Genomic DNA, 72089 nt, shown 5'->3' with positions numbered 1-72089 from the left:
GAGTACATGCAAAAAAATAAACCGATTAAATCTTAGATCTACACTTGTTCTTGCATTTCAATGGTTCAAATTTTATAGATCTCTTCTTGAATCGTGTTTTTGTGTTGAGTTTAGGTTCTATCTTTTTTTAGTCATAATCTTCTAGTGATGAACCTATAGATCTAAATTTCCTTCCAAAATATTGATTAGAAAAAAAAAACACAAAAATCTAAGTTTAAATCACTTAATCCATGTTGTCTTAGAGTCATGTTTAGTCATAATAATTGTCACATTATGTTCTAATTTTGTGTTGAATTTTTATTTTGTTGATTGAATTCTAGATACATTTTTATTCTTGTTGTTGAACTTTGTTTTGTTTTCTAAGTTTCCTATATGATGCCTATGAAGAAATTGAGTTATGGTGCTGAGTTGTGGCTGGATTTGTGAATCAAAATAAGTCTTAAGCTCTCTTGAATTGTGTTATTCAAGACATTTGAGCATAAGAAAACACAAATTGTAATCATCCAAGCCTTAAGCAACATAAACTCTACTCTTTATTTCTAGGTTGAAATCGCTGGTGCAGGTAGCTTGAACATATGAACTTGTATAAATTATTGGGAATTGGTCACTGCGAATTTTGAGCTGAAATTTTTACTGAATTTTCTATACATCTGGACTTAGAAAAAAAGAAACAAGTGATTTGGATAAAAGGAAAAAATACTAAAAATCACACAAGCTGGTAGGAAAATCAGTGTCTAGGAAAAAAAAGTGAAAGGGAAGTGTGCTTGTTGTTTTTGTTTGAAATTTGTTCTATAATTGGTGCCTATTTTATACCAATCTTAGTTCTAAAATTTAAATTGAAAATTATTGTGAAAACAAGTGCCAAAACTAGAGGTTTCTTGAGTCTTATTTTTTAGTTTTTTTTACTCTACTCTAGAGCCATGCTAAGTTTCTCTTTGAGTCCTAGCTTGCTTTTGTGTGCTTTTTATTACTTTAATTGTTGAATAATACTTGAAAATTTGTCTTGTTAAAACTCTATTGGTTTAGCTTTCATTTCATTTTTTGGTCTTTGGTTATTGCTTGTTTCTTTGTTTCCTTATTTTGTGAGTTGCCATATAGGGAATTGGAAAGGAGGATTGGTGCCAACCCTTGAAGAATTTGAGTCAAGAAGCAAGGGGCCAACCACCTTAAGAACTATTGGACTAAGAAGCACTCCAAATTGAGTGAATCACCAAAGAGAGCACAACCACCAAAATTGAGGACTGTTTTGTAATTTTGTAATTGGCAATCTACTTACCTTCATTGCTTTCAAATTTGTAACAAAAAATCCTTTCATTGGAAGTGTGTTGGGAGCCTCCAATAGGTTACCAAGCTTCCATTTGTGTGTAATAATTTTAGGCAATTTTCTCTTACTATAGTGAGTGTTTTGTTGGGAACCTTAAATGTGGTCATCCAAACACTCTTAGGATTTTCCTAATTTACATTTCTTGCACTTTAATTTCTTGCTTACTTTCATAACTTATTTCCTTTACCTTCCATTTTCAAACCACCTAGATAGCTTGCCTTTTACGAATTAGTTTTTACGTTATCTTTCACACCTATTTTAGTGTTTATTTTGGCTAGTTTCAACCATAGTTTCTTTTACCTTTTGTTTTCAAACCCCCAACAAGAAAGAACCACAACTTAGGAACCAACATGAGTCTTCATTCTTCATCTAGTGTTAATGGTGAGGGTTCTACTCCTAAGGACCCCTTGTATAAGATATTAGATGAGTTGAGATCCCTTAAGTTGTGGAAAGAAAAACAAGAGAGAAAAGAAAAAGGAAAAAAAAGAGTGGAAGAAATAAGTCAAGATGAAAGAGAGAAAATAAGAGAGAAAGAAAGAAGAAAAACAATGAAAGAAATGGAAAAAGAAAAACATGTCTCCTATAGTAGTGTCATACCCTAATTTCGTCCGGGGACCTTTGCTTGATGACATGCGACCTTTCTTTGGTCCTTGTGAGGTGCTTGGCATCCATCATTAGGCAATTTTTGAAATTCCAGGACATGCCGAAAAACCAAAAAAATATAGGTGCACAATCCGTGAGTTTCCGTGTCACACCGGAAATCAAATGGAAGCATCGTTGCATAATTAAGTGAGGTTCCGTAACATTCCGTAAGTCAAAAAGGGGATGATTATGTAATCCGCAAGGTTCCGTAACATTACGGAAAGAAAACAAGTATCGTTACGGAATTCGTAAGTTTCCGTGACTTTACGGAAAAAGAATCACCAAAAAAAGTAGAGGGGGGGTGTACTTAGTAAAAATGGGGGTGCAAATAGCACCCAGGCCCACTTGGGCCCTCCAGAATATTCCTCCAGAAGGCTGTTGCTTCTGGAGGAAGCAACCTGGCTCGCCTGGGCGAGCTGGGCGGCAACCACCTCCCCTATTTTGCTATAAATAGGGGAGGAAGTGAAGAAGGAAGGGGTTCAGCCCCTTAGGCACTTTTCTGTCTTTCGAATTTGCTTGGAAAAATTGTTTCCGTGAAGAAAATCTAAGCCGAGGCGCTTCCGAAACGTTTCCGTAACGTTTTCCGTGAAGAATTTCGCAAAGGTTTCAACCGTTCTTCGACGTTCTTCATTCGTTCTTCATCGTTCTTCGATCTTCAACGGGTAAGTACCTCGAACCAAGCTTTTCGATTCATTCTATGTACCCGTAGTGGTCCACATTGTGTTTCGTGCATTTTTATTCTCGTTTTGTTTACTTTTTATACCCCCTGTTGACGTGCTTAAGCCATTTTACTTAAGTCATTTCTCGCTTAACTTAAAAATAAAATCAATTTCCACCGAACGTTTGAATTGTATTATCCGTTAACTTCGGTTAAAATGAATTCTGACCGTTCGGTCGTGCCGTAACCACGTTGGAAATCAAAAAGAGGTAAAAAATAATATAATAATCAAAAAACATCTTTTAGTAAAATAAAGCGAAAAATCAATCGGACGTTTTTTCTCTTTGGGATTTCTCATTCTTAATCGAATTGATTAATAACTAAAGTGAAACTAAGGCTAAAATCAACTCGCCTAGTCAAGCTCGTCCACAAAAATAGGCTTTTGAAGTTTGTCATTTCAATTTCTCACTAAGTAAAATGGATCATTTTTAAGGTCCAACGCCTTAAAATGACCACCACTTAAGTAAAAAAAGAATCACTTGATAAGCAAGAACTACGTAGGTCTGATTTCCTCATCGCAATTGAGGATACGTAGGAGCAAAAGCCCCGCTTTTGTCGACCACCCCAAGAGATCGTTAATGGTCCAATGCCTTAACGTTTCTCTCCTTTCAAAAACAAGAGATCGTTAATGGTCCAACGCCTTAACGTTTCTCCCCTTTCAAAATCAAAAGACCGTTTAATGGTTCAACACCTTAAATGACCTTTTGTTCAATAAAAAACATATTTTGCAAAAAAAACAAAAACAACTTAACCAAACACTTTGTTCCGAAAGAACTACGTAGGTCTGATTTCCTCATCACAAATTGAGGAATACGTAGGAGCAAAGGGAAACACCCTTGTCGACCACAAAAAAAGAAAACAATATAAAAAGGGTATAAAGGATATAAGAACATAAAATGGAACATAAAAATCAAAGTCATGTTTGCACATTCGATTAAAGGCTGCCGTCCCTTGGGACGGGCGTGTGGGGTGCTGATACCTTCCCCGTGCGTAAATACAACTCCCGAACCTTTCACTAAAAAGTTCGTAGATCGCGTCTTTTCCGGTTTTTCCGACGTTTTCCTCAAATAAACGTTGGTGGCGACTCCGCGCGTATTCCTTTCGTGGAACACGCATCCCGCGAGTCTCGCGTCGCCCTCCCGCCGAAGGGTAGGTTGCGACAGTTGGCGACTCCACTGGGGACTGTTTTTTAGAGAGTTAGGCCATTTAATCTTGTGCAATGTTTTATCATGACTTTCTCCTTTGTTGGTTTCCCTTTATTTGTCTTATGTTCTTGTGTATATAAACTTTTTGTTGCTTTTAGTGTGTTTTAAAATGTATGCATGGGGTAAATATTTATTCATTTGATGCACACAAACACCAACACTATTTGCACACACTGTGAGTGAAAAAGGGCCCTATACCAGGGTTCATGGGAACATAAGGAGCGGAGGTGAATCTGTGGTCATGCTAGGTCTCCGACTTGCTTGATTACAGTGAACCCTCATCTAGAGCTTTTTTCTTTGAAAACTTATTGTTGCTAGTAGTCCCTACTGCTGCAATATGTTTTTCGAAGAGAATGATACCTCTAGAAACTATCAAAAGAGATATGACTACCTTGGGGGTTATTACTAAAAGCCTAGTTAGCTCTCTCCCTTATAGGTCCCTTAAATAGGGGCACGGAGCAAACACGCTGCGTGCCATTTTTCGCACTGCCATGCATAAGTGTCATATACCCTTTTACTTATATTCAGTGAGTATTGTCATACTATGTACATTCTCGTGTTGCGCCTTTTGCATATGCATCGCACATGGGTTCTGTCTTGATCCCCTCTGTAAACAAACCAACGAAGGGTCCGTGTCACCATTTTAAATACATACGTTGGGGCACTTTGCTACCCGTAGACGTTGTATCTAAGAAGGAGACAGTTTCTCGGGCTCCCGTATTCGTAAATTGCATATGTGTCATATGCACTTCTTCATGCATTCATCCATTCCACCCATGATAGATGTCGGAGTTTTGATTCGCACTAGATTTTATTTCACTTTAGTAAAACATGGGATCAAGTCAAAAGCCTTCGCTTAAAAAGAGGTTTTATCAAGTCAAAATCAAGAGCTTAGAGGTCACCAGTTTACGAAAGTTGGGGCAATTAATGGGTCAACTTCAACGACAAGCCTTCCGCAAAGCCTATGGTAAGCATTTGGGACCTAGCTAGGGTAGAAGTCTCCATGGAACCAATTGCCTCCCTCGCCCAGTATTATGATCAGCCGTTGAGGTGCTTCATCTTTGGGGACTTCCAGCTATCACCAATGGTGGAAGAATTTGAAGAGATCCTAGGATGTCCTCTAGGGGGAAGGAAACCATACCTCTTCTCAGGGTTCTACCCCTCATTGGCCAGAATTTCTAAAAAAGTCCAAATCTCGGTGCAGGAATTAGACCGCCAAAGGCAAGTCGAAAATGGGGTGGTCGGAATACCGAGAAAATATTTGGAGGTAAAAGCAAGAATCTTGGCAGATAAAGGCGAGTGGACCCCATTCATAGATATTCTCACACTGTTGATTTTCGAGGGAGTCCTCTTTCCAAATGTGGGTGGGTTGGTGGACCTGGCAGCGATCGACGTTTTTCTCGCCTATCATAACCACAAGGAATGTCCGGTTGTCGCTATGCTAGCCGACCTATATGACACCTTCGACCGAAGATGTGAAGAAAGCAATGCAAGGATTGCTTGCTGTACTCCAGCTCTCTATGTGGGGCTGGTTTCACACCTTTTTCTCCAAGAAGGTAGGCCCGCCTATCCGCTACAAGGTTACCGCTCGTGCGTCGAAAAAGGAAAGGCGAATTGGGACCAACTCTTGGCTAGCATGGGGGGGCGTCTGTTAAATTGTTCCCTCGCTAGAAGGAAGGAAGAATCAGGATTCTATCTTCATGCGAAGGATGTCCAAATGTTCCCTTGATGGAACAAGGGGTTGTATCAATTATAATCCTGTCCTCGCCATAAGACAGCTTGGCTACCCCATGAGAGGAGTGCCATCAGACGAAAGCATCACGCCTTTCATCGCACGGGGTTTCGGTGACCACAACGCGAGGGTACTCCAAGGAGTTCGCAAGGCATGGGATGCGGCGTGAAGAAAGGACAGAGAGCTTAGGGGAAGCAGTAATGGGATCATCGGCGGCTATCATAAGTGGCTGAGAGTCCGAACATAAGGATTGGATTGGCTCCCAAATCTAAAGACTGTGAGAGACGATGAGGTTAAAGCTTCAGAAGAAAGTGATGAGGTACAAGCCCTAAAGGCAGAGCTTGAAAGAGCCCGGGTAGTCGAAGAGAAGTTCAAGTCCATAGCCATCAAAGTCTGAAGAGAGTATGATGAACTAAGGGACGTCAATATGGCCACCGATGAAGCCTTGGAATGAGAAACCAAGAAGGCCCGAAAGGAAGAACACGACCAAAGCAAAGTTTTGAGGGGCTTTATAGGGCAGCAATAGTGAGCTCAAGCTCCGAAGAGGTGAAAGGAATCATCACAGGTCAAAGGCATGATCTTGAAGGACGAGCTAAAGGTTTGCCTTAGGTCGAAAAGAAATTTGTCCCAACAGTTAAGCGAGACTGAAGGGAATATGTGGGCCATCATCGATAAGTGCAAAGAGAAGCTAAATCTAGCGGCGACTCACGAGCAAAGGCTAGAGGATGAGTACGCCAAGATATCAGCAGAAAGGGAAGCAAGGGAAAGGGTAATTGATTCATTGCACCAAGAGGCAACAATGTGGACGGACCGATTTGCTCTTACTTTGAACAGGAGTCAAGAACTTCCCCCATTGCTAGCCAAGGCCAAAGCAGTGGCGGACACCTACTCCGCCCCCGAGGAGATCCACGGACTTCTCAGCTATTGTCAGCATATGATAGACTTAATGGACCATATGATTAGAAACCGCTAGGAAGTTTGTATTGTCGCTCAGATCTTGACTAGTTATAACTTTTTGAATAAAATGAGTTTATCCCACGTTTTTACTCCAAAAATCAGTGCGAATCAAGTTACTCCCACATTTTATCTCTAGCATGCATTGTATGTTGGTCTCGTCCTTTGTCACGGGAAGCCGGAAGGTCCATATCACCTTCTTAATTGTACACATGGGGCACTGCGCCCCCAAATGCGCAAGTAAGAAGAGATAATTTTCCGGGCTCTCGTGTCCGTAAAATGCATTCATATCATGCATCGCATAAGCATCTCTTCATAACATCATAATGGACATATCCTGCATTTGTCCGTTATCATATTCCAGCCTCACATTTTGCATGAGTCATGGCATCATCATGCATATGCGTTCAACAAACTTTTTGATCTGCAAAATTGCATACCATTTGTTTTCATGTTTGCTCATCCTTGCGTTTTCCTCTACAAAACAAAAACAAAAAAAGGGGAAGCGTGAAACTTCACACTACATTCTTAGTTTCATGTGTTAGGCACCACGAGCCAACCATGTTGGGATCATAAACCCGTTTCACTTAAAAACAAAATAATTGAACATGGTACCTAATGCATGGTTAACTAGGAAATGGTGTTTCTTCGGGCATCTCAATTTCATAATTACATTTTCCGTGCATAAGCTTAAAGTATGCCCGAGTCATTCATCCCTATGAGATGTTGTTGAAGTATTGGCGATCAGAATTGCCATTCCTTGGATTATAGGGTTGAACCAAGCTCATGCTTTTACAAAAAGGTTCATCAAGTCAAGTTGAAATATGGAAGTAACCGTCTTGCAAAATTGGGGCAAAAGATGAATCGAGTCACATCACTGCTTCGTCTACTGCCAAACATATTTAGGATTATTGATGTCCTTGTTACTTCCAGTTTCACCTTGACAAAGATGTCATGGACCATGTTGAAAATCTAAATTGATTCAACCCCATATCCTGCGTAAAAATTCGCAATACTTCAACTGTACATCATTCGCATACATCCATGCTTTTCATTGGTTGCATTGCTCATTGCATTCTTTCCTTGAAAAATAAAATAAAATAAAATAAAATGAACTTAATCATTGTTATCAAAAAGAAAAGGACACGCTTTACGGTGCCCTTACCGAACTCGTGCTAGAGCTAGAGTAATAGGTGAAGTAGAGGAGATACAAGAGAAGATGAAGGCCGACATGGAGGCCATTAAAGAGAAAATGGCCACAATGATGGAGGCCATGATGAGCGTGAAGAAGATAATGGAAGCCAATGCGGTTGCAATTGCCGCTACCAGCTTTGTTGCTAAGGTGAACCCGACGTCCCCATCCGGCCTCAAGCAAATGAATCATCCAACCTCAAATATGGTAGGCAAAGATTTAGGAAGTACGGACGACCCCATGATGTGCAAATTCAAAACAAGCACGCCTTCCCATCATATGGCTTGCCTCCCAACTATACACCACCCAACGTGGCGTACACTCTCAATGAAAATCTCAATAACTCCACTCCGATACTCATTGAGAACCAATAACCTCAATCTGATCAGGCACATATCTCTCAAACCATGGGGGAGACACATGAAATTCCCCACCACAATCTAGCTGACTTCGAGCCTTGGCTCGGATATGCCACTGAAGGGCAAGCAGTCGGTGGTATACCCTTTGAAAACACTTTGGAGGGCCCTCAGTTTCGCCCGCAACTACAACCATTGCATTTTGCGGTGGGAAGAGCCCCTCCTGCTATGGCTGAAAAGGGAAAGTTGGATCATTTAGAGGAAAGGCTCAGGGCCATTGAAGGAGGTGAAGATTATGCCTTTGCTAACCCAAAAGAGTTATTCCTAGAACCCAATATCATCACCCCTCCCAAGTTCAAGGTGCTGGACTTTGACAAGTACAAGGGGACTACTTGCCCCAAGAACCATCTAAAGATGTATTATCGGAAGATGGGGGCATGCGCAAAAGATAAGGAATTACTGATACATTCATTCCAAGAAAGTCTTACTGGGTAGCTGTTACCTGGTACACTAACTTGGAACCTTCCCGAGTCCATTCTTGGAAGGACCTAGTGGTGGCCTTCGTTAGGCAGTGTCAGTATAATGTCTTCGGATAGGATGCAACTACAGAACATGTGCAAAAGGGGGGGCACAAATCTTTCAAAGAATACACCCAAAGGTGGAGAACCTGGCAGCTCAAAGTGGCACCTCAATGACGAAAAAATGATGACAATGATAGTAGACACATTACCAGTATTCTACTATGGAAAAAGGTGGGCTACACACCTTCAAAGCTTTGAGGATTTGGTCTTTGCCAGTGAAAGGATCGATGTGGGTCTGAAAAAAGGCAAATTTGATCATCCTACTAGGACGACTGAGAAAACTGGGGCAAATAAAGAGGGTGAGGATGAGGGAGAAACCCATGCTGTGACTACCATTCCTGTACGGCCAAGTTTCCCACCAACCCAACAATATCTTTACTCAGCCAATAACAAACCTCCTCCTTACCCACCACCCAGTTATCCACAAAGGCCATCCCTAAATCAACCACAAAGCCTGTCTACCGCACTTCCAATGACGAAGACCACCTTTAGCACAAACCAAAAAAACACCAACAAAAAGGAATTTTGTAGCAAAAAGCCTGTAGGGTTCACCCCAAATTCCGTTGTCATATGCTAAACTTGATCCCATATCCACTCAATAATTCAATGGTAGCCATAACCCCAACCAAGGTTCCTCAACCTCCATTTTTCTGAGGATACGACTCGAATGCAACGTGTGCTTATCGTGGAGGAGCCCTGGGGCATTCCATTGAGCATTGTATGACCCCGAAGCATAAAGTGTGAAGTCTAATTGATACGGGCTGGCTGAAATTTGAGGAGAATCGCTTGTTGAATCATAACATTGACAAGCAACACCATACATGGGGCAATTCTGGAAGCTGTTGTTAGGACTCATCAGGATTTTCAAGTTTATGCCATTATTATAAACCACAGTTACAATGCTAAATGATATGGATAAAATGGACATCCTTGTCCCTCATCCTCTCACAAACGCATGTTTGCTTATTCAACTTTCACCGGAATGTGGGTGCAAGCCATTGGTCTATTTTCTCAAGCGACCTGCGCTCCTGAGTGTTGACTTCCAAGACTGTTCAATCAGAGATTACTCGTCTTGCACGTTGGTGGGGGTGCCGTAAAACAACAAATAAAGCTCAAAACAAATAAGTTTCAAAATAAAAATAAAAAAGGGAGTTCAAAAAGAAAAAAAAAAAGAGCATTTGATTGACTGTGTTTTCAAGACATTCATGTGACCTCATTATATCATTCCGGAAAGTTTGTCTTTTTAGAGAGAAGTGAGTTATCAAGAATAGGATGTTGGATAAATGGCCTTAGTTACCTTAAGAAAATGGGGGGTTGAATTAAGATACGAAGACTATTCCCCAATTGAACTATCAATCTCTCTTTTCGAATTAACAATGCACACAGGGATAACCCTTCCCTTGTGTTCAGGAATCCTCTACAACAAGAGACCCACGGTCTCTTAATCCCTTTTCAGAAATAAGAAGAAGAGAAGAAGAGGTCTCTCGTAAAAGAGGTAGATTGTAAAATGAAGATCAATCAAAATTCCTTATTGAATAAGCAAGTGGTTGACCAAGGAATCTTTTTGAGAGGATAAGACATTTCAGTTCAGAAAAACTCTTGATCTTTCGAGAGGATAAAACTGTTTGGGCAATGAAAACTCTCTTTAAAACATTTGAATGGCCATTCATAAAACATTTGAATAGATATGTCTCTTGGAAATTATTTTCTGAAAATCCCCTCTGGTAATCAATTACAAGACTTATGTAATCGATTACAGGTTTTAAAAATTTGAATTAAAACATTTTCAACTAATGGTAATCGATTACCAGAGAGCAAATCTCAATTTGAAATGATAGAATTCTTTGGTCAAACCTTTTGTTTGTTTCAATTTGGAAACTTCTTCCTAAAGATTCTAAGAGATCAAACTTGATAATATATCTTGACTTTCTTGGATTCTTGTCTTGAATAAAACTTAGAAGCATTTGATCCTTTAGCATCATCAAGACATCAAAACATCTTGCTTCTACATAGGAGTCATTTGACTTAATCCATCAACTGAAAGATCCTTCAACTATTTCTCGTCCTTGGAAAATTCTTTTTGCAAGAATCAACTGCTTCTTTCATTCTTCCTCACTACGAGGTCGTGAAAACAAGACAACACTTGGTACCTCTAAGCCCTACACTGGGGCAACGAAAGGCACCATGCAAAAACCTCAAGCGAACCTAGGGGCAGATTAGAAGTTCTCACCCAATAGGTTCCCTCCTACAAGGTCATGACGAAAGACAACGATTGGTACCTCAAAGCCTTACACTGGGGCAATGAGGGGCACCGTTCATGAGCCTCAAGTGAACATAGGGGCCGATCAAAAGTTCTCACCCATCGAGGTTTTTAACAAAAAAAAGGGGGACAAGCCCTGGAATTTCAATAGATTGATTAATTATCAAACGACTCCATTCCCGTCACTCCAAAACGGTCAAGTGACTAAATCAAAAAGAACATACACTCTGAGGGAGTTCCCGGAGAGATTTGCAAAAAGATAGGATGAGGTTGCATGAATTATCACCTTTTTCAAAAGGGCAGTCAATCTGTGTTTTCCAAAAAAAAAAATCAAATCAAAATCAAAATCACAAAATAGGGAAAGAATGCCATGAACATTGTACAACTTTCTATTACATTGCATTGTTTCATATAAAGTCCGCATTTACCCAAATTTCACAACAAAGGTTGCATGCATTTGCATCCCTCAAAATCATGTTAACTACATAGATTCCCTACATCTAGATGTCCAAATCTTTTGAATTTGGGATGACCGGCTCTCTCGATGAGTCGATCTCTTGCTTTCTCATAAGGATGGACCCTCGGGTACTAGTACCCTGGTCTTCAGAGGACTACACTCCTCGCCAACAGAGGGCTGCACGCCCTCACCTTAAGAGGACTGTGTGTCCTCACTTTCAGAGGACTGCATGTCCTTACCTTCAGAGGGCTACACGCCCTCGCCATCAGAGGACTGCGTGTCCTCACCTTCAGAGGGCTACACGCCCTCGCCATCAGAGGACTGCATGTCCTTACCTTCAGAGGGCTACACGCCCTCGCCATCAGAGGACTGCGTGTCCTCACCTTCAGAGGGCTACACGCCCTCGCCATCAGAGGACTGCATGTCCTCACCTTCAGAGGGTTACACGCCCTCGCCATCAGAGGACTGCATGTCCTCACCTTCATAGGGCTACACGCCCTCACCTTTAGATGACTACACGTCCTCGCCAACAGAGGGCTGCACGCCCTCACCTTGAGAGGACTACACGTCCTTGCCAACGTAGGGCTACACGCCCTCACATTTAGAGGACTACACGTCCTCGCCAACAGAGGGCTGCACGCCCTCACCTTTAGAGGACTACACATCCTCGCCTTCAGAGGACTCCACGTCCTCACCTTGAGAGGACTACACGTCCTCGCCTTGAGAGGACTACACGTCCTCACCATCAGAGGGCTGCACGCCCTTACCTCCGGAGGACTACATGTCCTCGCCTTGAGAGGGCTACACGCCCTCACCTTGGGTACTAGTTACCCTCACCGTCAGAGGGCTACACGCCCTCACCTTTAGAGGACTACACGTCCTCGCCAACAGAGGGCTGCACGCCCTCACCTTAAGAGGACTGTGTGTCCTCACTTTCAGAGGACTGCATGTCCTTACCTTCAGAGGGCTACACGCCCTCGCCATCAGAGGACTGCGTGTCCTCACCTTCAGAGGGCTACACGCCCTCGCCATCAGAGGACTGCATGTCCTTACCTTCAGAGGGCTACACGCCCTCGCCATCAGAGGACTGCGTGTCCTCACCTTCAGAGGGCTACACGCCCTCGCCATCAGAGGACTGCATGTCCTTACCTTCAGAGGGCTACACGCCCTCGCCATCAGAGGACTGCGTGTCCTCACCTTCAGAGGGCTACACGCCCTCACCATCAGAGGACTGCATGTCCTCACCTTCAGAGGGTTACACGCCCTCGCCATCAGAGGACTGCATGTCCTCACCTTCATAGGGCTACACGCCCTCACCTTTAGAGGACTACACGTCCTCGCCAACAGAGGGCTGCACGCCCTCACCTTGAGAGGACTACACGTCCTCGCCAACGTAGGGCTACACGCCCTCACCTTTAGAGGACTACACGTCCTCGCCAACAGAGGGCTGCACGCCCTCACCTTTAGAGGACTACACATCCTCGCCTTCAGAGGACTCCACGTCCTCACCTTGAGAAGACTACACGTCCTCGCCTTGAGAGGACTACACGTCCTCACCATCAGAGGGCTGCACGCCCTTACCTCCGGAGGACTACATGTCCTCGCCTTGAGAGGGCTACACGCCCTCACCTTGGGTACTAGTTACCCTCACCGTCAGAGGACTACACGTCCTCACCACCAGAGGGCTGCACGCCCTCACCTCCAGAGGACTATAAGTCCTCGCCTTGAGAGGGCTACACGCCCTCACCTTGGGTACTAGTTACCTTCACCTTTAGAGGACTACACGTCCTCGCCTTCAAAGGGTCATGTACCTTCAACTTCAGAGGACTACACGTCCTCGCCGTCAAAGGGTCATGTGCCTTCACCTTTGTAGGGCTACATGCCCTCACCTTCAGAGGACTACACGTCCTCACCTTTAGAGGACTACATGTCCTCGCCTTGAGAGGGCTACACGCCTTCACCTTGGGTACTAGTTACCCTCACCGTTGAGAGGACTACACGTCCTCACCTTGAGAGGACTACACGTCCTCACCATCAGAGGGCTGCACGCCCTCACCTCCAGAGGACTACATGTCCTCGCCTTGAGAGGGCTAGACGCCTTCACCTTGGGTACTAGTTACCCTCACCTTCAGAGGACTACACGTCCTCGCCTTGAGAGGACTACACGTCCTCGCCTTGAGAGGACTACACGTCCTCACCATCAGAGGGCTGCACGCCCTCACCTCCAGAGGACTTCACGTCCTCACCATCAGAGGGCTGCACGCCCTCACCTCCAGAGGACTACATGTCCTCGCCTTGAGAGGGCTACACGCCCTCACCTTGGGTACTAGTTACCCTCGCCATCAGAGGGCTGCACACCCTCACCTCTAGAGGACTACATGTCCTCGCCTTGAGAGGGCTACACGCCCTCACCTTGGGTACTAGTTACCCTCACCATCAGAGGGCTGCACGCCCTCACCTCCAGAGGACTGCATGTCCTCGCCTTGAGAGGGCTACACGCCCTCACCTCCAGAGGACTACATGTCCTCGCCATGAGAGGGCTACACGCCCTCACCTTGGGTACTAGTTACCCTCGCCATCAGAGGGCTGCACACCCTCACCTCCAGAGGACTGCATGTCCTCGCCTTGAGAGGGCTGCACGCCCTCACCTTGGGTACTAGTTACCCTCACCGTTGAGAGGACTACACGTCCTCGCCTTGAGAGGACTACACGTCCTCACCATCAGAGGGTTGCACGCCGTCACCTCCAGAGGACTACATGTCCTCGCCTTGAGAGGGCTACACGTCCTCACCTTGGGTACTAGTTACCCTCACCGTCAGAGGGCTACACGCCCTCACCTTTAGAGGACTACACGTCCTCGCCAACAGAGGGCTGCACGCCCCCACCTTGAGAGGACTACACGCCCTCACCTCCAGAGGACTATACATCCTCGCCTTGAGAGGGTTGCACGCCCTCACCTTTAGAGGGCTACGTGTCCTCATTTTCAGTGTGCTCCACATCCGCACCTTAAGAGAATTTAAGGTCCTCTATCCTTAAATGCTTAACCAAGACTTGCACTCCCGGTTAAGGGACCAGTAGTTTCCTTTTAACGGTTCCTGGGCCACCCCCTGATATTGGAGGAGGGCCAACTGTGCGAGCACAACCAGAGAGGGAGGCTATCACACAGCTACTATGCATACCGGGGCAAGATTTCACCCGTGCCGCTGCAAAGAGACGAGTGCGGATCATGCGCACCAACATAACCACTCTTACACAGATATAGATGACATTGCTACTTAGCAACATTCTGCCCAGCGACCGCAATGCCAATCTCCCCCTGCAAAAGTATCAGTTGGTCTGTGTCGTCCCGACATGGGTAAGTATGCATATGGTTCAACTGATTTCTGATACCATCTATTGTTTGCAGGGATCGCACCCACAAAGACACCAAGTGGACCTGAAGAAGTCCAACAGGGCCCTGGGGTTTCCAGCTCTGGTTACGGGCCTCTGTCGGCCCTACAGGGCGCCCGTTCCCCCCAGCAAGTTCATGTCGTCGTGGCATAGGTAAGTATGCACCTCCCCCAACTGATTTCTGATGTCATCTATTGTTTGCAGGGATTGTGCCCGCAAGACACCTAGTGGACCCGAAGAAGGCCAACAGGGTCTTGGAGTTGCCAGCTCTAAATACGAGTCTCTGTTAGTTCTAGGGAGTGCCTGTCGCCCCCAGCAAGGTCATCAGGTCCCCCCTACCAATCGAGCTTTCATCAAGAAGTTCTGCGCCCCCAGGCAGGCGCAGGGCGAAACACCACAGCAGCATTGGGATGGCCGGTAGCGGGCAATAGACACACCGCCACCACCTCTAGAGTTCACCTCAGCTCATCCGCAAAAAGGTTAGAGCGTTGCCTACGACACATGGCCGACCAGCAGGCGACCAAGTCCAAAGCCAAAGGTAAGCAAAGTACTAGGTCCGTGACCTACAAGCCATCATGCGTCCAGCTCAAGACGTTAAAGAAGCGCTACTAGGAGGCAACCTAGTACCTTTTGAATCTATGCTTGTTATTTGATCACTTTTCATAGTAAGACACACCTAGTTGCTCATGATCCTAGGAATTTAAATAAAACGAGCACAAGCTCGGAAGGTAGTCATACCTCACAATATATATATATATATATATATATATATATATATATATGTATGTTTAGGTAGCAAGATACCTTGGATATGCATGTATATAGCAAAAATATCTCACAAAACATATATGTTTAGGTAGCAAGATACCTTAGATATGCATGTATGTAGCAAAAAGATACCTCACAAAATATATATATGTATGTTTAGGTAGCAAGATACCTTGGATATGCATGTATATAGCAAAAATACCTCACAAAAATATACACATGTTTAGGTAGCAAAATACCTCATGAAAAAAAAAAAAGAAAGAAAAAAAAAACAACAAACAAGAAAAAGAAATAAACAAATGATAATGATAAAAAAAAAGGAGAAAAAAAGAAAATAAGTTGTCTAGCTGAAAAACCAACATGCTTTTGAAAAGAGATGATTTCCAACTTTTCTTTGAAAAAAAATTCATTGATCATAACCAATTTTTGGAAAATGTGTCTACACCTGAAGGGTGAATGCTGTGAAATTTCCCCGGACGCCCGAAATGGACCCGGATGAATGCACAAATTGATAAAAGAACATATTTTGGAAACATTGGGTTGATTTAAAATAGAGGAAATGAATCCTGAGCCTTAGCATCACATGACCATAAAAATTTGACACTTGAGCGTCCACATAGGTGCATGCATGACCAGTTTTGCATGAAGTTTCCAAATCATCATTTTTGCATTTGTGTCATGGAAATAATGTGGGGCATCCCTTTTATCCTTGAACCAAACCAAACCCTGACATGTACCATGCCTAGCCATTCTACAAGTCTTGAGCCAAGATCCTGACTCACCATAAACCTTGACCCAGGGTGAGAATGTCAATCCTTACCCTCGGAAGCAAAAAAGAATAGAAGGGAAATTTCCAATCAAAGAAAAAGAGAAGGAAAATTTCCAATCAAAGGAAAAAAAGGAAACAAGGAAATTCCCAATCAAAGAGAGGGAGAAAGAAAAAAGAAAAGAAAGAAAAGTCCCAACCAAAGAATGGGAGAAAGTAAAGAAAAAAAAAAAAGAAAGCTCCTGGTCAAAGAAACCAGAAGAAATGTGCAGAGAGGTCTTTAGACCGGACAATATCTGAACAATACAGAATTGTCACCAAATGAACAAAAAGAAGGAAAGGAAACCATGACCTAAAATGGTCTTCTCCCTTTAATTGCCAACCAAAATCAGTGCGCTAGCGACTTTTTCGCCCCACACTAAACAAAAACAGAAAAGGAAAAGCCAACAAAAAATCAAAAGCCAAAAACACACAAAAGCCGAAAAACCCATCAAGAAAACCCATTCCCAAGGGAAGTCCTATTGATCCATGATCACGCATGTAATTTTTTATTTGATAGGAAGTAATTTGCAAAGTCAAGTCATGACATATCTATGGTTCGGAATTAGGATGAAACACTTACCTGTGCGAGATTGATACACTTTGAGTGATTTTCTTCTATTTTTGTCGGACCCAGTGTTTCCTCTAAATGTTCATTTAGAAACGAAATGCTAACATCCAAAATCTCATTTATGGTTATGGGGGATTTCATCAGCAGACTCTCCTTCCCCGATAAACGCATTGTTTTCCACTCAAAAAAGCGTATGCTGCTCTAATCAGTTGGAATATTTATCTCTTTACTAAAGCATGTTTGCATTTTAGCGAAGAAAACACCGAGACTTTTTCAAGTCTCACAAGCTATCCAGAACTACGTAGGTCTGAGTTCCTCATTGGAGGATACGTAGGAGCAAGAGCCTCGCTTTTGTCGACCATACCGCCTTTTGTTGCCATGACTCAAGAGCTGGTAGCCCGCGGAGACACCTTACGGTTATCCGCACCTCGTCATTCAGTGACCCCAAGTGTGATTGACGAGCAGAGGCCAATATGGTCATCTGCGCCCTTTCCGGAGATGTCAGCATTTTCCGATGGAGACTTTTCAAGTCTCACAAGTTATCCAGAACTACGTAGGTCTGATTTCCTCATTGGAGGATACGTAGGAGCAAGAGCCTTGCTTTTGTCGGCCGCCCCATAATCTTTGTCATACTGACCCTGAGGTCATGTGACGTGCACCCTTGTATCATCCAGAGGCGGCGGGCCCGATGATACGCGGAGATACCTTGCGGTTATCCGCACCCTTTTGTCATCCAGAGGCGGCGGGCCCGATGACAAGCAGAGACCAAGTTTGGTCATTCTGCACCCTTGTATCATCCAGAGGCGGCGGGCCCGATGATACGCGGAGATACCTTACGGTTATCCGCACCCTTTTGTCATCCAGAGGCGGCGGGCCCGATGACAAGCAGAGACCAAGTTTGGTCATTCTGCACCCTTGTATCATCCAGAGGCGGCGGGCCCGATGATACACGGAGATACCTTACAGTTATCCGCACCCTTTTGTCATCCAGAGGCGGCGGGCCCGATGACAAGCAGAGACCAAGTTTGGTCATTCTGCACCCTTGTATCATCCAGAGGCGGCGGGCCCGATGATACGCGGAGATACCTTACAGTTATCCTCACCCTTTTGTCATCCAGAGGCGGCGGGCCCGATGACAAGCAGAGACCAAGTCTGGTCATTCTGCACCCTTGTATCATCCAGAGGCGGCGGGCCCGATGATACGCGGAGATACCTTACGGTTATCCGCACCCTTTTGTCATCCAGAGGCGGCGGGCCCGATGACAAGCAGAGACCAAATTTGGTCATTCTGCACCCTTGTATCATCCAGAGGCGGCGGGCCCGATGATACGCGGAGATACCTTACGGTTATCCGCACCCTTTTGTCATCCAGAGGCGGCGGGCCCGATGACAAGCAGAGACCAAATTTGGTCATTCTGCACCCTTGTATCATCCAGAGGCGGCGGGCCCGATGATACGCGGAGATACCTTACAGTTATCCTCACCCTTTTGTCATCCAGAGGCGGCGGGCCCGATGACAAGCAGAGACCAAGTCTGGTCATTCTGCACCCTTGTATCATCCAGAGGCGGCGGGCCCGATGATACGCGGAGATACCTTACGGTTATCCGCACCCTTTTGTCATCCAGAGGCGGCGGGCCCGATGACAAGCAGAGACCAAATTTGGTCATTCTGCACCCTTGTATCATCCAGAGGCGGCAGGCCCGATGATACGCGGAAATACCCGAGTGGTTATCCGTATAAACATTCTTTTGCTATCTGTAAGACAGAACGCTTGATAGCATGCAGAGGCTGACATAGTCTTCTGCACCTTTTGTTCCTCCGGGAACAACAAGTCATTTACATGCGGAAATTTCATGGTCACCCGCGACTCTCGTCAACCGAGAGGAGCGAAATTAGTGTCATACACTGATTTTCGTCCGGGGACCTTTGCTTGATGACATGCGACCATTCTTTGGTCCTTGTGAGGTGCTTGGCATCCATCATTAGGCAATTTGTGAAATTCTAGGAACGACAAGTCATGGTCACCCGCGACTCTCGTCAACCGAGAGGAGCGAAATTAGTGTCATACACTGATTTTCGTCCGGGGACCTTTGCTTGATGACATGCGACCATTCTTTCGTCCTTGTGAGGTGCTTGGCATCCATCATTAGGCAATTTGTGAAATTCTAGGAACGACAAGTCATGGTCACCCGCGACTCTCGTCAACCGAGAGGAGCGAAATTAGTGTCATACACTGATTTTCGTCCGGGGACCTTTGCTTGATGACATGCGACCATTCTTTGGTCCTTGTGAGGTGCTTGGCATCCATCATTAGGCAATTTGTGAAATTCTAGGAACGACAAGTCATGGTCACCCGCGACTCTCGTCAACCGAGAGGAGCGAAATTAGTGTCATACACTGATTTTCGTCCGGGGACCTTTGCTTGATGACATGCGACCATTCTTTGGTCCTTGTGAGGTGCTTGGCATCCATCATTAGGCAATTTGTGAAATTCTAGGAACGACAAGTCATGGTCACCCGCGACTCTCGTCAACCGAGAGGAGCGAAATTAGTGTCATACACTGATTTTCGTCCGGGGACCTTTGCTTGATGACATGCGACCGTTCTTTGGTCCTCGTGAGGTGCTTGGCATCCATCATTAGGCAATTTGTGAAATTCTGGGAACAACAAGTCATTTGCATGTGGAGATTTTATGGTCACCCGCGACTCTCGTCAAATCGAGAGGAACGAAATTAGTGTCTTATCTTTACTTTCCTTTTATCTCCAATAAAAGACAAGTAAAGAGGGGCAACTGTCATACCCTAATTTCGTCCGGGGACCTTTGCTTGATGACATGCGACCTTTCTTTGGTCCTTGTGAGGTGCTTGGCATCCATCATTAGGCAATTTGTGAAATTCCAGGACATGCCGAAAAACCAAAAAAATATAGGTGCACAATCCGTGAGTTTCCGTGTCACACCGGAAATCAAATGGAAGCATCGTTGCATAATTAAGTGAGGTTCCGTAACATTCCGTAAGTCAAAAAGGGGATGATTATGTAATCCGCAAGGTTCCGTAACATTACGGAAAGAAAACAAGTATCGTTACGGAATTCGTAAGTTTCCGTGACTTTACGGAAAAAGAATCACCAAAAAAAGTAGAGGGGGGTGTACTTAGTAAAAATGGGGGTGCAAATAGCACCCAGGCCCACTTGGGCCCTCCAGAATATTCCTCCAGAAGGCTGTTGCTTCTGGAGGAAGCAACCTGGCTCCCCTGGGCGAGCTGAGCTCGCCTGGGCGAGCTGGGCGGCAACCACCTCCCCTATTTTGCTATAAATAGGGGAGGAAGTGAAGAAGGAAGGGGTTCAGCCCCTTAGGCACTTTTCTGTCTTTCGAATTTGCTTGGAAAAATTGTTTCCGTGAAGAAAATCTAAGCCGAGGCGCTTCCGAAACGTTTCCGTAACGTTTTCCGTGAAGAATTTCGCAAAGGTTTCAACCGTTCTTCGACGTTCTTCATTCGTTCTTCATCGTTCTTCGATCTTCAACGGGTAAGTACCTCGAACCAAGCTTTTCGATTCATTCTATGTACCCGTAGTGGTCCACATTGTGTTTCGTGCATTTTTATTCTCGTTTTGTTTACTTTTTATACCCCCTGTTGACGTGCTTAAGCCATTTTACTTAAGTCATTTCTCGCTTAACTTAAAAATAAAATCAATTTCCACCGAACGTTTGAATTGTATTATCCGTTAACTTCGGTTAAAATGAATTCCGACCGTTCGGTCGTGCCGTAACCACGTTGGAAATCAAAAAGAGGTAAAAAATAATATAATAATCAAAAAACATCTTTTAGTAAAATAAAGCGAAAAATCAATCGGACGTTTTTTCTCTTTGGGATTTCTCATTCTTAATCGAATTGATTAATAACTAAAGTGAAACTAAGGCTAAAATCAACTCGCCTAGTCAAGCTCGTCCACAAAAATAGGCTTTTGAAGTTTGTCATTTCAATTTCTCACTAAGTAAAATGGATCATTTTTAAGGTCCAACGCCTTAAAATGACCACCACTTAAGTAAAAAAAGAATCACTTGATAAGCAAGAACTACGTAGGTCTGATTTCCTCATCGCAATTGAGGATACGTAGGAGCAAAAGCCCCGCTTTTGTCGACCACCCCAAGAGATCGTTAATGGTCCAATGCCTTAACGTTTCTCTCCTTTCAAAAACAAGAGATCGTTAATGGTCCAACGCCTTAACGTTTCTCCCCTTTCAAAATCAAAAGACCGTTTAATGGTTCAACACCTTAAATGACCTTTTGTTCAATAAAAAACATATTTTGCAAAAAAAACAAAAACAACTTAACCAAACACTTTGTTCCGAAAGAACTACGTAGGTCTGATTTCCTCATCACAAATTGAGGAATACGTAGGAGCAAAGGGAAACACCCTTGTCGACCACAAAAAAAGAAAACAATATAAAAAGGGTATAAAGGATATAAGAACATAAAAGGGAACATAAAAATCAAAGTCATGTTTGCACATTCGATTAAAGGCTGCCGTCCCTTGGGACGGGCGTGTGGGGTGCTGATACCTTCCCCGTGCGTAAATACAACTCCCGAACCTTTCACTAAAAAGTTCGTAGATCGCATCTTTTCCGGTTTTTCCGACGTTTTCCTCAAATAAACGTTGGTGGCGACTCCGCGCGTATTCCTTTCGTGGAACACGCATCCCGCGAGTCTCGCGTCGCCCTCCCGCCGAAGGGTAGGTTGCGACAAGTAGTCATGACTTTTGCAAGAGCCTAAGTGAAGAACTTAGTGACTATTATAGAGGAAGACATAGGTGACATCCTAGACCTCACTCCCATAGGAAAGAAAAGGAAAGAAAACCTGATGAGGCTAACATTAACCTCCCATACTTCCATGGGAAGGACAATGTAGAGGCTTATTTAGATTGGGAAATGAAGGTTAAGAAACTGTTTGCTTGCCATCATACGAGTGAGAAAAGGAAGGTTCCTTTGGCTACCCTTAACTTCCAAAGGTATGCACTCTATTGATGGACTTCCCTTATTAAGGAAAGAAGGATTCATGGGCATCCTCCAGTAGAGTGTTGGAATGACTTGAAAAGTGCCCTTAGGAAGAGGCACATCCCCTACTACTATGAAAGGGAGCTTATGGACAAGCTCCAATGGCTTAGACAAGGGAGTATGAGTGTTGAAGAGTATAGGAAACAAATTGAACTACTTCTTTTAAGAGCTGGGCTTATGGAGGAGGAAAGAACAAGTATTGCTAGGTTCCTTAATGGGCTTAATATGGAAGTGAGGGACAAGGTTGAGCTCCTTCCATTTAGGGACCTAGATGACCTAGTCCAACTTTGCATAAGGGTAGAGAAACAACTTAAAAGGAAGCTTACTTCAAAATCTTATGGCTCTCACTCTTATCCAAAGAAAGACCAAGGTTAAGGCATCTTAGAGGCTACACCTTCTAAGCCCAAAGTTGATAAGGGGAAGACAATAGAAAAACAACCCCCTAAGGCTAGTATGCAAGAGAAAACTAGCTCTATAAAGAGCTTTAAATGTCTTGGAAAAGGACACATTGCTTCTCAATGCCCCACCAAGAAAACCATGATTATGAGAGGCCAAGACATTTATAGTAGCCAAGATGAGGTTACTACTTCACCTTCCTCTTGTGAAAGTGAAGAAGCAAAAAGGGAAGAATCTAGTGAAGAAATCTACCCCCAAGATGAAGGGGACCTTCTAATGGTCAGAAGGCTTCTAGGAGGTCAATCTTGTGACTTGACCCAATCTCAAAGAGAGAATATTTTTCACACAAGGTGTAAATTTTTTTTATAACATATGTTGTCTCATTGTAGATAGTGGTTCATGTTGCAATTGTTGTAGCAGAAGATTAGTCTCTAAGTTGAGCCTTGCTATCACTTCTCATCCAAAGCCTTACAAACTTCAATGGCTCAATGAGCAATATAAGGATGAAGTGATTTGTGATGTAGTTCCTATTGAGGTAGGACACCTTCTCTTAGGTAGGCCATGGCAATATGATAGGAAAATCATCTATAATGGCCTAACTAATGACATAACCCTTACCCACCTTGGAACAAAGTTTGTGTTGCATCCTCAAACACCTTCACAGGTGGCCAAAGATCAACTAAATATGAAAAATAAGAGGGAAGAGGAAGAAAAACTAGAAAAACAAAAGAAAAAAAAGGATAGTAAGGCCTTGTCTTTAAAGGCCAAGGGGAAGGAAAAAGAAGAAAAAGATTCCTCTAAGAAGATTGTTAAGAAGGAAATTCATTTTGCAGCAAAAGGTGATATCAAAAGAGCACTCTTTCTTAAACAATCCTTCTATCTTCTCCTATCCAGGGAAACCTCCCTTAGCATTGCCACAATTCCTACATTTGAGACCTTACCCCCAATGGTCCAAGAACTCTTACATGAATTTGGTGATATATTTCCCAAAGAGATACCCCCTAGGCTACCTCCTCTTAGGGGAATAGAACACCAAATAGACTTAGTCCCAGGAGCAAGCCTTCCTAATAGGCCAGCCTATAGGACTAACCCTCATTAGACTAAGGAGATAGAGTCTCAGGTTAAAGAATTGTTAGAGAAGGGCTGATCTAAGAGATCCTAAGCCCTTGTGTTGTGCCAATGTTGTTGGTGCCCAAAAAGGATGGTAAGTGGAGAATGTGTACAGATTGCAGGGCCATCACCAACATTGCTGTAAAGTATAGGCACCCATTCCTAGACTTGATGAGTTGCATAGTGCCAACATCTTTTCAAAAATTGATCTTAAAAGTGGTTATCACCAAATCAAGATGAAAGAGGGTGAAGAGTGGAAAACCGCTTTCAAGACCAAGTTTGGTTTGTATAAATGGCTAGTGGTGCCTTTTAGGCTCACTAATGCACCAAGCACCTTTATGAGGCTTATGCATCATGTCTTAAAGGGTTTCATAGGTAGATTTGTAGTTGTTTATTTTGATGATATTTTAGTGTACAGTAGGAGCCTAGATGATCACTTAGGACATCTCAGGCAAGTTATTTCAGTCCTTAGGAAAAACACCTTCTATGCAAATATAGAGAATTGTACCTTTTATGTAGATAATATATTTTTCTTAGGGTTTGTAGTTGGTAGAAATGGGGTCCAAGTGGACCCAGAGAAAATCAAGGCCATCCAAGAATGGCCCACCCAAAAAAGTGTGGGAGATATTAGGAGCTTCCATGGGTTAGCAAGCTTCTATAGAAGGTTCGTTCCTAATTTCTCTACAATTGCCTCACCTCTCAATGAGCTGGTGAAGAAGAATGTGGCATTTACTTAGGGTGAAAGACAAGAGCAAGCCTTTACTTTGCTCAAAGAAAAGCTTACTAAGGCACCTGTTCTAGCTCTTCCTGACTTTTCTGAAACTTTTGAGCTAGAATGTGATGCCTCTGGAGTGGGAGTTGGAGTTTTGTTGTTACAAGGTGGGCACCCTATTGCTTATTTTAGTGAAAAACTTCATAGTGCCACCGTCAACTGTGGCGTCCCCAAAATAATGACTGGTTTAATAGTAATGATTTAAATAACAAAAACCATGGGAAATTTTTATTTTTATTTTTATTTTTTTCTTTTTTTTTCCGTTTCTTTCTCTATTTCACAGTAATTAAGTTCAGAAGGAAAATCATCACCATGGAGTCCTGAATGGCCAGTTCACAACTCTATTCGGAGTCATTTCTTTCTGATCACGGATAACATCTAAAATATGTTGCTCTTTCAAAAATAAAAGTATACCAGCCATTACTTTAGGTCGTCACGTGTAAAATAATAAAATAAAACACGGTTGGTAAACTCTCTTCCAAATAAAGTTTGCTAATGCTTTCTTTTCAAATGACAAGATTAAACATAAGTACATTCATCATTTAAAGCTGTCCAAAATATGGGAGTTTTTGCAAAATACATAGTGTCATCCAGAGCAAAGGTATCCACTGTGGCGGCTTCAGCCGCATATATACAATCATCAAATTCCTATACAATAGGTCTACACATACAAAAACAAAAGAGTAAACCTAACAGTCAACACTAGATACACCCACCCTCAAAAAGTATATAAACCTAGTCTAATGAGCTGTCTACTATGAAGAAGAGCCTCCACTAGTCGCCATTTCTCCAGGGCCGCTCTCCTCTGTAGAGTTTGCCTCAGATGCCGACATGACGTCGTCGGGAGAATCCACCTCAGGAAGTGGGTCCTCATCACCCTCTAGAAAGTCAAGAGCATCCACAGCAGGCTCAGGAGGTAGCTCCTCAGGGTCTTCCTCAGATGACGTCACCTTGATCACTTGGACTGGCTCCACTAGACGATATGGTGTAGGCGTGGGTAATATCCACTCCATAGGGCGCTGAAGCGTGCGCGCGGGTTCCTTTGGATGCACCAATGAAGTAGCCGTGAATCGAATCATGCCCCGGAATTGGCACCTCGCATTTCCTTCGAGGGTCTCCCAAGTTCCCTCTAGGCACTCCATCTCCACTCGATCATGGATTAGTTGCGCCGCCATCATGATCTACAAGAAATAAAAGAAAGGGGTAGACTCTTTCACGAGAGATCTAACTATGATAGCAACACAATGCGTCCCATAACCACTACATGCAATTAAAAGAGGTATCTCAAGGATTTTCATCTCTGGTAATCGATTACACCTCATTGGTAATCGATTACCAGAGGCCAAACTCGAATTACACAGCTTCAGAACCTGAAAACCTGTAAGATGCACTGTGTAATCGATTACACATAACTGGTAATCGATTACCAGTGGCTTGTTCCTCTGTGTAATCGATTACACAACATTGGTAATCGATTACCAGAGGCCCCTTCAACATTCCAATCCCATTTCTAAGCCTGGTAATCGATTACACCCCTTTGGCAATCGATTACCAGAAGCCCTCTTAACTTCCTGATCTCGTTTTTAAGCCTGGTAATCGATTACCAGAGGCCACCGTAGCTTCCTGTCTTCACTTTTAAGCCTTGTAATCGATTACCCACCCTTGGTAATCAATTACCAGAGGCCATATCCCATATATCACACAAGATTCACAGCTTGCCAGCCACCACACAAGCCCCCTTGCTTTGTGGTCTTTGTTCTTTTATCGGTTGACTGCCAGGAGCTCGCCTATTTAGGTACATCACAGGTTCTCACTAACTGACTATGCCCGGGTTGGGTCGGGATTGGTCAAGCTTGGTTTTGGGCAATAGCACCCCACCTGACGTCCCCAAGGTCTCCTGACCCCCGCGACATATCTCCAGGTACCACTTTGTGGTCAACGAATAAAAGTAGGAAGTCTCACCCTTCCACACTTCCTTAGTTCAAACTTGTAGGATTATGGGGTACCCATCCCATGTGGTACTAGGTGGCGGTCGGGCGATGGTGCAAATCAATTCTCCACATCCACAAATCACACATAAGCCCACCATCCCCAGTTGCCCACCTTCACTGAGCTCACGTACTCCCACGTAGCCCTTATCCTCGTTCCTCTCAACGCCGGGTCCCCATCAATCCTCCCAAGCTTCCACAACATCCAAGTAATTCAACATCCAAGCATCATGAACTAACACAGCCAAGAAAACAGGGCAGAGGCAGAAAACTCTGCCCAAAACACAAACCAATATCACAGCTTTCCTTACTTAAAGACCCCAGTAACATTTCCTTCGTTCCAATTCGTTCACCATTGGATCGAATCGAAAATTTTACTGGAAGTCCCTAGTACATAGGTCTACATTTTGACCGTTGGGATCTGCTAGCAAATGTCCAGAACCCCATATGTACTACCCTTTCCACAACCAGCCATACACAAGCATTTTCTGCACAGTCCAAAATTCTGTTGCACATATTTGACAGCAAAATTCTGCATAAAGTGCAGATTTTCGAAATCCATCTTGCCCTCATCCAATTTTGCCCAAATTGAATCCTGCAAGCCCTAAATCATGTATAAATCATGTCTAAACCAAGTACAAGCTTCAGACCAAGGCAACTCAAAATCTAGGTATCTAAAACCCCTCAATTTAGTGGATTTTCAAGGTTTGAGAAGTGAAAATGAGAATGGGGTAAATTTAGAGCAAACTCTCACCTCACACAAGTCTATAACCTTAATCTAAACTTGCTCAAACTGGTTTTTCGCCTAAAATTCCACCAAATCAAAATTTGACTCCTCAACACCTAATTTTACCCTAGAAATGGCTTTTGCCTTCACTTTGGTCTTTTGTTTTTCTCTCTTGCACAGCCCAAGCTTTCTCATAAGTCCTAAATGACATTTCAAACTAGGACTAACTCACTTTAACCTCCAATTTCTACTGAATCCAGATTTAGCCTTTCAAACCCTCAAGGCATCACACTTTTCCACTCATAACACTACATTCTCACTTTCTAACCCTAGGTTAACTCTACCCTTCATCCCTAGCAGTTTTCCATCAGCAATTTCAGCACATAAACATCACAAGCATCATCATAAAAACCCTAAAACAGAATGGGTAAGCTTGACTCACACCAAACATGGCAAGTTCAACATGCTTTCAACAAATTCCTTCACAGATAACTACCACAATGCATAACCTAGTAAAACTACCCATCATATCTCCCAAAACCCAATACCCACGAAAATTTAGGTGAGAAGAAGTCTACCCAAACCTGAAATTTTGAAGTCCCACACGTAGAGATGCGCTTCACGACTCCGAAAATGCCTTCCTTTCGCGATTTGGAGCAGAAATGGTGACCAAAGGTTGGAGCTTTGTTGGGCAACAATGGTGGGTGAGAAAAGAAGGAGAAAGCTACGTGAGAGAGGGGAGAAAAGCTTCTGAAATTTTTCTGCTGAGTGAGTGAAGGGAGAGAGTTGCTTTTTGGTTTAAAAAGGCTTTTCTCTTTCCTATTATTTTATTTTCTAAAGCACTTGCCACTTGTCCCATTTTGAGTGGAACAAAAAGGGCCCACCTTTTTCTCTTGATGTGACTCATGCTCAGCCACATGAAGAGAAAAATCTGACCTTTTGGAACGCTAAAATCCTGCCTCGATTTGCATGCCATTTCTCTGGTTCCAGTCCCTCGCGTTTCTCTGCACCCATCGGGGCCAGTTTTCGAAAGTAGGCAATATATATATCAAAACGCTCAGAATGAAACCCCGAGCGCGGTTCAGAGGTTGGTTTTGTTAAATTTTAAGTTGCACGCAAAACGATGATTTTAGACTAATTAATTGAGAATTAACCTATAACCATCCAGTTATGGATCTCTCTGCGTTAATTAGCCTAACCCGCGTATCTTTCCCCCAAAATACCTACTTCTACGAGGAATATATATATATATATAGTCATTCAAAATGCACCGTTTACAAAAATTCTGGGTAGAAATTTCCAGGATGTCACATCAACTACCCCACCTATGATAAAGAGCTTTATTCCTTAATAAGAGCCCTCCAAACTTGGGAACATTACCTTGTTTCTAAGGAATTTTTCATTCATAGTGATCATGAATCACTTAAGTACATTAGAGGGCAAAAGAAGTTACAAAAGGCATGCAAAATGGGTAGAGTACCTAGAGCAATTTCCATATGTTATCAAATACAACAAGGGAAAAATAAATGTGATAGTTGATGCCTTCTCTAGGAGACACACATTGTTTTGCTCCCTAGGAGCTCAAATTTTAGGATTTGATAACAATAGGGACTTGTATGCTTTAGATGAACATTTCTCTCCCATTTATGAGAGTTGGGGGCAAAAGGGCCAAGATGGATTCTATGTGGCTGAGGGGTATTTTTTCAAAGAGGGAAAACTTTGCATACCCTAAGGATCCATCAGGAAGTTACTTGTGAAAGAGAGCCATGAGGGTGGGCTCATTGGCCACTTTGGGATAGACAAAAACCCTTGTCTTACTCAAAGAAAAGTTTTATTGGCCCCATATGAAGAAAGATGTCCATAAGCATTGCACTAGGTGTGTGGCTTGTTTACAAGCCAAGTCTAGGGTGATGCCTCGTGGGCTATACACACCTTTACTCATCCCATCTGCACCTTGGGTAGACATTACTATGGACTTTGTCCTTGGGCTTCCTAGAACCCAAGAGCTGTAGACTCTATCTTTGTGGTAGTGAATAGGTTTAGCAAGATGACACACTTTATACCATTTCACAAGGTGGATGATGATTCCTACATCTCAAAACTCTTTTTCAGGGAAGTTATGAGACTCTATCTATGGTTTGCCTAAGACCATTGTGTCAGATAGAGATGCTAAGTTCCTTAGCCACTTCTGGAAAACCTTATGGGCTAAAGCTAGGAACTAAGCTTCTTTTCTCTACCACTTGTCATCCACAAACTGATGGGCAGACAGAGGTAGTGAATAGGTCTTTATCCATTCTTTTAAGGGCTCTTCTGAAAGGCAACCATAAGTATTGGGATGAGTATCTTCCTCATGTAGAATTTGCCTACAATAGGAGGGGGGGGTCATAGAACCACCAAGCAATCCCCTTTTGAGGTTGTCTCTGGGTTCAATCCCCTAACTCCCTTAGACCTCATTTCCCTCCCACTTGAGACTTCTTTTATACATAAATAAGGGGAATCTAGGTCAGAGTTTGTAAAGAATTTTCATGAGAGGGTTGAGAACCAAATAGAGAACCAAACAAAGGTGTACTCAGAAAGAAGCTAGTTCTTAATGAGGGGGACTGGGTTTGGCTCCATCTTAGGAAGGATAGATTTCATACTAAAAGGAAATCCAAGCTTATCCCTAGAGGGGATGTTCCTTTTCAGGTCTCAGAGAGGATCAATAACAATGCCTATAGGTTGGACCTCCCAGAAGAGTATGGAGTCAACACCGCTTTTAACATTTCTGATTTAATTCCTTTTGCAGTGGAGCTGATATTGAGGAGGAGGAACCAATCCTCTTCAAGGGGGAGGGGATAATGCAATCCTCTGTAGGAAGGGACCAGTCACCAAATCCATGAGCAAGAGGCTCTAAGAGGATTGGGCTAGAGCTGCTGAAGAAGGCCCTAGGGTTCTCATGAACCTTAGGTAGATTTCTGGGCCCATGGGCCAAGGTTAGGTCCACTTATCTTTGTACATATTAGATTAGGATTTCGTTATTTTTGGGCCTTGTATTTAGGGATCCATAATGTAGGTAGGGTACCTTAGAAATGTAGGATTTTTCAGCCCTTGTATTAAAGGTAGCTTTGTAATTTAACATGCATTAAGTGAATATTTGATGTGTGTGTTGGGAAATAAATTTAATTGAATTCGGAGAAGCCCAATCCAATTAAATTTTAGAGGGGGAGGTGCGCATTTGCTTGCTACACCCCATTGCCACATCATATAGTCACACTTTGTGCATGTCCTTCATGCTTTACATGCCTCATGACACCTAAGCACACTTAGTGGAAAATATTGGACTTGATCTTGGATTAGTGGGTTGGACCATAACTAAAATTTTCTAATCATAATTAGTGAAATTTTGGCTCCAAAATTTGGCTCCACAAATTTAATTTCAAATTCAAGTGAAATTTGAATAGAAATTCAAATTTCCCTCCAATTTTGTGTGACACTTAGGCTATAAATAGAGGCCATGTGTGTGCATTAAGAATTACACTTCAAAGTTCAGACCTCATTTGAGGCACAAAATTTCGTGCTCCTTCTCTCCCTCTCCCTCCACTCATCTTATCCTACCTTCAAGCTCTTATCCATGGCTTCCTATGGTTGTGAGCTTCTTCTTAACTCATCTTCTCCTTGAAGTGGCATCTCCAATCATCTTTCTTTCTTCTCCATTCCGCTGTCATTCATCTTCAAGAAGCAAAGGACTCCATTGATGAAGAAGATCCAAGGCCTACAAGCTCCACATGGAGCTACATCAAAAGAGACTTGCACTCTAACTTCTTTAATTTCCACATCTTGTGGAACCGTACTCCCACTTATTTCACCATTTTCAATGAACCTTGCATTTCCAGTTTCGACAATTCTCATACTATGATTAGGACAATAAAACATATACCCCTTTGACTTTTTTGGATAACCAATGAAATATCCACTTATTGCTCTTGCATTCAATTTTCATTCTTTGTGGATTAAAAATCCTTATTTCTTCCTGGCAACCCGAAACATGCAGGTGCCTTATACTAGGTGTCCTATTCATCCACAGTTCAAAAGGTGTCTTTGCAACTACCTTACTAGGTACCTATTCAACAAATACATGGAATTTTTCAAGGCATACATCCACAAAGATACGGGTAAAGTTGAATTGCTTAACATACTCCTAACCATATCCATTAAAGTTATATTATTCCTTTCTGATACACCATTTTTTGTGGCATACCAGACATTGTGTATTGTGCAAAAATGCCACATTTATGAAGGAGTTTAACAAATGGACCTGGGTTTTGCCCGGTTTCATTGTATATCTTCTGTAATACTCACCACTTCTACCAACCTTAACAACTTTCACCTTTCTGTCTAATTGCTTTTCTACTTCATTCAAGTAAATTTCTAAGGCATCAACTGCCTGAGATTTCTCATGCAGTAAGTAGAATCGTCCCTTGTGACGGATGCGAGGGGGACTAATACCTTCCCCGTGTGTAAAAACAACTCCCAAACCTTTTACTCTTAAAGTTCATAGACCCGCTTTTTGGTTTTTCTAACGTTTTCCTCAAATAAACGTTGGTGGCAACTCCACGCATTTTCCTCCCTAGGAAGACGCTCCCATGAGCCTCGCGTCGCCCTCCAGTCGAAGGGTAGGTTGCAACAGTTGGCAACTCCGCTGGGGACTATTTTAGAGAGTTAGGCCTTCTAAATCTTGTGCAATATCATGACTTTCCCTTTTGTCGGTTTCCTTTTATTTCTCTTATGTTCTTGTATATAACTCTTGGATGCTTTTAGTGTTTTTAATGTATGCATGAGGTAGATATTTATTCATTTGATGCACACAAACACCAACATTTTTTGCACACACGGTGAGTTGAAAAAAGGGCCTTATACCTGGGTCCGTGGGAACATAGGAAGCGGAGGTGAATCTGTGATCATGCTAAGTGTCCAACTTGCTTGATGATAGTGAAACCTCGTCTAGAGTTTTTCTCTTTGATGATAAGTTGTTGTTGGTAGTCCCTACCGCCACAACATTGATATCAAAGGGAATGATATCTCTAGAAACCATTGAGAGAGATATAACCGCCTTGGGAAGTTATCACTAAAAGTCTTTTAGTTCCTCCCGTTTAGGTTCCTAAAATAGGGGCACGAAGCAAACACGTTGCGTGTTTTGTTTTCTTTAACACTGCCATGCATATCCTCTAAATGTCATGTACGTCTTTGCTGCATGATTATTTGATGATATTACCATGCTTGTATGTCCCACTGTTGCACTATAAATCACACAAATTTTACGCGTTCGCATCGTGTCATCACACGCGCGTTGTATGTTGGTCTCATCATTATGTCACAGGAAATCGGAAGGTCCGTGTCACCTTCTTAAGTGCATACATGGGGCACCGTGCTGCCAATTGTTGCAAGTAAGAAGAGACAATTTTCTGGGCTCTCGTGTTCGTAAACTACATTCGTGTCATTCACCGCATAAACATCTCTTCATGCATTCATCCATTTCTCCCATGATAGATGTCGGAGTATTGATTCAGACAGGACTTTTCAACCGTAAACATGGGATCAAATCAAACACCTCTGCTCAAGAAAAGGTTCTATCAAGAGCTTAGAGGTCGCCAGTTTACAAGAGTTGGGGAAATTGATGGGTCAACTTCAATGGCAAGCCTTCCGCAAAGCCTATGGTAAGATTTGGGACCTAGCTACGATACAAGTCTCCCTGGAAGCGATTGCATCCCTTACCCAGTATTATGACGAGCCCCTGAGGTGCTTCACAATTAAGGATTTCCAGCTAGTGCCGACTGTGGAAGTGTTTGAAGAAATCTTGGGATGCCCGCTGGGAGGAAGGAAGCCATATCTTTTCTCGGGTTTCTATCCCTCCATGGCTAGAGTTTCCAAGGTAGTGAAAATCTCGGCACAAGAGTTGGACCGGGTAAAGCAAAATCGGAATGTTGTAGTCGGAGTACCAAGGAGGTGTTTGGAGGAGAAGGCAAAGGCCTTGGCAAATCAAGGCGAATGGGCTTCTTTTATTGACATCTTGGCACTTTTGATCTTCGGAGTTGTCCTCTTTCCAAATGTGGAAGGGTTAGTGGACCTTGCAGCGATTGACGCCTTCCTCGCCTTTCATGATCATAGGGAAAGCCTGGTCGTCGCCATTTTGGATGACATGTATGACACGTTTGACTGGAGATGTGAAAAAAGCGATGCAAGAATTGTTTGTTGTACACCGGTTCTCTACGTGTGGCTGGTTTCACACCTTTTTCGTCAAGAAAGTAGGCACGTCTGTCCGCTACAAGGTCACCATGTAACACCCTGAAATATTACTAATTATAAATTGATGTTTAATTGTATTTATTGTGTTATTTGATTATATAGTTGACTTGAATGAATTGAGGTATAGCTTGAATTAGTCATGTGTGAATTTCTTGATGTGGATGTTGAGTTTTGTTGAGCTAAGTTGAAATTGTAAGTTTTCAAATTTTTTCCAATAACTACCTCAGTAAAATCGACATCCCTGATTTGTTAACCGTTGGATCATCTTTATTTTTTTCTGGGGATTCATAAGAAACATATCCACAGTTTGACCGTTGGGATTTGCAAAATAACATCTGGAGTGTGAGATATGAATTTGTGACATAAGAAACATATCCACTGTGGACCAGCTCGCCCAGGCGAGTGTTGCAGACTTTAAATTACGAACCAGCAGCAGAAAACAGCCATTTCTTCCTCCTCCCTTCCCCCAAAACCCTCCCCAACACTCCCAAACTCCTCCTCCACCACCCACGACCACCGGTGGCCGCCGCGAGCCGCCATTGTGTGCCGTTGAACCCCCGCACCAAGAGGAACACTTTAATCAGAGCGGAATCCTCAAAATCCTTCTCAAGGATTTAGTGGAGAAAGTTCCCCCAATCCTCCATTTCATAGCTTTTCTGAGGTAATCTTGATTTCTAAACCATTCTCCAAGTTAGTTTGAGTTCCCCTTAGTGTCTTATGTGTGTTGGGTACTGTAATAAACTGTTTTTATACTTCCTTTGAAAAACCCTAGGAAATGAGACATTGTAAAAGTTATCTTTTTATGAAATGGGTGTTCTTTTTGTGACCTTCACTGAGCCCCGGTCATATTGGCATGATCAGAATTTCAAAATGATGTCTCCTTTTAGTAGAACCCAAAACATCCCTCAGCTCTTTTATGTTTTGACAGGGGTATTTGACTTTGAATATTGTTATTAACTTTATTTCTAAAATCTATGCTAAATTTCCTTCAACTTGGTATATAGAAACTTGCGTTTGGACTGACGAGTGTGAACAAGAAAGACCTTTGAGTGACGCAAAAAGGAACTGACGGAGAACTCACAATAGGTGAGGGGGGTTTATTATAAATTTACCATTTTTGACACCATAGTTAGGGTCAGGGAACCTAACTATGGGAATATATGCTTGTCCTTGTTGCATGCTGGTTTTTTAGAAAATAATGTTTTTGAGGAATAGGATGCGATATATCTATTGTTGATGAATAACATTATTGTCTTTATTAAACTTGTGTTGTTTGAAGACCTGGGGAGTGTGAATCCCAGGCATGAAAGATATATGTATATGTGGAATGCGACTTACTGTTGATGTTACTATTGATGACTTTAATTGATATGTGGTGATGTTGATATTTATGATGATATTGATTTGAGATGATTTTGTTAATGATGATCATGTCAACGTGAATTGATGTTATTATTGATGATTATGTAATATGGAATGATGTTGTTGTTGTTGATAATGTCATTGAGATGAGATAATGTTGATGTTGAGAGTGATATTGAAATAAACTGTTGATGATGTTGGAAATGCATTGAGATGATGCATGTTGTGTATGTTCATGGGGGGTGCATTGACCTTGTCGAATGTCCCTGGTGAGGGAAAATAGAGTGGTTAAAGAGTTTAAGCATCTCTGAGGGGATGACTTAGGATCTTTAATTCATCCATGGTCATTGTACTTGATGGTGCCCATGTTTCATACGTTGTATGTAGTGTATGTTCATGGGGGGTGCAGTGACCTTGTTGGATATCCCTTGTGGGGGAAATGCAGTGGTTAAAGAGTTCTAAGCATCTTTGGAGGGGAATGGCTTGGAATCTTTAATCATCCACGGTCAGTGCATTGATGGAGCTCATGTTTCATACTTCATGTTGTATGGAAATAGTATAAACTTTTCTAGTAAGTACTTGTAGTTCCTTGTGAGGAGGAATACTTGTACCAGGGGGTGTGTCACTCGGCTTGGAACTCCCTTGAGACTCAGGCTGATCACCGTGGGGTGGGGGGGGGGGGGGAGTTGCCTGTGCACGACAGGGTGGCCTCGACACTTACTGCCTAGTTTTCCTAAGTGAGAGTGTCCCGTGGACACGCTTAGGCTATTTCCTTGTGAGAGTGTTCCCTTGATGGGAACAAGGGGTTGTATTAAATATAATCTCATCCCCGCCATTAGACAACTTGGCTACCCCCATGAGAGGAGTGCCATCGGAGGAAAGCATCACACCTTTCATCGCATGGGGTTTCAGTGACCCCAACGCGAGGGTACTTCAAGGAGTTCGCAAGGAATGGGATGACGTGCGAAGGAAGGACAAAGAGCTTAGGGGAAGTAGTAATGGGATCATCGACGGTTATCGTAAGAGGCTGAGAGTCCACACACAAGGTTTGGATTGGCTCCCAAAGCAAAGGGCTGCGAGAGGGGAAGAAGCCAAAGCTCCGGAAGAAAGTGAGGAGGTACAAGCCTTAAAGGCGGAACTTGAGAAAGCCCAGGCAGTCAAGGAGAAGTTCAAGTCAACAGCCATCAAAGTTCGAAGGGAGTATGATGAACTGAAGGATGTTGGATCAAGTGGCCTTAGAATAATTAAGAAGAGGGGGTTGAATTAATTATTAATGTGTCTTGACTAATTAAAATTTATCCTTCTTAATATTACTAGATTCAATTAGGCTTTACTACTAAGTTATGAGAAAGTAAAGAACCGAAACAAATAACTTAGACAAAAGTAAAGCGAAAATAAAGAGTGCACAGCGGAAATTAAAGAGTGTAGGGAAGAAGGAAACAAACACAAGTTTTTATATTGGTTCGGCAACAACCCGTGCCTATATCCAGTTCCCAAGCAACCACCGGTTCTTGAGATTTCCAATAACCTTGTAAAATCCTTAAAAAGCAAAGATCCATAAGGGATGTACCCTCCCTTGTTCTCTTTGAACAACCAAGTGGATGTACGCTCCACTTGAACTGATCCACAAGAGATGTACCCTCTCTTGTTCTTAATATTACAACCCAAGTAGATGTACGCTCTACTTGTACCACAAAGGATGTATGCTCCAATGTGTTAAGACAAAGAATTCTTAGGCGGTTAGTCCCTTGAATCTTTGTAAGGGGAAACAAAAGTTATCTTAGGTGGTTAGTCCTTTGAAATCTTTTTTTCAGAGGGAAGAGGAAGAATCAAAAGAAATCTCAGGCGGTTAGTCCTTTGAAATCTTTTGGCAAGAGGGAGAAGGAAGAATCAAAAGAATTCTTAGGCAGTTAGTCCTTTGAATTCTTCTGGCAAGAGAGAGAAGGAAGAAAAGATAGCACACTTTTGTTTTTTTTGCAGAATTTCCACTTGCAGAAAAAACAAAGTTTTGAAACCGAAGTTTAGAAAGCTTTTTGGAAAGAGTTTTTGCAAAGAAAAACAATGGGCAATGGTCAGAAAAGATTTGAAAGAGATATGTGTTTTGGATTATTGTAAAATGTGTTCCAAGGTCTTGCTTTTATAGACTCTTCATGTCTGGTCAAAAAACCATTGGAAGAGTTATGACTTTTGAGAAAATCATGAGAAAAAAACCATTGGTTTTTGAAAAATTCTTTTAATACTTATCCTATATGAAGTCTTGACTTGTTCCTTCTTAATTTCTTCTCTTGAATCTTGAATCTTGGATTGGATTCTTGATGCTTGATTTTGAAGTCTTGAATCAATCACTTGGGCTTTTGGCATCATCAAAATTGTTTGGTTCATCATCATGAAGCTTTCTTCTACAAAGGACATCAACATGGCCACCGTCGAAGCCTTGGAATGGGAAACCAAGAGGACCCGGAAGGAAGAACACGGCCGAAACAAGTTTCGAGGAGCTCTATGGGGCAAAAATAGTGAGCTTAAGCTCCGAAGAGACAAGAGGGATCAGTCGCAGGTCGAAGGCATGATCTTGAAGGACGAGTTAAAGGCTTGCCTTAGGTCCAAAAGAAGTTTGTCCCAACAGTTAAGCAAGACATAAGGAAATATGTTAGCCATCATTGATAAATACAAAGAAGAGCTAAACCTAGCGACAGTTCATGAGGATAGGCTAGTGGATGAGTACGCCAAGGTATCAGTGGAAAAGGAAGCAAGGGGAAGGGTAATCGATTCATTGCACAGAGAGGCAATGATGTGGATGGACAGATTTGCCTTTACCTTGAATGGAAGTCAACAGCTTCCCCGATTGCTAGCTAAGGCCAAAGCAATGGTGGACGTGTACTTGGCCCCCGAAGAAATTCACGGGCTCCTTAACTATTACCAGCACATGATTGATCTAATGACTCACATAATTAGGAGTCGTTAAGGCAATTGTATTGTGACTATGATTTTGGCTAGTTAGACCTTTTTTGTTCTCTAAAAATATGAGATTAGTTTAATTCCATGAGTTTACTTAAAATACCTGTGTGAATCCAATACTTCAACAATTTATCTCTAGCATGCATTTATGTTTGAATTCCTTGTCGCATACTCACCATATTTTGTCTCTTTAGGGAGTAACACCATAACTAAGCGCGCTCCAAGGCATCCCTATCGAACCCGTTCTAAATCTAGGGCTATGGGGGACTTAGAGGAAGCACAAAAACAAATATGAAAGCCGACATGTCGGCTCTGAAAGATCAAATGGCCTCCATGATGGAGGCCATGCTAGGTATGAAAAGATTAATAGAGAGTAATGCAGCCACAGCTACCGCTACCAACACCGCCGCTGAAGCAGACCCGGTCCTAACGTCTACAGCAAATCTAGCACATTAACTCACCCCGGATATGGTGGGACGAGGAAGAGACACATTGGGGAATACCAACAGCCTGCATTTGGGGTACAATCGAAGTGCTTATCCCTATGGACTACCCCCCCAACTTTATGCCATTTGCCGTGCATGAGAACACGGACCATGCCATTCCTTTAACCTTCGAAGGGCAGCCTCCCCAGCCTGTAGGGGGATCCCGTGAAGAGCCTTGGGAGTGTGCCCAAGGGGACGTCGACTCATACCCCCCATTCACCACTGAGGGGACGACACCCAATGCCTTGCCTCAGCCTAATACCGCAGGAGTCTCTCAACCCCGCCCGATGCAGCCACTACTCTTCTCTGTAAGGGAACCGCCTCCGAAAGTGGAAGGAAGAGAAAAGCTCGATCTCATCAAAGAGAGATTGAGAGCAGTTGAAGGGTTCGGTGATTACCCCTTCGCGGATATGACGGATTTATGCTTAGTACCCGATGTCGTCATCCCTCCAAAATTCAAGGTACCGGACTTTGATAGATACAAGGGGACCACTTTCCCGAAGAATCATTTAAAGATGTACTGCCGGAAAATGGGGGCATATTCTAGAGACGAGAAGCTATTGATGCATTTCTTCCAAGATAGTTTGGCCGAAGCGGTGGTCATCTGGTATACCAATTTGGAAGCTTCTTGCATCTGCATATGAAAAGACTTGATTACTGCTTTCATTAGGCAGTATCAATACAAAACTGACATAGCTCCCGACAGAACCCAACTACAGAATATGAGCAAGCGGGAGCATGAGTCTTTTAAGGAATATGCCCAACGGTGGAGGGATTTGGCAGCACAAGTGGCACCCCCCATGGTAGAAAGGGAGATGATCACGATGATAGTGGACACTTTGCCAGTGTTCTACTATGAAAAGTTGGTGGGTTACATGCCCTCTAGCTTCGCGGATTTAGTGTTCGCGGGCGAGAGGATTGAAGTATGCTTGAAGAGAGGGAAGTTTGATTATGTCTTGATGTAAGCTCCATTGGAGCTTGTAGGCCTAGGATCTTCTTCATCAATAGATTCTTTTCCTTTTTGGAAGATGAATGACATTGGAATGGATAAGGAAGAGAGAGAAGAGACGCCACTTCAAGGAGAAGATGAGTCTAGAAGAAGTTCACCACCATAGGAGACCATGGATAAGAGCTTGGAGGAAGAAGGAGATGAATGATGGGAGAGGAAGAGAAGAGCACGAACTTTTGTGCTCTAAAAGATCTTTGAAATATGAAGTTTAATTTTCAAATGATCAAAGTTGAAAAAATGCACACACATGGCCTCTATTTATAGCCTAAGTGTCACACAAAATTAGAGGGAAATTTGAATTTCTATTCAAATTTAACTTGAATTTGAAATTGAATTTGTGGAGCCAAATTTTGGAGCCATAATTTCACTAATTATGATTAGTGAATTTTAGCTATGGTTCATCCAACTAATCCAAGATCAAGTCCAAGATTCTCCACTAAGTGTGCTTAGGTGTCATGAGGCATGTAAAACATGAAGGACATGCACAAAGTGTGACTATATGATGTGGCAATAGGGTGTAGTAAGCAAATCCTCACCTCCTCCTCTAAAATTTAATTGTATTGGGCTTCTCCCAATTCAATTAAATTTATTTCCAACCACACACATCAAATATTCACTTAATGCATGTGAAATTACAAAACTACCCTTAATACAAAAACTAGTTTATGTGCCCTAAAGTATAAGGGCTAAAAAATCCTACATTTCTAGGGTACCTTACCTATTTTATGGAGCCCTAAATACAAGGCCCAAAAATAATGAAACCTTAATCTAATATGTACAAAGATAAGCGGGCTCAAACTTAGCCCATGGGCCCGAAATCTACCCTAAGGCTCATGAGAACCCTAGGGCCTTCTCTTGCATCTCTGGCCCAATCTACTTGGAGTCTTCTATCCAATGCCCTTGTGGGAGAGGATTGCATCAGTCCTTCCCCCTTGAAAAGGATTTGACCTCAAGTCCCGAGGTTCTTGAAACTTTGGGCTTGTTTCCTCAACACCTGTAAAAAGAACAAAAACATATGTATTAGTGGTGTTTGGTATGTTGAAGTAAGGTAAGGTCTGAAAACCCATTTCCTAGGCATCTTCCCATGAAGGAACATGCTTTCTTACAAAGCACAAGGATTTAAGCTCTTGCAAACCAAACCCCCATCCAACAACTCTTTTGCTTGAGGAATAAACTTAAGCCCAGGAGGTGTAGCAATGCTAACAAGTGTCTTTTTACAAAGGAGAAAATGTGGAGGTTGTCTAAGAGGGGAAGTTTCTTTAATATTTGTCTTTATTTCAAAATGGCTTTCCTTCTTAGCTAACCTCTTGGAGGAGACACTTACCTCCTTACACTCATCCTTAACCATTAAAGGTTGTCCTTCTTCTTGGGGGTAGATTTCTTCACTAGATTCTTCCCCTTTTGCTTCTTCACTTTCACTAGAGGAAGGTGAAGTAGTAACCTCATCTTGGCTACTATAAATGTCTTGGCCCCTCATAATCATGGTTTTCTTGGTGGGGCATTGAGAAGTAACATGTCCTCTTCCAAGACATTTAAAGCACTTCATGGAGCTAGTCTTCTCTTGCATACTAGCCTTAAGGGGTTGCTTTTCTATTGTCTTCCCCTTATCATCTCTGGGCTTAGAAGGTGTCACCCCTAAGATGCCTTGACCTTGGCCTTTCTTTGGATAAGAGTGAGAGCCATAAAATTTTGAAGTAGACTTCCTTTTAAGTTGTTGCTCTACCCTTATTTCCCAATCTAAGTTAGCCTCTACATTGTCCTTCCCATGGAAGTATGGGAGGTTAATGTTAGCCTCTTGAGGCTTTCTTTCCTTTTCTCTTTTTTGGGAGTCATGTTTAGTATGTGAACTATGGCGCCCTCTATAATAGTCGCTATGTTCTTCACTTAAACTCTTGCAAGAGTCATGACTACTATAGGAGGCATGTTTTTCTCTTTTCATTTCTTTCATTATTTTTCTTCTTTCTTCCTCTCTTATTTTTTCTCTTTCATCTTGACTTATTTCTTCCACTCTTTTTTTACCTTTTTCTTTTCTCTCTTGTTTTTCTTTCCACAACTTAAGGGATCTCAACTCATCTAATATCTTATACAAGGGTTCCTTAGGAGTAGAACCCTCACCATTAACACTAGATGAAGAATGAAGACTCATGTTGGTTCCTAAGTTATGGTTCTCTCTTGTTGGGGGTTTGAAAACAAAAGGTAAAAGAAACTATAGTTGAAACTAGCCAAAATAAACACTAAAAGATGTGTGAAAAATAAGGTAAAATCTAATTGGTAAAAGGCAAGCTATCTAGGTGGTTTGACAATGGAAGTTAAAGGAAATAAGCTATGAAAGTAAGCAAGAAATGTAAACTAGGCGGATCCTAATATTGTTCTGATGACTACATTTAAGGTTACCAACAAAACACTCACAATCCTAAGGGAAAATTGCCTAAAATTATTACACACAAATGGAAGTAGGGTGACCTATTGGAGGCTCCTAACTTACTTCCAATGAAAGGCCTTTTTGTTACAAAATTTGAAAGCAATGAAAGTAAGTAAATTGTCAATTACAAAATTACAACAAGGTCCTCAATTTTGGTGGTTGTTCTCTCTTTGGTGATTCACTCAATTTTGAGTGCTTCTTAGTCCAATAGCTCTTAAGGTGGTTTTCCCCTTGCTTCTTGACTCAAATTCTTCAAGGGATGGCACCAACCCTCCTTTCCAATTCCCTATATGGCACCTCATAAACAAGGAAACAAAGAGACAATCAATAACCAAAGACCCAAAAAATGAAATGAAAGCTAAACCAATACAGTTTTAACAAGGCAAATTTTCAGGGATTTTTCAACAATTAAAGCAATGAAAAACACATAAAAGCAAGCTAGGACTCAAAGAGAAACTTAGAATGGCTCTAGAGTGAGTAAAAAAAAACAAAAAAAAAAGACTCAAGAAACCTCTAGTTTTGGCACTTGTTTTCACACTAATTTTCAATTAAAATTTCAGAACTAAGATTGGTATAAAATAGGAACCAATTATAGAACAAATTTTGAGCCAAAACAACAAGTACACTTCCCTTTCACTTTTTTTTTTTCTGAACACTGATTTTTCTGCCAACTTTGTGATTTTTATTATGTTTTCCTTTTATCCAAATCACTCGATTCTTTTTTTATAATTTTGGTCCAGATGTCTTGAAAATTCAGTAAAACTTTCAGCTCAAAATTCGTAGTTACCAATTCCCAGTAATTTATACACATTCGTGCGTTCAAGCTGCTACCAGCGATTTCAACCTAGAAATCAAGAGTAGTGTTTATGTTTCTTAAGGCTTGGATAGTTACAATTTGTGTTTGTTTATGCTAAATTATCTTGAATAACACAATTCAAGAGAGCTTAATACTTATTTTGATTCACAAATCCAGCCACAACTCAGCACCACAACTCAACTTCATCATAGGCATCATGTAGGAAACTTAGAAAATAAAAAATAAAAAAGAGTTCAACAACAAGACTACTTCTAGGAATTGATTTAGAACATGTTATGAACTAAATAACATGCATGAATTAGACTCAAAATTCAAAAGATAGGCTAAGAATGACAATAATAAATTAACAAATGTATCTAGAATTCAATCAGCAAAATAAAAATTCAACACAAACTTAGAACATAATGTGACAATTACTATGACTAAACATGACTCTAAGACAACATGGATTAAGTGATTTACACTTAGATTTTTGTGTTTTTTCTTTCTAATCAATATTTTGCAAGAAAATTTAGATCTAAGGTTCAGAACAAGAATATTATGAATGAAAAATGATAGAACCTAAAATCAACACAAAAACATGATTCAAGAGTAGATCTACAAAATTTGAACCATAGAAATGCAAGAACAAGTGTAGATCTAAGATTTAATCGGTTTATTTTTTTGAATCTACTCAAAACAGCACCAAACCACAAGACAATGGAGGATATACATGGAGAATAAGATGAAGAACAAGGAATTAAAGAGAATTCACCGAACAAAAAGATAGAGGAAGCAAAAGAACATCACCTAGATGAAGATGCTCTAATACCACATGATGTAAGCTCCATTGGAGCTTGTAGGCCTAGGATCTTCTTCATCAATGGATTCCTTTGCTTCTTGGAAGATGAATGGCAGCGGAATGGAGAAGGAAGAGAGAGAGGAGACGCCACTTCAAGGAGAAGATGGGTCTAGAAGAAGCTCACCACCATAAGAGGCCATGGATAAGAGCTTTGAGGAAGAAGGAGATGAATGAAGGGAGAGGAAGAGAAGAACACGAAATTTTGTGCTCTAAAAGAGCTCTGAAATCTGAAGTTTAATTTTCAAATGATCAAAGTTTAAAAATTCACACACATGACCTCTATTTATAGCCTACGTGTCACACAAAATTAGAGGGAAATTTGAATTTCTATTCAAATTTCACTTGAATTTGAAATTGAATTTGTGGAGCCAAATTTTGGAGCCACAATTTCACTAATTATGATTAGTGAATTTTAGCTATGGTTCAGCCAACTAATCCAAGATCAAGTCCAAGATTCTCCACTAAGTGTGCTTAGGTGTCATGAGGCATGTAAAACATGAAGGACATGCACAAAGTGTGACTATATGACGTGGCAATGGGGTGTAGTAAGCAAATGCTCACCTCCTCCTCTAAAATTTAATTGGATTGGGTTTCTCCCAATTCAATTAAATTTATTTCCAACCACACACATCAAATATTCACTTAATGCATGTGAAATTACAAAACTACCCTTAATACAAAAACTAGTCTATGTGCCCTAAAATACAAGGGCTAAAAAATCCTACATTTCTAGGGTACCTTACCTATTTTTTGGAGCCCTAAATACAAGGCCTGAAAATAATGAAACCTTAATCTAATATGTACAAAGATAAGCGGGCTCAAACTTAGCCCATGGGCCCGAAATCTACCCTAAGGCTCATAAGAACCCTAGGGCCTTCTCTTGCATCTCTGGCCCAATCTACTTGGAGTCTTCTATCCAATGCCCTTGTGAGGTAAGATTGCATCATGTCTCCCCCGCCAGCACAAACAATAGAAGGATCGAAGTAGCTGGGGCAAAAAGAAAGGAAGGGGACGCCCATGTCATCACCTTGGAACCCGCTTGGCCAAAGTCTCAGCAAGCCTCGCATGGTACTCACCAGTACGCTCAACACCACCCAAGTTTTTTGGCCTGCGCTGAAAACTCTTCTGGCTCAGCTCCCGTCCAGCCAAGGACGTTTGCACCATTGCAAAGGGCCCCTGCTCAGACTTCAGCTCTGACGCAACCTCGTTCCCCCAATGACACCAATCCTGGCATGAACTTCAACATGGGAAGAAACCCTCCGATGAAGAAGCTTCCAGAGTTTGCCCCAATCCCGATGACATATGGAGACCTGTTGCCATCCCTGATTGCCAACCAATTGGCAGTGGTGACCCCTGGAAGGATTTACCAGTCTCCCTTCCCAAAGTGGTACAACCCCAACACGACCTGCACGTATCATGGGGGAACACCGGGGCATTCGGTCGAGCAATGCATGGCCCTCAAGCACAAGGTCCAGAGCTTGATCGAGGCAGGATGGTTGACGTTCCAAGAAGATGGGCCAAATGTAAAGACGAATCCGCTCACCAACCACGGGGGATCGGCTGTGAATGCAATTGAGGTGTGCAGTTTGCGAAGTCCTAAGCATTTAAAAGACATCACAACCTCTACGAGGTTTATTTTTGAAGCCCTGCAAGAGGCAGGCGTGGTTCCTCTCGGTGGGCACAAGGGGGATCCTTGCTTGATGCATCCGGGTGCACCGCATGATATGGAAACATGGTCAGCGATGGAGGAGCTGTTGCAGTAGATGATAGACCAAGGCCGACTTGAGATCGGCAACGAGGACGAGAAAGAGAAACATGTCTGCATGCAGTTAGCAGACAAGGAAAGTCCCAAGAAGCCCAAGCCTTTGGTGATACATTTCACCAGAGATGCAGCTCCCCAAAATCACTAAGGCCCTTCGACGTTGTCAGGAAGTAAACTTGTCCCCTTCCCCTATAAAAATAGCAAGGGGGTCCCATGGAGGTACGCTCCTCAGAAGCTGAATGAGAGGAAGGAGAAGGCCACTGACATTGTCTCACTTCCCGCCAAAGTGACCAATATCACCAGACTAAGTGGTGTGAACCACAGCAGCTGCATCTTTGCAGTGCCTGACCTGCCAGTACGACCCTCGAACGCCAAAGGAAAAGCAAAGATGGTCACAGAAGAGACCAGTGAAGCAAACCCTACCCCGGATGAGGATTTTCCAGCGGGGAGGTTCGCTGAAAAAGGGGAAGGACCCGACAGAAAATAGGTATCCTTGGAGAAGGCCAACGAGTTCCTCGCATAATCCAATAGAGTGAGTTCAAGGTAATTGAGCAGCTCAACAAAAATTTAGCTAGGGTTTCTCTTTTAGAGCTTCTCATGAGTTTTGAGCCTCACCGAGCATTGCTAGTTAAAGTTTTGAACGAGGCCTATGTGGCCCAAAACATCCCCATGTTAGGCTTCGAGGGGATTGTCAACAATATCACTGCCAATAACTACCTTACCTTCGCTAAGGAGGAGATTCTCGTCGAGGGACGAGAACATAATAGGGCTCTTCATGTATCTGTCAAATTCATGGATCACATCTTGGCCAAGGTGCTTATTGACAATGGCTCATGTAACACCCTGAAATGTTATTAGTAATTATAATTGATATTTGATTTGATTTGTTGTGTTATTTTATCCATAATTATTTTCAAAGAGATGAATTTAGTTAATAGAGGGGTGTGGGTAGATAAAAATATAACTTCTCAAAGAAGCCTCTCGAGAAAGATTCTCAAAGAAGCCCACGAGGAAGCTTCTTGAGGAAGTCTCTTAATGAAGCTTCTCAAGGAAGCTACATGAAGCTGTCTCGGAAAAAATGCTTCCCAGCCTTTGTTAACCGTTGGATCTTATCGAAATTTGGTCTGCAGCTTCATAGAACACTTGTCCACGATCTGACCGTTGGGATATTTGAGAAGACGACTGTAGTGTGCACGAAATTTCCGTTTCCCGATGGCATTAATCACTTGTGCGTTTTGAGCCTTGTAGTCTGTGTAGCTTTGGAAAAACGCCATTTCTTCTCTTCCTCCTTCCCAAAGCCATTTCCAACGTGCCAATCTTCTTCTCCATCACCCATAACCACCATTAGCCACCACGAACCGCCGTTGTCATCTGTTGAAACTCCACAACGAGAGCAACCCATCGATCGGAGTGGAACCGTCCAACTTGGCTCGCGGTTTCGGTAGAGAACGAAGCCCTAATCTGACCTTTCATTTTCCTTTGAGGTAACCATAGTTCTACGCTTGTTTCTTGTTAGTTTCATCTTACCTTTACATCATTTCTGAGTTTGGAAACCACCATTGCATGTTTTACGCTTCCTCTGAAAAACCCTAGAGCAAAGAGACTTTGTAAAACGTTATTTCTTCATGAAATGGGTGTTATTTTCGTGACCTACAGTGAACCCCGATCGCATTGGCATGATCGGAATTTCAAAATGATGTCCCTTTGTAAAACCCGAAATTCCCTCAGCCCTTTCATGTAGTGACGTGGGTGTTTGACTTGGAGCATTTTTGTTAGCTTTGTTTCTGAAATACATATTAAGTCTCCTTCATTTTGGCATGGTAGATGATTGTGTGGAACTGACGAGCGGGGACGAAAAAGAAATCTCCAAGTGACGTGACGAGGAACCCGCAGGGAGCTCACAATAGGTGAGAGGAGTTTATTATAAAAATTTACCATTTTAGCATCATAGTTAGGGTCAGGGAACATAGCTATGAGAATAACTGTCTATCTTGTTGCATGCTGATTTTTCCTTTATAGAAAATAATGTTTTTAACTAATGGGATGTGATATAATCTTGATGTGCATGCAGGTTTTCCAAGAGAACAATGTTTTAACTAATGGGATGTGATACAATTGTTATTGATATGCATGCTGGTTTTCAGGAAAAACTATGTTTTTGACGAATGGGATGTGATATATATTTATTGTGATGAATGAAATTGTTGTCTTTATTTGACTTGTGTTGTTTGAAGACATGGGGAGTGTGAATCTCAGGCATGAAAGAAATATGTATGTGCGGAATGCGATTTATTGTTGATGTTGCTATTGATGATTTTAATTGATGTGTGGTGATGTTGATAATTACGATGATATTGATTTGAGATGACGTCGTTAATAAAGACCATGTCAACATGAATTGATGTTATTGTTGATGATTATATGAATATGAAATGAGATTGTTGTTGTTGTTGATAACGTCATTGAGATGAGATGATGTTTATGTCGAGAATGATATGAAAATGGAATGTTGATTGATGTTGGAAATGCATTGGCATGTGCATGTTGTGTATGACAAAGTGTGCCCTCAACCAAAGCTAGATGGTGCAACTTTTCTAAAAAAATATCGAAGGCGAAGAACCAAATGCCTCACTTTGGAGAGAATGCGATTGAGGAGGCCATATGGGATTGTGATAGGCAAAAGAGTCTGAGACCAAATGACATTCACTTCAACTTCTTGAAGAGATTTTGGGAGACAATGAAGAAGGACATTGTGAGATTCATTTTCGAGTTTCATGCTCATGGAATGCTACCTAGAGGTACTAATGCTTCTTTCATAACTCTTGTGCCTAAGGTAAATGACCCATGAAGCCTGAGTGAGTTTAGACCAATATCTTTGGTGGGGTGTATGTATAAAATCCTAGCTAAACTCCTTGCAAATAGATTGAAAAAAGTGTTGGAGAATGTAATAGATATCTCCTACATAGTACTTTTGGTGGCCAATAAGGTGATTGAAGAAGCCAAAAGACAAAGAAAGAAGTGTTTGGTTTTCAAGGTAGACTATGAAAAAGGCTTATGATTCCGTTAATTGGGAATTCTTATACTACATGCTTGGGAGATTTGAAGGAAAAATGGGTAGAATGGATATGAGTGTGTTTGGCCTCTAACTCTATTTCGGTCTTGGCAAATGGTAGTCCGACTTTGGAATTCAAGAGGGTTTAGACAACCGCTAGTTTCTTTCTTGTTCAATATTGTCATAGAGGGTCTTTGTGGTATGAGGAGACAAGCTATTGAGAAAAATTTGTTTTGTAGCTTCTTGGTGCGTAAGGAAAAAACTCAAATCAATCTCCTTCAATATACCGATGATACTTTATTATTTTTTGGTGATGCATCCCTCTCAAATGTGTATACCATTAAAAGTATATTAAGAGGTTTCGAGCTCATCTTGGGACTTAAAGTTAATTTTCATAAAAGTTTCTTTAGGACTATTAGGGTTAAAGATAGCACTTTGGAGAGGTATGCTAGTATCATAAACTATATGATCAGTAAATTTCCCTTTGTGTATCTTGGTATCCCTATTGGAGCTAACCCAAGAAGAGAGAAAACGTGGAAGCCAATTCTTAATAAAATTGCTAAATTGGGAATCATAATTCTTGCATAACATAGTTGTATCCATTTTCCTCTTTTAAAATCATTATTCATAAGGAATGAACTAAGATGCTCGTGCCAAGCTTGAGGAGCTTGCTTTAGCCCATATAGAGCTTTATTGAGTTTAAAAACATGATGTGGAAAAGTGTTACTCTCAAACCCTGGGGGTTGCTCTACATAGACTTCCTCTTGTATTAGTCCATTGAGGAATTCACTTTTTACATCCATTTGATAGAGTCTCATTTTAGTATGAGCAGCAAATGACACTAAATGTGTATTGCCTCCAGGTGAGCAACAAGAGTGTAAGTTTATGTATAATCTATACCTTCCTTTTATGAGTAACCTTTGGAAACTAACCTTGCCTTGTTTCTCACATCCTTACCTTCCTCATCAAGCTTATGTTCTGAACACCCATTTAGAACCTACTGCTTTCTTTCCTTGGGGTAGTTCTACAAGCTTCCACACATCATTTTTCTGGAATTGCTTCTGAATAGCCATTTAGCACCTACTGCTTTCTTTCCTTGAGGTTCTAGAGTTGTAAACTCTATAGGCCTTAGATATTTTAAAGTATCCAAGTATTATTCCATTATCACACTTAGAGTCAAACTTTCCCAAGTTGTCTTTAATATTTAGAATGAAACATTGACATCTGAAAGGATGGAAATATGAAATGTTGGGCTTTCATCCTTTCCACAGTTCATGTGGAGTCCTTTTCAAAATAGGCCTTATATAAATTATGTTTTGTAAATAACATGGAGTATTCACGGCTTTAGCTTGTAAGTGTAAGGTCATTAAGCATGGTTCTGGCCATTTCTTGCAATGATATATTCTTTCTCTCAACCACACCATTTTGTTGAGGTGTTCTATGATTAGAGAAATTATGAAGAATTCCATTTTCTTTACAGAATAGATGAAAGTATTCATTTTCAAACTCTCGATCATGATCACTTCTAGTTGAAGTAATGCATACTATCTTTTCATTTTGAACCCTTTTATAAAATTTAAAGAAGACTTTGAAGGACTCATCTTTGTGAACAAGGAACATTACCCATGTCCATCTTGAGTAGTCATCCAATACTACCAGAGCATATCTTTTTCCACTGACAAAGGTTGTTCTAGTTGGACCAAACAAATCAATATGTAACAGATCAAATGGTCTTGAGGTGGAAACAGATTTTTGCTTGAAAAAGATGTTTTGATCTATTTCCCCTTTAGACATGCTTCACAAAGTAAATCATCTTTGTATGACAATGTTGGTAATCCTCTTACAAGGTCATGTCTTTGTAGTTTTGAGATTAACATCAAGCTAGCATGTCCAAGTTTCTTGTACCATACCCAATGATTTCCTTTGACAGATAATGGACAAGTTACATTTTGATTTGACAGTTCACTAAGATTAATCTTATAAATATTACCTTTCCTCTTAGCAGTGAAAAGTTGGGTCCCATTTTTATGTTGGACGACACACCCTTCTTTGTTAAAGGAAACATTAAGTCCACTATCACATAATTGGCTTATGCTAAATAGATTGTATTTAAGTCCCTTAACAAAAATAACATCATCTATTGGAGGATAGGGATTAATACTTATATTTCCTACTCCTGTTATCTTTCTTTTATGATTCCCTCTAAAAGTGATTGTTCCATCATGCATGGGGGTCAGGCATTGAAACATACACCTTTCTCCTATCATGTGTCATGAGCATCCATTGTCCAAGTACTATGATTGGTGTGTCTATGTTGTGGTTGAAGATATTTGGAACAAAAAACATTTTCTCTTAGGTACTCAAACCTTTTTAGGTCTTTTCTTGTTAGTTCTGAAAGCACTGGATGATTCGGTTTTTGGTAGATGTCTACACTTGGATGTCATATATCCAATCTTTCCACAGAAGTAACATATTATGGTTCCATTATTATGAACATAATTTTTTCCTTAATATACATGTCCAAATTTATCAGTTGGGCATTTACTATATCTTAACCACTTGTCAAGTTTTTTAGTGCTTCCAACAAATTTGGACAAAGTCTCTCTTAGAAAACCAATCTCTTGATTAAGTGTAACTAAATCTTGAGGTTACTTTTGGAGAGCCCCATACCATTCAAGCTTATAATTTGAAAACTTCATGTTTTTCTTATAACTTTCACATTCAATCCATAAGTTATGTTTACTTGCTTTCAAGTTTTCATAATCCTTATAAGCTTGTGAAGATTTTTTTCAAAGATCATATCTTTCTTCATTTAGGTGATCATGAAGTTCATTAAGTTGTTTTAGCTCAATTTGTAAGCCTTCTAGTTGATTTCTCAATTTCCAAAGATCTTCTAACAAGTTAGATCTTTCTTTACAAATTTCCTCATTTTCATGGTGGAGCTTTGTAGTCTTTAACTAAAGATCTTCAAAGGCATCACATGTTTGAGTGGAGACTTTTAAATGATTATCTACCTTTTTTGCATGTTTCCATTCAAGTTGTTTGTAACATTTTGAAAGATTTTTTAAATATTTCCTCAAGTTTTGGTAGGCTTTGAAAAACATGGATGAATTATAAAGAAGTTTATGATATGTCATTTTAAGAGTTTCAAGGTCATTTAGATTTACCTCTTCATTTGATTTGATTTTGAATCTTTTGATGTTGTGTCTGCCATAAGGCAAAGGTTGGCTTTTTCTCCTTATGTTTCTTCTTCGAACGATGAGTCTTCCATGTCTTCCCATGTTCTCATCAATAATTTCTTTTATTTTGGCTTGAAGTACCTTTTCTTGTAGTTGATTTGTCAAGGTCTTGACATTCTAACTTAAAGTGCCCTGGTTTCTTGCACTCGTAGCATGTGAAAAAGTTCTTCTCCTTATCCTTCCATTCTCTAAATGATTTCTTGGTTAATCCTTTCTAGTTTGATCCACTCCTTTTATTCCACATGTTCCTTAATTTTCTTGAGATGAAGGCCAACTGATCATATTCATTTGATCCTTTATCATTAGACTCATCATTGGATTATATATCTGTGTTGATAGCTTTTGATGAGCTTCTAGACACAGGTCTAGATTCAGATTCTTTGAGTGTTGAAGACATTTTGGTCTTTTGTGTTATTAGAGCCAAAGAATTCCCCTTTTTGATTCCTTCATACTGTTGAAGTTCATGTTCATGAACCTTTAAGGTTCCATTTAGTTCTTCGATGGTCTTGGAGTCCAAGTTCTTCACTCTTCATAAGGTTGTTACCTGTGGTCTCCCCTTTTTCGATAAACTTCTCAAAAAAAATTTAATATTATCATAATTATCAAATGTTTGATTAAGACAACATAATTCATTTGGCATAGTCTAGAAGTGTCCAAACATGGTTTATATATCTTCCCCTTCTTCCATTGTGAAGAGTTCATATTATGTGTCAACAAGTTGAGCTTGTTGTGTTTTAAGTAGAGATATTATTTGTTTGTGATTTCTTATGATTATTTCCTTAATTAAACCTAGCTACAATTCTATAAATAGGATACTAGACATTCATTGTAACATGTAGAAGTCCCAAGAAGCTCTTATAATTATATTTTAGACTTTCACCTACTAGACACCTCCATTATTCCATTAGACACTCTAGGTTTCATTGTATTATTTTTATGAGTGCAATTCCTTCCACCTAGGAGAGGAAATGATGAACCTTGTTTCAATATAATTCTATTAATTCGATACTTCATCTTGAGTTCTTTATTTGTTTTCGTACTTAATGTTTTTATTTGATTGGTCATCTTATATATGAGTTCATGAATTGACTTGTGCTTTGACGAGTCTTTTTGAAACCCAAACATGAATCAAGTACTTAATTGGGATTATATCTAGGAATAGAATAATCTTAGTTAAGCCTTATAATTCTCGACCATTAATGTTGATTTTTTGTGTCGGTATGTCCAAGGGATTGGGTATCGGGCAAGTAGTTTAGAATTTTCAACCATGTGGGAGCTGGGGTAAAATACATTAGTGAATTGGGGATGAGCAAGAAAGATGAGTATAGAATTGTAAAGTTAATGGATCGAGTGAATTCCAAGTCCAAACCTAGATATTTATTCATCAACATCGATGTCACCATTTGATGAGGACAAGGCAAGGAATAAGGGCAAGGAACCTTTAGAAGGACTTGGAGGACCTATGGCAAGGGCTAGAACAAAGAAGGTCAAGGAAGCTCTTCAACAAGTGTTAACCATGCTATTTGAATTTAGGCCCAAGTTACAAGTGGAGAAGCTTCAGATTGTTAATTGCACCATGTTCCAAGAAGAGTAGAGGGTGTCACTTTTGTTGAGTGGTTTTATTAGCATTTTGTTAGTTGAAATAAAGGCCCAAACTTTTGTTAAAGTGGCTATCAATTCTCTTGGGATTTGCACCACATATGGGCTTGTTTTAATTTAAAGAAATTAAGGTTTAATAAGGTGAAAACTCTAGGATTGTGGCTGCCTCTTGGCTGACCAAGGAGTTGCACAATCTTCCATATGTTTATGTGTCTTAATTCTAATTTTAAGTAGGTATAATGACACCATCAATTGTTGTTATCAATTCTAGTTTTAATTAGGTTTAAAGACACCATCAATTGTTGTTATTGGTGATCATTTCACTTGTGTAACCAACTTGATGTCATTCCTATTTATAGGCTGCACATTTTCAAATAAAAAAGAGACCTTGAATTTGAGTTTTTAATCACCTTCTAAAGTGTGAAGTGAATCTCCTTAGTTACTTGAGTGATTCAAGAAATTGGTTTATCAAGGAACACCACCTTGTGTGTGACACCAATTTCGAAGGAGTGATTCTTCCAACCCTCTTCTTCATTCTCCTTCTTCATCTTTCTAAACCTTGATTCTTTAATCCCACTTGAACACCATTGTTATCATCTTCATTTTCCATCCAAACACATTCAAACTTTGAACCAAATACCTTATATTCAACCCTCCATAAACTCGTCACTTTCTCTCTCATCCAATAAATTTCATAAGAAAAAAGAAAGAAAAACCTTTGAAGATCCATCTTCAACCCTTGTGCAAATGGGTTTACATCACCATTCAAGTCTAGTATTTCTATCTTTACTTAATTATTTTATTGTCATTTAATTTTTATTACAATTTATTTTATGTTATTTATTTTGTGACAATCACAAAATAAAAATACTGAAACCTAGTTCTTAGTTAAATAATCCCTTAGGAGACAACCTGGAAAAACATAAACAAAATTAAGATAGAGGTAAAAATAACAACTTAAAAAAGAAAAAAATTATGTGTGCTAAAAATTAATGGATTTTGTATTTAATAATTAATTTATATAATAATAATAATAATGCATATAATTATATGATATAGATTGAGTGAAGTCGGGTTAGAAAAAATAAAACTTTTTACCCAACTTGTATATTATAGAGTCTTAAAAAAACTAACTCAATATAATTGGGTCGGATTGAATTACAAATTGACCCAAATCTATAAATACCTCTAGTGAGCGCTAACTTATGATCTTGGATGGCCATTGACTGCTGCCTTACCCGTAATCTTTTGTTACCTTTTTTTTTTAAGAAAAAGTAATCTTTTTTTACTTGATATCAATGTAAATTCGAATATCTACAATTGCTAATAATATTATTCTAACTTTTGATGTAAGCCTCTGCCTTTCATTTTGGAGCTTTGATATTTTATAGTTGTTACTTTTTATCCTGCCTCTTTTATTTTGATTTAGTAAAACTACCTCTTTATCATATTACTTTTGTGGGTTTGGGTTTCCTCATTTGAAATTTTTATAATAAAATTTTAGCCTTTAATTAAAAGTAAGAAAGAAAAAACTAAATAATAAAAAAAGAAAAACATGAAATTTTACTGGTGTAAATTTTCACATAAAAAAACTAAGTGAAAATCTCACATGAGAGGATCAATTCTCCTAGTTTTGCTTAACTTTGATTAACAACTTCTGATAAATTGATTTAGGAGGATACATGTCCTTAAAATGCTCTACAGGTAAGAGTAAATATTTGTCATTTGTGCACCAAAAAAACACCAGGAAATTACACGTGAGAAATAGTTCTTTAAGCTAACTTTTTGATTATAAGTATTTATGTCAGTGTTAAAATATTCAATAAACATAAAATAATAGAAGTGGACATATTTATATGTGGTATTTTATATAAATTATGATATTGGTAACAATATATTTTAGCATTTTTGTAGCTTTAGATTTAATTAATTTTAAACTCTTGTAATTTTTATTTGTAGATCAATAATTTTAATTACATATTTTACTTTTAACTATAATATTTTTTATATTGTGTATTCTACTATTCATTTTATGCTATATTTTAAAAAAATCAATCAATTTTAAAATAAAGTAAAAAAAGGGTGGTAGCATAATTGATAAAACCGATGTTAAGAAAAGGGTGGTAGCATAATTGTAATAAAAATCTAAACATTAGTTTTCCAAAACCGATGTTAATATCGCCTAGTTAACATCAGTTTTTTTAAAAATCGATGTTAACGTTGATTTCTATGAAAATCAACATTGTTTTTCATATATATATATATATATATATATATAATTGATTCTCGCGTCCACTATCACTCCCACTCTCAATTAAAAAATCTAATCTCTACGACGCTTCATCTCCTCCCTCTTCTCGCTCACACTCTTCTCACAACCACTCGTCTGAAGGTCATGCCCCACTCGCATACGTTGTTGGTCGTGTTCCCACTCTCGGTGGCCACTATTTGCGGTGATGAGGAGTTTACAAAAATTGTTGGTATTGCCAACAAGGTATGTTCCATTTATCTTACCTTTGGCAACTTAAATGAACGCCATGTTAGGAGTTTACGAAATCCATTTGAATGTTATGTTAGGGTTCCATTTGAATGCTATGTCAAGGTTCCTATTCTCACTATTTCACTCTTCGTTCTCGCACTGTTAATTTTTAGTGCTTTTGTGTTAGTTGATGGTTTTTTGTCACTACAGAGGCTATGTTGGTGTTGGATCGAGTGGCCTCAGAATAATTAAGAAGGGGGGTTGAATTAATTATTCCTAAACCTTTACTAATTAAAAATTTACTCTTCTAAGGATTTTACTTATGTTGTTAAGAGAATAAGGAGTAGAAGAGAAACTTAACCAAAAGTAAAAGCGGAAATTAAAATGCACAGCGGAAAGTAAAAGTGTAGGGAAAAAGGAGACAAACACACAAGAATTTTTATACTGGTTCAGCAACAACCCGTGTCTACATGCAGTCCCCAAGTGACCTGCGGTCCTTGAGATTTCTTTTCCAACCTTGTGAAAATCCTTTTACAAGCAAAGATCCACAAGGGATGTACCCTCCCTTATTCTCTTTGAACCTAGTGGATGTACCCTCCACTAGAACTGATCCACAAGAGATGTACCCTCTCTTGTTCTCAGTCAACAACCCAAGTATATGTACCCTCTACTTGTACCACAAAGGATGTACCCTCCAATGTGTTAAGACAAAGATCTCAGGTGGTTAAACCTTTGATACTTTGTGAATGGAAATACAAAAGAATTCTCAGGCGGTTAGTCCTTTGAAAACTTTTGTATAAGGGAAAAGGAAGAATCAAAAGAATTCTCAGACTGTGTCGTTTTGAATTCTTTGACAAGGGTGAAGAGAGACACAAAAGAATTCAGATGGTTAGTCCTTCGTTCTTTTGGAAAAGGGAGAAGAGAGACACAAAAAGAATTCAGGCGGTTAGTCCTTGGAGAATTCTTTTTGGCAAAGGGAGAATAGATGAAAAGAATGAATAGCACAAGTTTTCAAGGTTTAGAAAACCAGAAAACATTGGAAAGCTTTTGGCACAAAGAAGAAGAAGAAGTTCAAAGAGATTCAAGGCTTGTAAAGGATTGTATTAGATTGATTGGATTAATATAAAATGCAAAACAAAGCCTTGCTTTTATAGACTCTTCATGTCTGGTCAAGAGGAACATTTAGAAGAGTTATGACTTTTAGAAAAACTTAAAACCAATTTGAACAAGTCAAAAACCATTTGAAGAGTTACATCTTTTGATTTATTTAGAAACAATCATTGGTAATCGATTACCAAATCAGTGTAATTGATTACACAAAGCTTTTATGTGAAAGGATGTGACTCTTCACATTTGAATTTGAATTTCAACGTTCAAAGGCACTGGTAATCGATTACCAAAACATTGTAATCGATTACAGCTTTTTTGAAATCAATTGGAACGTTGTAAATTCATTTGAAAACTTTTTCAAATCCATTTTGCTACTGGTAATCGATTACAATAATCTGGTAATCGATTACCAGAGAGTAAAAACTCTTTGGTAAACATGTTTTGAGAAAAATCCATGTGCTACTCAGTTTTTGAAAAAACCTTTTCATACTTATCTTGATTAAGTCTTCTCTTGATTCTTGAATCTTGATCTTGATTCTTGGAAGCTTGATCCTTGAATCTTGAAGTGTTCTTGATTCTATCTTGAACATCTTGAACTCATTCTTTGATTGACCTTTGAGCTTTTTTTCATCACCTTTGTTATCATCAAAACATCTTTGAATCAATCTTGATTCATCATGAAGCTTGCTTCTACAGTTAGTTGTGCTATTGGCGTGATAATTGACTACATATAAGTTATGAACACTAACACGAGCAAATGATATATATGCTAATACTGAATGAATGCTATGTTAAGGGGCTGATTGTTCCCCACTGCAGTTACTTTTTGTTCATTTATGTCTCAAGGAAATTTCAATGGGGGTTTCCCAGAAAGCATACTAGATCGTCAAGTATTTTAAATTAAAACGGATGAATCCGAGTATCGAACACAGGGAACTAATGTTACCCTAAATTAAGTTCAGAATTGAAGCATTGTTGAGATAACATTTATAAGTTATAATTTCAGATAGAATTTAAACTAAACTTTTATGCTAAAACTATAAAATGCAAGGTAAATAAAATGACAACAATAGGTAGAAATGTTGGGTCTTTCTAACAAACAAGCTGATGTATAGAAATATATTTCTCTAATCAATCATGCTCTTGTGTTCTATGCTGTAGCCTAAATTACTAAACCCTCGATCCCTCGTCATGCCGAATTAATCCAAGCTTCGTCCGCAGATCCCTCATGTAAGACTAGGCCCAATTTAGACAGCTCTCTTAGGTTTAGACTAACTTAAACTGAGTTTCATTTGTAGATCCCTCATGCAAGATGTCGCAACGTGCCCTTTTGCGGGCGAGCGAGGGCGAGGCTCACGGGTGCGCTTTCCAAAGGAGGAAAGATGCGCGGAGTCGCCAACAACGTTTATTTGTGGAAAACATCGGAAAAACCGAAGGAAACCGGTCAAAATAAAAATCTAAGTTCGGGAGTTGTATTTACGCTTGAGGAAGGTATTAGCACCTCTTACGTTTGTCTCGAAAGACAACAGCCTATTTTTTAGAATTGTGGAATTGTGTTATCTTAACTTTTATTTCTTTTTATTTTTTGAGGTCGACAAAAGCGGGGCTTTTGCTCCTACGTACCCTCCTTTGGAGAGGAAATCAAACCTACGTAGTTCTTTCTTTAAAGGTGAATCAAGCGATTCTTTTACTTGAAAGGTGATCATTTAAAGGTGTTGGGCCTTTAAAAATGATCCATTTTACTTGGTAAGAAACTGAAATGATAAACTTTCAAAAAACCTATTTTTTGTGGACGAGCTTGACTAGGCGAGTTGATTTTAGCCTTAGTTTCACTTTAGTTATTAGTCAATTCAATTAAGAATGAGAAATCCCAAAGAGAAAACGTCCGATTGATTTTTCGCTTTACTTTACTAAAAGGTATTTTTTGATTATTATATTATTATTTTACCTCTTTTTTGATTTCCAACGTGGTTACGGCATGACCGAACGGTCGGAATTCATTTTAATCGAAATTAACGGATGATACAATTCAAATGATCGGTGGAAATTTATTTTATTTTTAGATTAAGCGAGAAATGACTTAAATAAATGGCTTAAGCACGTCAAAAGGGGGTATAAAAAGCAAATGAAAACGAGAATAAAAATACATGAAACAAAATGTGGACCACCACGGGTACATAGAATGAATTAAAAAGCTTGGTTTGAGGTACTTACCCGTTGAAGACTGAAGAAAACGAAGAACGAACGATGAATCTTGAAGAACGGTCGAGAATCTTCGCGTAATTACTCACCGAAACGTTACGGAAACATTACGGAAGTGCCTCGGCTTGGATTTTCTTCACGGAAACAATTTTCCTCAGCAAATTCGAGAGAGAGAGAGAGAAGTGCCTAAGGGGCTGAACCCTTTTCTTCTTCACTTCTCCCCCTATTTATAGCAAAATAGGGGAGAATCTTGCCGCCCAGCTCGCCCAGGCGAGCAAGGTTGCTTCCTCCAGAAGCAACAACCTTCTGGAGGAATCTTCTGGAGGGCCCAAGTGGGCCTGGTTGCTATTTGCACCCCCTTGTTTACTAAACGCACCCCCCCTTTCCATTTTTTTGTAATTCTTTTTCCGTAACGTTACGAAACTTTACGAATTTCGTAACGATACTTATTTTCCTTCCGCAAGGTTACGAATCCTTACGGATTATGTATTTGCACTTTTTTAGCTTTCGAAGAAGTTACGGAAACCCACGGATTGCGCAAAAACACCTCTTTTCGACTTCTGTCACATTACGGAATTTCACGGATCACGCAAGCCTGCTTCCTTTTGGATTTCTGAGACGTCTCGGGACTTCATTTATTGCATGTCATCAAGTAATAATCCCCGAACGAAATTAGGGTATGACAGTTGCCCCTCTTTACTTACCTCTCATCGGAGATAAGAGGAAAGCAAAGATAGGACACTGATTTCGTCCGCCCTGCCCTTTCCGTGATGACGACTTTCATCTCTACTTCTTCCTTTTTTCTTCTGCACAAAACAAAATACAAACAACAACCAAAACAACGAATATAATACATATATACACATATACACATATACACATACTTGGCGAAGGAACCGATCTGGAAAACAACAGAATAACGTGCTTCCCAGTCACCAGAAGCTTCGCACTTGATAATGGAGACACATGAACAGCGCTAGGCAATGACATTCATGGTGCTCCAAACAAAGGTGGAGTGTGGAGGATTGCCTTGAGGGTCCTCTCTTAGGCAATCATGAAACTCAGCTCCAAACTCGAAAGTGGAGGACACATGAACAGCCCTAAGCAATAACATTCATGTGGCTCTGCAAAAGGATGAGAATGGAGGATTGCCTTGAGGGTCCTCTCTTAGGAAATCATGGAACACAACTCCAAACTCGAAAGTGGGGGACACATGAACAGCCCTAAGCAATAACATTCATGTGGCTCCGGAACAGGATGAGAATGGAGGATTGCCTTGAGGGTCCTCTCTTAGGCAATCATGAAACACAGCTCCAAACTCGAAAATGGAGGACACATGAATGACAACGCAATTCATTCATGTGGCTCCGGAAAAGGACGAGAATGGAGGATTGCCTTGAGGGTCCTCTCTTAGGCAATCATGGAACACAGCTCCAAACTCGAAAGTGGAGGACACATGAATGACAATGCAATTCATTCATGTGGCTCCGGAAAAGGATGAGAATGGAGGATTGCCTTGAGGGTCCTCTCTTAGGCAATCATGGAACACAGCTCCAAACTCGAAAATGGAGGACACATGAATGACAACGCAATTCATTCATGTGGCTCCGGAAAAGGATGAGAATGGAGGATTGCCTTGAGGGTCCTCTCTTAGGAAATCATGGAACACAGCTCCAAACTCGAAAGTGGAGGACACATGAACAGCCCTAAGCAATAACATTCATGTGGCTCCGGAACAGGATGAGAATGGAGGATTGCCTTGAGGGTCCTCTTTTAGGCAATCATGAAACACAGCTCCAAACTCGAAAATGGAGGACACATGAATGACAACGCAATTCATTCATGTGGCTCCGGAAAAGGATGAGAATGGAGGATTGCCTTGAGGGTCCTCTCTTAGGCAATCATGGAACACAACTCCAAACTCGAAAGTGGGGGACACATGAACAGCCCTAAGCAATAACATTCATGTGGCTCCGGAAAAGGGTGTTGGCGGGACCGAACGGTCCACTGGGTTTTTTCCACCTAACAGGATAACATGCTTTTTGCAAAGAAAAATAAATCATTCGCGAGAGCACCACATCTTAGAGAAACAATATACTTGTGCCAAGGGTAATCTTCCTTGCAACCGAGAATGAAGGGTAGGACGTCAACTTCTAGCTTTCAAATGAACACGCAGGGGAAACATGGGGCTAAGCTGAAAATAAATCACTCATGGTGTATAAAACTCACAAGGCAAGTGTCTTATCCTATTCCCAAACCATAACTGCACCACGACTCTATTTTGCACACGACTCCCTATCGAATCAAAGATCAAACGTACGATTACGGACCAATAGGATTTTCTCGAGGTTAGTGTTTTTGGAGAGGAATCTGGGTGTTTCGGTCTTTTCCTCTTTGTTCATGTGGGGTGGGATATCGCCAGTCAAGAATGATCCTGAGTGGCAATCTGGCTTTTGGAGACTTTCTATCCTCTTTCTTTCATTGATCGAGAATTGCTTCTTTTCCCTTTTTACTTTGATCGGGAATCCTTCTTTCCTTTCTTTTGTTCTTTTCTCTATTTTTATTTTTCTTTTTTTCTTTCTTTCCATTTCTTTCTTCAATTTTCCTTCCCCATCCCTTTCTTTGGGAAATCGGGTTTTAACATTCCATTCGCTCTCCCTTGAGGAGATTTCACTGTCCTTTGCTTCGGGGGAAAGGAGGAGGATTCTTTTGATAGGCCAAGGTTCAAAGAGGTCTAAGGTTGTGTCTCAATGGGATCTTTTATCGTGGGAATCCCAATCTTGATATCTGGGGCAAGACAAATTTGGGTGTCAAGGTGTCGCTCTCGGCCCGAACTTCCGTATTATTCCATAAGGCACGCGTGAAAACGATGATTTGAAAATAACGTGCAAAATTAGTCATGGCTACAGCCAGGGGGGCACTCAAGCATCCTGTTTATGGCATTGTGACTCTACGGTTGGGAATTTACACAGATAGACCCAACGTTTCCAAGTTATGTTCTTTCATCAGTTCAATGCATTCATCCATTCTTATCTCGGTTCATTCCGGAAAATAAACTCTTAGCATCAGTCCCTTGTTTCCAGAAGATGTGTTTGCTCTTTACGAATGATTTATACTTCTTAACTATAACATGTCGACCTTCGCGGTCTTTCTTTCTCTTTACTTTTTTGTTTTATTTTTATATACGTTCACTACAACTATACACCTGTGGTCCTTTATGAGGAAAATCTTTCTTTGTACATCTATATTTTATACATGACAAACTTTTTCTGTACACGCATTAGAATTCTTCTTTTTACGTCACACGGTCTATATACAAACCCTATTTACATTCAAAGATTTTTCATTTTTCCCAACACACACTTATGGTTCACACAAAAGTTTCTTCATATGCACTCGTTGCTCACACACACAAGAATTCCTTTCCACGCATCATTTACACACAAGAATCCTTCTATACACATTTTCCTTTTACATACATGTATAAATAAAAACCTTTTTCTTTTCTTTATGAACATGACTTTTATTCACAACGCTTCTTTCTTTTTATTAGGATTTGGGTTCATTTTATTTTTTAGAACGACGTTCCTAAATGAAAAACTCTACACGGTTCCGGAATTTCAACAAACACTATTGACAACAACGAAACAAGTACCGACGTAACAACTCAAACGATATGTATGTACAAAACAAATGACAATCAACACGAAACAAATGTCAGTCCCTCAAGTCATGTAAATGATAAAGGATGAAACATAAAAGAACATGAATCTGGGGATCCCACGGTCATGTAGCTCCGCATGACACCGGACTCTTGGGACGCGGTAACAAAAAGTGGGGTGGTCGACAAAAGCAGGGCTTTTGCTCCTACGTATCCTCAATTTGTGATGAGGAACTCAGACCTACGTAGTTCTTGATAACTGTGAGACTAAAAATAGTCTCGGTGTTTTCTTCACCAAAATGCGAACATGCTTTAGTAAAGAGACAAAACTTCCAACTGATCAGAGCAACATATGCTTTTTGGATGAAAGACAATGTGTCTATCGGGGAAGGAGAGTATGCTGATGAAATTTTCTCATAACCGTAAATGAGATTTTGGATGTTAGCATTTCATTTCTAAACGACCATTTAGAGGAAACACTGGGTCCAACAAAGATAGGAGAAAATCACTCAAAGTGTATCAATTTCACACAGGTAAGTGTTTTATTCTAATTCCGAACCATAGATATGTCATGACTTGATTTTGCAAATCATTTCCTATCAAATCAAAGATTACATGCGTGATCATGGATCAAAAGGACTTATTTTGGGAATGGTTTTTAGGTGGGGAATTTGGCTTTGAGTGTTTTTGCCTTTTCCTTTTCTGTTTTTGTTTAGTGCGTGGCGAGAAAGTCGCTAGCGCACAGGATTTTGTCGGCAATCAAAGGGAGAGGACCACTTTGGGTCGTGGTTTCCTTTCTTTTTTGTTTACTTGGTGACAATTCTGTACTATTCAGATATTGTCTGGTCTAAAGACCTTTCTGCATGTTTCTTCTGTTTTCTTCCGATCCTTGATCAGGAATTTTTCTTTTTTTTTTTTTGCTTTCTCCTACTCTTTGATTTGGGAATTTTTCTTTTTTTTTTGTTGTTTTCCGAGGGCAAGGATTGACATTCTCACCCTGGGTCAAGGTTTATGACAAGTTGGGATTTTGGCTCAAGGCTTGTAGAACGGCTGGTCACGATATATGTCAGGGTTTGGCCAGCGGTTCGGGGATAAAGGGGACGTCCCACATTATTTCCATGATACACATGCAACAAAGATGATTAGGAAATTTTATGCAAAACTGGTCATGCATGCACCCATGTGGACACTCAAGCATCAAGTTTTTATGGTCATGTGACACTAGGGCTCAGGATTCATTTTCCCTATTTTAAGTCAAACCAGTATTTCCAAAATATGTTCTTCTATCAATTTGTGCATTCATCCGAGTCTATCTTGGGTGTTCGAAAAACTTTTCACAGCATTTACCCTTCAAATGTGTACACACATTTTTTTCAAAAACTGGTTATGATTAGTGAATTTTTCAAAGAAAAGCTGGAAGTTATCTCTTTTCACAAGCATGTTGTTTTTTAGCTAGACAATATTTTACTTTTCTGTTTTCTGTTGTTTTTTTTATCATTTGTTTATTTCTTTTTCTTGTTTGTTTTCCATGAGGTATTTGCTACCTAAACATATGTATATTTTTGTGAGACATTTTGCTATATACATGCGTGTCCGAGGTATCTTGCTACCTAAACATACATATATATGTTTCATGAGATATTTTTGCTATATACATGCATATCCAAGGTATCTTGCTACCTAAACATACATATATATACTTTGTGAGATATCTTTTTGCTACATACATGCATATCTAAACATACATATACATATTTTGTGAAGTATTTTTGTTTACATACATGCATATCTTAGGTATTTTCACTACCTAAACATACATATATATATTTTGTGAGGTATGACTACCTTCCGAGCTTGTGCTTGTTTTATTTAAATTCCTAGGATCATGAGCAACTAGGTGTGTCCTACTATGACTTGAGAAACAAAAAGTGATCAAATAACAAGCAGAGATTTAAAAGGTACTAGGTTGCCTCCTAGTAGCGCTTCTTTAATGTCTTGAGCTGGACGCTTGATGGCTTGTCGGTCACAGACCTAGTACTTTGCTTACCTTTGGCTTTGGACTTGGTCGCCTATTGGTCGGTCATGGGTCGTAAGCAACGCTCTAACCTTTTTGTGGATGAGCTGAGGTGAACTCTAGAAGTGATGGCAGTGCGTCTGTTGCCCGCTGCTGGCCATCCCCAGGCTGCTGTGGTGTTTCGCCCTGTGCCTGCCTGGGGGCACAGTACTTCTTGATGAAAGCTCGATTAGTAGGGGGCCTGATGCCCTTGCTGGAGGTGACAGGTACTCCGTAGAGCTGACAGAGACCCGTAATTAGAGCTTGACAACTCTAAGACCCTGTTGGACTTCTTCGGGTCCACTGGGTGTCTTGCAGGCGCGATCCCTACAAACAATAGATAAAATCAGAAATCAGTTAAGTGATGTGCATACTTACCTATGATGACGTGACCTTGCCGGGGGGAACGGGCACCCTGTAAGACTACAGAGGCCCGTAACCAGAGCTGGAAACCCCAGGGCCCTGTTGGACTTCTCCGGGTCCACTGGGTGTCTTTGTGGGTGCGATTCCTGCAAACGATAGATGGTATCAGAAATCAGTTGAACCATATGTATACTTACCTATGTCACGATGGCATGACCTCGCTGGGGGAACGGGCACCCTGTAGGACTAACAGAAGCCCGTAACCAGAGCTGGAAACCCCAGGGCCCTGTTGGACTTCTTCGAGCCCACTGGGCATCTTGTGGGCGCGATCCCTGCAAACAATAGATGACATCAGAAATCAATTGAACCATGTGCATACTTACCTATGTCATGACGGCACAAACCAACCGATACATCTGCAAGGGGAGATTGGCATTGTGGTCGCCGGGTAGAATGTTACTAAATAGCAACGTCATCCATGTAAGAGTGGTCATGTTGGTGCGCATGACCCGCACTCGTCCTTTTTCCGCAGCACGAGGGAAATCTTGCCCCGGTATGCATAGTAGATGCGTGATAGCCTCCCTCTCTGGATGTGCTCGCACAGTTGGTCGCCTTCTAATGTCAGGGGGTGGCCCAGAAACTGATAAAAGGAAACTACTGGCCCCTTAACCGAGAGCGCAAGTCTCGGTGAAGCATCTAAGGGCAAAGGACCTTATATTCTCCTAAGGTGTGGATATGGAGCACATTGAAAATGAGGACGCGTAGCCCTCTAAAGGCGAGGGCGTGCAGCCCTCTGAAGTTCAGGAAGTGCCGCCTTTTGAAGGCGAGGGAGTGTAGTCCTGTGATGGCGAGGACGTGCAGTCCTCTAAAGGTGAGGGCGTGTCGCCCTTTGAAAATGGGGGACATGTAGTCCTCTGATGGCGAGGACGTGTAGTCCTCTAAAGGCGAGGACGTGTAGTCCTCTGAAGGTGAGGGCGTGTAGCCCTACAAAGGTGAAGGTACATGACCCTTTGACGACGAGGACTTGTAGTCCTCTGAAGTTGAAGACGTGTAGTCCTCTGAAGGCGAGGGCGTGCGGCCCTCTGAAGGCGAGGACGTGTAGTCCTCTGATGGCGAGGACATGTAGCCCTCTGTAGAAGATAGGTACTAGTACCCAAGGGTCCACCTTTATGAGAAAACAAGAGGTCGGCCCATCGAGAGGGCCGGTCATCCAACAAGATTGGACACGAGATGTAGGAAATCTATGCAATTAACATGATATTTAGGGATGCAGACGCATGCAACCTTTGTTGTGAAATTTGGTAACACTGACCCCATATGAAACAATGCAATGCAATGGAAAGTTGCACAATGTTCATGACATTCTTTCCCTATTTTGTGATTTTGATTTTGATTTAATCTTTTTGGAAAACACAGATTGACTGTCCTTTTGAAAAAGGTGATAATTCATGCAACCTTATCCTATCTTTTGCAAATCTCTCCAGGAACTCCCTCAAATTGTATATTCTGGTTGATTTTGTCACTTGACCATTTTGGAGTGACGGCAATGGAGCCGTTTGACGTTTAATCAATCTATTGAAATTCCAGGGTTTGTGTCCCCCCTTTTTTCTTGTTTAAAAACATCGACCGGTGAGAACTTTTTATCTGCCCCTATGTTCACTTGAGGCTCATGCACGATGCCACTCATTGCCCCAGTGTAAGGCTTTGAGGTACCAATTGTTATCTTTCGTCATGACCTTGTAGCTGGGAACCTATCGGGTGAGAACTTCTAATTTTCCCCTAGGCTTGCTTGAGGTTTTTGCATGGTACCTTTCATTGCCCCAGTGTAAGGCTTTGAGGTACCAATTGTTGTCTTTCGTCATGACCTTGTAGCTGGGAACCTATCGGGTGAGAACTTCTAATCTGCCCCTAGGTTCGTTTGAGGTTTATGCATGGGGCCTTTCATTGCCCCAGTGTAGGGCTTAGAGGTACCAATTGTTGTCTTGTTTTCACAACCTCGCAGTGAGGAAGAATGAAAGATGCAATTGATTCTTGCAAAAAGAATTTTCCAAGGACGAGAAATAGTTGAAGGATCTTTCAGTTGATGGATTAAGTCAAATGACTCCTATGTAGAAGCAAGATGTTTTGATGTCTTGATGATGCTAAAGGATCAAGTGCTTCTAAGTTTTACTTAAGACAAGAATCCAAGAAAATCAAGATATATGATCAAGTTGATCTCTAGAATCTTTAGGAAGAAGTTTCCAAATTGAAAATACAAAAGGTTTGACCAAAGAATTCTATCATTTCAAATTGCGATTTTCTCTATGGTGATCGATTACCAGCAGTTGAAAAATGTTTATCACAGTCACTAGAAATTTGAATTCAAAATTTATAATGTGTAATTGATTACCAGAGGGGATTTTCAGAAAATAATTGCCAAGAGTCACACCTATTCAAATTTTTTATGAATGACCATCAAAGGTGACTTGGAAACACGAACTTAAAGGGAGTTTTCATTGCCCAAAAAGTTTTATCCTCTTAAAAGATTAAGAGTTTTTCTGAACTGAAATGTTTTATCCTCTCAAAAAGATTCCTTGGTCAACCACTTGCATATTCAATAAGGAATTTTGATTGATCTTCATTGTACAAGCTATCTCTTTTAAGAGAGATGTCTTCTTCTCTTCTTCTTATTTCTGAAAAGGGATTAAGAGACCGTGGGTCTCTTGTTGTAGAGGATTCCTGAACACAAGGGAAGGGTTGTCCCTGTGTGCATTGTTAATCCGAAAAAAGAGAGAGTGAAAGTTTAATTGGGGCATAGTCTTTGTATCTTAATTCAATCCCCTCTTTTTCTTAAGGTAATTGAGGCCGTTTGTCCAACATCCTATTCTTGATAACTTACTTCTCTCTAAAAAGACAAACTTTTCGGAATGAGGTCATATGAACGTCTGGAAAACACAGTCAATCAAATGTTTTCTTTTTCTTTTGAACTTTTTTTTTATTTTCATTTTTATTTCTGAAATTTATTTGTTTTGAACTTTTTTTTGTTGTTTTACGGCACCCCCACCAACGTGCAAGACGAGTAATCTCTGATTGAGCGGTCTTGGAAGTCCAAACTCAGGAGCACAGGTTGCTTGAGCAAATAGACCAATGGCTTGCACCCAATTCCGGTGAAAGTTGAAAATCCTGATGAGTCATTAGAGACATCTAACAACAGCTTTCAAAATTGCCCCATGTGTGGCACCTCTTGTCAAAGTCAGGATTTACACGCGATTCTCCTCAAATTTCAGTCAGCCCGCACCAATTAGACCTTGCACCTTACGCTTCAGGCCCCTACAATGCTCAATGGAATGCCCCGGGGCTTCTCCATGACAAGCACACGTTGCGTTCGAGTCGTATTCTCGGAGAAATGGAGGTTGATGAACCTTGGTTGGGGTTATGGCTACCATTGAATTATCAAGTAGATATGGGAGCAAGTCAGCAGAGGACACTGGAATTGGGGTGAATTCTATAGGCTTTCTCGCTGCAAAATTCATTTCTTGGTTGGTGTTTTTGGTTTGTGCTAAAGGTGGTGTTCGTCATTGGAAGTGCGGTAGGTAGGATTTATGGTTGATTTTAGGGATGGCCTTTGTGGATAACTGGGTAGTGGGTAAGGAGATGGGTTGTTATTGGTTGAGTAATGACATTGTTGGGTTGGTGGGAAACTTGGCCATATAGGAATGGCAGTTACAGCATGGGCTTCTCCCTCATTCTCACCCTCTTCATTTGCCCCAGTTTTCTCATTCGTCCAAGTGGGATGATTAAATTTGCCTCTTTTCAGACCCGCTTTGATCCTTCTGCCGTAGAAGTCCAAATCCGCAAAGCTTGAAGGTGTGTAACCCACCATTTCCATAATAGAACACTGGTAACATGTCTACTATCATTGTGATAATATCTTTCTCTATTATTGGGGGCGTTACTTGAGCTGCCAAGTCTCTCCATCTTTGGGCGTATCCTTTGAAAGATCTGTGCCCTCTTTTTGCACATGTTCTGTAGTTGCATCCTATCCGAAGCCATTATACTGACACAGCCTAACGAAGGCAACCATTAGGTCCTTCCAAGAATGGACTCGGGAAGGTTCCAAGTTAGTGTACCAGGTAACAGCTACCCCAGTAAGACTTTCTTGGAAGGAATGTATCAGCAATTCCTCATTTTTTGTGTATGCCCCCATCTTCCGACAATACATCTTTAGATGGTTCTTGGGGCAAGTAGTCCCATTGTACTCGTCAAAGTCCAGCACCTTGAACTTGGGAAGGGTGATGATATCGGGTACTAGGAACAACTCTTCTAGGTTAGCAAAGGCATAATCTTCACCTCCTTCAATGGCCCTGAGCCTTTCCTCTAGATGATCCAACTTTCCCATTTCTGCCATAGCATGAGGGTTTTTACTTGTCGTGGAATGCAAGAGGTGTAGTTGTGGGTGATACTGAGGGCCTTCCGAAGTGTTTTCAAGGGGTATACCACCAACTGCTTGCCCTTCAGTGGCATATCCGAGCCAAGGCTCGATGTCGGCTAGATTGTGATGGGGAATTTCATGTGTCTCCCCCACGGTTTAAGAGACATGTGCATGATCAGTTTGGGGTTGCTAGCTCTTAATGGGTATAGGAGTGGAGTTATTGACATTCTTATTGGGAGTGTACACCACATTGGGTGGCGTATAGTTGAGAGGCAAACCATATGGCGGGAAGGCGTGCTCGTTTTGAATTTGCACATCATGGGGGCCGCCCATACTTCCCAAATCTTTGCCGACCATATCTGAGGTTGGATGATTCATTGATGCCGGATGGGGACGTCGGGTTCACCTTAGCAACAACGTTGGTAGCGGCAATTGCAACCACATTGGCTTCCATTATCTTCTTCACGCTCATCATGGCCTCCATCGTTGTGGCCATTTTCTCTTTAATGGCCTCCATGTCGGCCTTCATCTTCTCTTGTATCTCCTCCGCTTTACCCATTACTCTAGCTCTAGCACAGGTTCGGTGAGGGCACCGTAAAGCATGCTTTTTTTCTTTTTTATAACAATGATTAGGTTCTCTTTTTCTTTTCAAGGAAAGAATGCAATGAGCAATGCAACCAATGAACAACATAGATGTATGTGAATGATGCACAATTGAAGTATTGCGAATTTGTACACTGGATATGAGGTTGAATCAATTTAGATTTTCAACATGGTCCATGACATCTTCGTCAAGGTGAAACTGGAAGTAACAAGGACATTAACAGTCCTAAATGTGTTTGGCAGTAGACGAAACAACGATGTAACCCGATCCATCTTTTGCCCCAAATTTTTGCAAGATGGTTACTTCCATGCTTCAACTTGACTCGATGAACCTTTTCGTAAAAGCACGAGCTTGGTTCAACTCCATAACCCAGGGAATGGCAATTTTGATCGCCAATACTTCATCAACAATTCATAGGGATGAAAGACTCGGGAATATGCATGCTATGCATGGAAAATGTAATTATGAGATCGAGATGCCCGAAGAAACATCCTTTCTTAATTAACCACGCATTAGGTACCATGCTCAATCATTTTGTTTTGTTGTTTGTGTGTTTTTTTTTTAATGTTAGAAATGGGTTTATGATCCCCACATGGTTGGCTCATGGTACTTAACAAATGCAACTAAGAATGCATCATGAATTTTCATGCTTCCCTCTTTTTTGTTTTTGTTTTGTAGAGGAAAATGCAAGGGTCACGCATGAGCAAACATGAAAACAATTAGTATGCAATTTGTAGATCAAAAAAGTTTGTTGAACGCATATGCATGATGATGCAATGACTCATGCAAAATGTAATGCTGGAATATGATAACGAACAAATGTAGGAACGATATGTTCATTATGATGCTGAAGAGATGTTTATGCGATGCATGATATGAATGCATTTACGGACACGAGAGCCCGGAAAAGCATCTCTCCTTAATTGCGCATTTGGGGGCGCAGTGCCCCATGTGTGCAGTTAAGAAGACGAGATGGATCTTCCGGCTTCCCATGACAAAAGACGAGACCCACATACAACGCATGTGTGACGGTATGATGCAGATGCACATGCATGAAACGGAAAGAAAACAACACAAAGGGGTAATTCACACATATGAGACTGCAGAGATCCAACTTTAATGCTACGTTTTGGGCATGATGGCGCCTCAACGTAGTATTAAAAAGGTTACGTATTACTCTAAAGAAACCAAACATCACTAGCAAAACTATAAACTAGTGCTATTTACCAAAAAAATGCATGAGAATGAATGGCACGGAGCGTGTTTGCTCTTTGCCCCTATTTGGGAACCTATAGGACAATATCTAGGGGTCTCTAATAACTACTCCCCAACAATTCATAACTCACACGACTGTTTTCTAGAGGTATCATCACTCAAGATAATAATATTGTGGCGGTATGGAATACCAGCGACAACACATTATAAAGAGAGAAAGCTCTAGACGAGGTTTCACTATTATCAAGCAAGTCGGAGACCTAGCATGATGATAGATTCACCTCCACTCCTTAAATTCCCATGAACCCGGGTATAGGGCACCTTTTTTACTCAAACCCGTGGGTGCTTAGAATGCAGTGTAAAGAATGTGAAATAGACAACAATTATTTACATTTTACACAGTTCAACAAATGCACACACAAAGTTTCACAAATCCACAATTCCTTCAAATAGGCCTAACTCACAAAAATAGTCCCCAGTGGAGTCGCCAACTGTCGCAACGTGCCCTTTTGCGGGCGAGCGAGGGCGAGGCTCATGGGTGCGCTTTCCAAAGGAGGAAAGATGCGCGGAGTCGCCACCAACGTTTATTTGTGGAAAACGTCGGAAAAACCGAAGGAAACCGGTCAAAATAAAAATCTAAGTTCGGGAGTTGTATTTGCGCTTGAGGAAGGTATTAGCACCTCTTACGTTTGTCTCGAAAGACAACAGCCTATTTTTTAGAATTGTGGAATTGTGTTATCTTAACTTTTATTTCTTTTTATTTTTTGAGGTCGACAAAAGCGGGGCTTTTGCTCCTACGTACCCTCCTTTGGAGAGGAAATCAGACCTACGTAGTTCTTTCTTTAAAGGTGAATCAAGCGATTTTTTTACTTGAAAGGTGATCATTTAAAGGTGTTGGGCCTTTAAAAATGATCCATTTTACTTGGTAAGAAACTGAAATGATAAACTTTCAAAAAACCTATTTTTTGTGGACGAGCTTGACTAGGCGAGTTGATTTTAGCCTTAGTTTCACTTTAGTTATTAGTCAATTCAATTAAGAATGAGAAATCCCAAAGAGAAAATGTCCGATTGATTTTTCGCTTTACTTTACTAACAGGTATTTTTTGATTATTATATTATTATTTTACCTCTTTTTTGATTTCCAACGTGGTTACGGCACGACCGA

The 72089-nt window shown here is 40.9% G+C and overlaps 1 protein-coding gene across 1 annotated transcript; it reads left to right on the top strand.

The window, feature by feature from the left end:
* Window positions 1-38144: 38144 nt before the first annotated feature.
* On the top strand, window positions 38145-44937 carry LOC114401909. The gene is made up of 3 exons (XM_028364484.1): window positions 38145-38692; window positions 38756-38986; window positions 44112-44937. The coding sequence occupies exons 1-3, from the start codon at window positions 38145-38147 to the stop codon at window positions 44935-44937; spliced, it is 1605 nt and encodes a 534-aa protein (XP_028220285.1).
* The last annotated feature ends 27152 nt before the right edge of the window (window positions 44938-72089 follow it).

Source organism: Glycine soja, chromosome 20, assembly GCF_004193775.1.
Source record: "Glycine soja cultivar W05 chromosome 20, ASM419377v2, whole genome shotgun sequence".
Taxonomy (NCBI): domain Eukaryota; kingdom Viridiplantae; phylum Streptophyta; class Magnoliopsida; order Fabales; family Fabaceae; genus Glycine; species Glycine soja.
This window is presented reverse-complemented; position numbering and strand designations above follow the sequence as displayed.

Coding starts and splice junctions, on each gene's coding strand:
- LOC114401909 (XM_028364484.1), top strand. CDS start 38,145: ATGGACTACCCCCCCAACTTTATGCCATTTGCCGTGCATGAGAACACG. Junction 38,693..38,755: donor GCCGAAGCGGTGGTCATCTG/GTATACCAATTT, acceptor TGCTTTCATTAG/GCAGTATCAATACAAAACTG. Junction 38,987..44,111: donor TCTAGCTTCGCGGATTTAGT/GTTCGCGGGCGA, acceptor TTGTGAGGTAAG/ATTGCATCATGTCTCCCCCG.